At 38.9% G+C, this 62,822-nt stretch overlaps 1 protein-coding gene, 1 long non-coding RNA gene and 1 pseudogene across 9 annotated transcripts; 2 read left to right on the top strand and 1 right to left on the bottom strand.

The window, feature by feature from the left end:
- Positions 1-5,211: 5,211 nt before the first annotated feature.
- LOC119507047 (nuclear fragile X mental retardation-interacting protein 1-like) lies at positions 5,212-19,245 on the bottom strand. Of its 6 annotated transcripts, none has more exons than XM_037800109.1 (6): positions 18,812-19,245; positions 16,684-16,766; positions 15,229-15,327; positions 13,125-13,201; positions 7,238-7,343; positions 5,212-5,230 (listed from the first exon to the last, which is right to left on the bottom strand). In XM_037800109.1, the coding sequence occupies exons 1-5, from the start codon at positions 19,110-19,112 to the stop codon at positions 7,286-7,288; spliced, it is 618 nt and encodes a 205-aa protein (XP_037656037.1). In that variant the 5' UTR covers positions 19,113-19,245; the 3' UTR covers positions 5,212-5,230; positions 7,238-7,285. The 6 variants fall into 6 exon arrangements, 3 of the variants coding, with proteins under 3 accessions (XP_037656037.1, XP_037656036.1, XP_037656038.1); XR_005211110.1 differs by lacking the exon at positions 5,212-5,230 and adding an exon at positions 14,383-14,419 and having other exon boundaries at positions 7,283-7,343; positions 13,125-13,292; XM_037800108.1 differs by lacking the exon at positions 5,212-5,230 and having other exon boundaries at positions 7,013-7,343.
- Positions 19,246-19,350: 105 nt separating this feature from the next.
- Positions 19,351-33,218, top strand: LOC119507152 (annotated as a pseudogene).
- Positions 33,219-33,896: 678 nt separating this feature from the next.
- LOC119507153 lies at positions 33,897-44,958 on the top strand. Of its 3 annotated transcripts, none has more exons than XR_005211146.1 (3): positions 33,897-34,055; positions 34,289-36,700; positions 39,528-44,958. It is a non-coding gene; the product is annotated as an uncharacterized LOC119507153 (long non-coding RNA). The 3 variants fall into 3 exon arrangements; XR_005211145.1 differs by lacking the exon at positions 33,897-34,055 and having other exon boundaries at positions 34,062-36,377; positions 36,612-36,700; XR_005211147.1 differs by lacking the exon at positions 33,897-34,055 and having other exon boundaries at positions 34,062-36,700; positions 39,528-41,529; positions 42,253-44,958.
- Positions 44,959-62,822: the final 17,864 nt, after the last annotated feature.

Raw genomic sequence — 62,822 nt, 5'->3', positions numbered from 1 at the left:
AACCTAACAGAAAATGTAGGGAAGCATCTCAGTATCTCTGTTAACGCAAGGGTTTCTTAAGAACCATTTACACCAAAAGCATTATGAGCAACAAAAGAAAAAAAGAAAAAATAGGACAATCAAATTTAAAACTTCTGTCCATCAAAGGACATTATTGGGAATGTAAAAAGACAACCTACTGAATGGGAGGAAATATTGGAATCCAAAGCCAATTAGGTTGTATATCCAGAATATGAAATAACTCAATAACTAAAAGACAAACAGCCCAATTTAAAACGTCAAAGAGACTGAATAGACATTTCTCCAAAGAAGATATACAAATGGCCAATAAATACCTGAAAAAGAGTGCTAAAGCCATTATTCATGAAGGAAATACAAACCAAAACCACAAATGAGACACCATCTCATACCCATTAGAATGGCTATATCTTTAAAAAGAGAAATAACAAGTGTTAGAGGGATACAGAGAAATAGAAATAGGAACAGTTGTTTTTGTTTGTAGGAATGTAAATAGTTCAGCAATGCAGAACAGTTTGCCATTCCTCAGATGTTAATATGTATAGAATTACATATGCCCCAGCTATCCCACTTCTAGGTAATAACCAAAAGAATGAAAAAACTCAAACAGACATTTTGAACCCAAAACAGATATTTGCACACCAATGTCATAGCAACATTATTCAAATTGCCAAAGGGTAAAAGCAATCCAAGTGTCATAACAGATGAAATGGAGAGACAAAAACGGTGTGTGTGCAGTATATATGTGGAATATTATTATCGTTAAAAGGGATGAAGTTCTGATGCATGCTACAACATGGACGACTTCAAAGACCCATATCAAGTGAAAAAGCCAGAACCAAGGACAAATGGATATAATCTAACTTACATGAAATAAGCCAATAAGCGTATATGCAAGTTCACAAAGTCAAAATTAGAAATACAATCGGGCAGGGTGGGGGGAGGTGAACGGGGAGTTAAATGTTTAATTTGGAACAGAGTTTCTATTGGGAAGATGGAAAAGTTTTGGCAACAGATGATGTGATGGTACAAACTTTGTAAATGTGATTAATAACAAGGATTTGTATATTAGAAAGGGACAAAAAGGGAAATTTTAGAGTGTTATAAGTTACCACACATACACACGCAATCCACAGGAACTATACAACATGAAGAAGTGAACCCTAATATAAACTGTGGCAAAAGTTAACAGCATAATTTATATATCGTTTCATCAATTGTTAACAAAAATACCATACTAACACAAAATGCTAACAAAAGGGAAAAACTGTGGGGGTGGGGTGGTTGGTATATGGGGATTCTGCACTTGCACTTGATTCTTCTATAAACCTACAACTGCTCTAATTTTTAACAAAGGAAAAAGAAAACAAACACAAGAAAGGTAAGACTGACAGAGGCTCTATACACTAGCTGGATGCTCATCGGAGTAAATCCAGAGAACATCAACAAATTATGTTCTGCCAATGTTTCGGGGACACTCTCCTACATTTTTTTTTTTTTTTTTTTTGAATATTTGCATCACTGCCTTGAATGGCACAGATAAATGAAGCCTATTGGTGCACGGAATGGAAGCAAGCGACATGGAATAAGTGGTGAACTGATCCATACAAAGGAAAATGAATCTCAGTGAGGACAGTGCAAAGAAATATCCGCTAAGAAAAATAAATTCCACAACAAAAGATGATGAATGTACATGCTATAAATAAACATAAGAGGAAAAAGATTAAGGTCACAGAAGATAAAAACCTGACAGTCAGTCACAACATATGGACTATACCTCGGAAAACCCAAACACACTCTAACGTATATGAAATGGACTCTGGCACTTGTATGAGTGTGCAGTGTTCCTCTCACTATACTCAAAAGTGGTCAGATACTCTCAGAACAAGGCGTCCAGTTTTGTACTTCTAAACTAAAAAGGAACGTTGAGGGAAAATAAAACAGCAAGAGATTCAGGAGAGATACAAAGATGATTGGCAGGATGGAAAAGCCTCTGAAGATAGGTTAAAGAGAACTGGAATTATGTGCAGCCTCTAAAAGAGGATGAGAGATGACAATAAAAGTCTTGCAGAGAGAATCCTGCCCGCGGTTCTCAATGTGGAGACAGAACATGCAGAAGGGAAATGACGGGAGAAGAGGTGATGCCTTTCACAGGTCCCACAGTGTTCAGGCACGAAACTCACAGCTACTGAACGCCCTCTGCAACTTCCAAATTCAATCTCTTCTTACAACTTGTGCTTCATCAACATATTTTGCTCCAAATACTGCAGACCCTCAAATGTTGGGACATACAATGAATGATAAAACCGTTGGTACTACAGAGTACTACCTACGAGCAGATGCTAAGAAAGTGCTTTTCAGTGGTAAAAACGTCAACATCTGTTACAGCAGGAGGGTTTTAGGTGGAATAAGAAAGAATTCCCTAAATGAGGAGGCAGCAAGGATGTTGTGAAAACTCCTTCAGAGGAAGCCTTTTATAATAGCTAACTTTCCCTTTCTGGCAGATTCAAGTAACACTTTCCTAAAGATCAGAGATCTTCCAATATTCCTTCTAAAGCTATTAGTGCCAAAACTAATGAGACCCTCTCCAAAATTTTTTTTTATTTTGAAATAAATTCAAAGTTATAGGAACAGTTGCAAAAACAATACTAACCCCATACACAGAACTTCCATCATACCCTGACCCCCCTCCCCCGATAGCCCAATCCACCAACTTAAGCATGCTGTCACACTGCTATTTCTTTCCCTCCCTCCCTCCCTCCCCTATCATCCATCATCGATTGCTCTGTCTACTGAACATATGCGAGCAAGCTGCACACAATCCTTGAACAACACTGTAATTCACGTATAACCCTTCCCATGAATAAGAACATTCTTTTATGCAATCCATTAAGCACAGCTAAGAAGTACAAGAGAGTCAACAATGATACGAAGCTTACATTCTATATTTCCTTTTCCTTATGTCCTCAACTGTGTCTCTTGAGCCACCTGTCCTCTATCCTCCAATCCCATCCAAGTTCATCCTTAGGCATTCAATTGTCATCTAGTTAGACTGTCTTTTCTTTTTTCAGTTGTGGAAACATATAACAGCCTAAATCGTTCCCATTTCCACCCCCCTCCCTAGCATTCCATTAGTGGGATTAATTCACATTTATAATGTTGTAAATGCTTTTTTCCCACCACCCATTACTAGAAAATTTCCCTTCACCTCAACAGCAACTCTACACTCATTTCTTAACTCCCCATTGCCCCTTTCCCCATTTCTCTTAACCCAAATTTTACTTTTCATCTCTACGGTTATATTCTCTGATAATTTCTTTGTGTTTACTGTGGGGCTTAAAATTAACCTCTTAAATCCATATCAATCTTGTTTTTCTTTGATACCACCTTCACTTCAATAGGACATATAAACTATGTTACTATACTCCTCCATTCCCCCACCTTTACATAGGTGTCTAAAATTACATATTTTACATTGAGTTCAAAACCACTGAGTTGTCCTTAGAGTTTGTGTATTTTATATCATGTAGGAAGTAAATAGTGGAGTAACAATTCAAAAATTATTGACTTCTATTTGTATTCCATTGTGGTTGGAGAATGTGCTTTGAGTATATTCAATTTTTTTTTAATTTATTGAGGCTTGTTTCATGTCCCAGCTTATGGTCCCTTCTGGAGAAAGATCCATGATCACTAGAGAAAAATGAGTGTCCTGGTGATTTGGGATGTAAGGTTCTATATATGTCTGCTAATATTCTCTATATGTCTCTCTCCTTTCCTTGTTTCTCTGTGGTAGGGGCTCCCTTTAGTATCTCAAGTAGGGCAGGTCTTTTATTGGCAAAGTCTCTCAGCATTTGTCTGTATGTGAAAAATTTAAGCTCACCCTCAACTTTGAAGGAGAGTTTTACTGGATAAAGTATTCTTGGTTGGAAATTTTTCTCTTGCAGAATTTTAAATATGTCATGCCACTGCCTTCTCGCCTCCATGGTGGCTGCTGAGTAGTCAGTACTTAGTCTTGTGTTGTTTCCTTTGTATGTGGTGAATTGCTTTTCTCTTGCTGCTTTCAGAACCTGCTCCTTCTCTTCAGTATTTGACAGTCTGATCAGAATATGTCTTGGAGTGGGTTTATTTGGATTTATTTTATTTGGAGTTCGCTGGGCATTTATGCTTTGTTGTATTTATATTGTGCAGAAGGTTGGGGAAGTTTTCCGCAAGAATTTCTTTGAATACTGTTTCTAGACCTTTACCCTTCTCTTTCCCTTCTGGGACACCAATGAGTCTTAAGTTTGGACGTTTTATTTTATCTATCGTATCCCTGAGATCCATTTCGAGTTTTTCAATTTTTTTCTCCATTCTTTCTTTTGTTCTTTCATTTTCTGTTCTGTGGACTTCTAGGACACTGAGACGTTGTTCAACTTCCTCTAATCTTGTATTGTGAATATCCAGTCTTTTTAATTTGGCCAACAGTTTCTTTTATTTCATAAGATCTTCTATTTTTTTATTTACTCTTGCAATGTCTTCTTTATGCTCTTCTAAGGTCTTCTTTATGTCGCTTATATCCTGGGCCATGGTCTTCTTGATGTCCTTTAAATCCTTTGCTATGTTTTCGTTCCTCGATTGTAGTTCTTTGATTAATTGTGCCAGGAACTGTGTCTCTTCTGATATTTTGATTTGAGTGTTTGGAATTGGATTCTCCATATCGTCTGGTTTTATCTTACGCATTAAGATTTTCTGTTGTTTTTGGCCTCTTGGCATTTGCTTTGCTTGATAGAGTTCTTTCAGGTCGTAAAAAAAAGATACCAATCTAATTTTTCAGAAACACAGTTTGGTGGCGTACACTTTTTCTAACTAACCAACCAGCAGATGGCATCTGTGAGTCCCCTATACCCCTCAAGTCAGTTCTCAACCTTGTCCCTGCAGTGTGTGGGGAAATGATTCTTGTGGGGTTCAGTTGGAGAACTCAGTTTTGGTGTGCTGCTGGAGCCATCCGCCCTGAATGTGGTGCATGTGTCCGGGTGGCCAGGCAGGAAGGGCAGCTTTAATATTCAAATCCCCCAGGTTCCTGGAGATTCAAGGCCACCGCAAGAGTCTAAGCCTTCATGTCAGTTCAGCCCCAGACCCTCTCTCTCGCTGTCCCACAAATCACCGGACTTGGGGTTGCGTCCCTGGGTTCTCCGAGCGGGTCCCTCCTTCCATCTGCGATCCTCCAGGAGCTCTGCCGAAGGAATGCCATGCTATGTCACCAGTGCGCACCGTCCCTCAAAGGAAGCCCCGGGCCGCCCAGCCGTGCAGGGGCGCTCTCAGCCTGATGCGAAGATGGGCAAACGGGGCATCTCAACCCCCCCCTCCTCGTACTGTTCCTCCTTCCCAGCTCCAAGACAAGTGGCAGGCTCTGGGCTGTGGGCATAGCCCTGGGCAGGGGTTTATCTAGCCCTCCGGGGAGTCAGCTGCAAGCCGTGGGGTTTCTTTCAGCTTCTGGCTCTCCCCGAGGTATCTGCAGCGGGCTATCCTCCAGGCCAGACACCGAGAGGCTGGCCCAGCCCCCTCTTGCTGTGTTTTACTGCGTGGTCCCCACTGTCAGAACTGTAGTCGCTCCTGGGTTTTTCCCTTTTTTTGTAGACCAGTCGGTCTCCAAACACCAAACCCTGGCTTCTCCAGACCGCTGCATGGCTGTGGGTCTTCCAGCCAGCTTACTCACTCGTTTCAGAATGCAGACTCCCGGTTTCACCGAGTATATGGCCCCTGTGGTACTAGCAGACCTTGTCCAGCTGGCACATCGCTGTAACTGGTATTCTGGGTCACTTTCCGGTTTTTATCTAGTTTTTTTCACGGAGGTGTTTTTTTGCCCTGTCTCACCTAGCCGCCATCTTAGTTTCTCCCCTCTTCAAAATTTTATACTGTTCTTATTTACAAAGAACAGAGATCAAAAACTAGGGAAAATGAGAGTACTAGAGAGCAAATTATCCCAAAAAAGGGAAACCAGAGAAACAAGACCCAGTTCACATACATACAAAGAAACAGGGAGCCACTTCCACCAAAATAAAACAATTAGTGCCTTTAACCCCATTCTCCAAGAAGCCTAACGTATAAGAATAAGAAAAAGTAAACTGCATCCTTTCACAAAGGATACAGTTCAGGTTCAGATTCCTCAAGTATACTTGAAGTAAACTCAAAGAAGACTATTGAAAAAAAAATGCAGTTATGTACAGATAAAACTTTAGGCTAACATCTCCTGTTAGAGAGAATGGAATAGGTGTTAGGAAGTTATAACACCGATAAGAGACATTTTAACAGTTGGTTTCTCTCTCAGTTTTATGTTCAAAAATCACTTTTCTCCTCATACTTTCATCTTTCCACAATACTCCTACAGGAACTGGCCCTGAAACCATATGCTCTTTTTCTTTCTCTCACTCACTTCTCCCTCTTTCATTTCTTACTGCCTATGCCTTAAACAGTCAGTGAAACCTTAAGCACCAGGCCAATGAATGGGCAAACCCCAGCACACATCATTCCAGTAATATGAGTGTCTCCAACCCTTTTCTTATCCTCCAGCCACTCCCATTTACTGACTTTCCCCTGAGCCTATGTTCTATAAAAGCACAATCCCTCTTTGCTCTCACTGAACCACATCTGTTTGGAAAAAAAGCTGTAGTTCTATAATTTTATTTCAAAGCCCTTCTGGCTTTTAAAAAGATGAAGCACTCTTTAGGAAAAGACCCCCTCTGGTGGAATCTTGGATGAATGCAAGACACAATAAAAGAGGATTTCCTTAGAGTCACAGTAACTATTGGAATAAAATCACAAAACTACTCCACCTCGTGGACCGCCGATCTGGTGTGAAGTAGGTGTCCCAGCTTCTAAAATCAAGGTTTGAGGAACAAACCTCTACCACTCCTTTTCTCTAATGCCAAATCATACTGCGTTAAGCAGGAATTAAGAATCACTTTTTTAATGAAGATTAAAAAAAAAAAAAAAAAAAGAAATCAATTCAGGGAAGAAAAGTTACTGGCTAGGAATGAAAAGAGCACCTGACAATACACTTACAGGTTATTAGTGACAAGCCTTAAAGTTTTTAATCCAAGCACAGTGATCACCTCTGAGTTTGGCTCATCTGAGAAAAATAAAAATGAAGGAATAAAGACAATGATGTGCTCTCTTTAAAGGTACAGGAGCAACACCCCAAGAAAACCTTTGGAGTTTCGTCCAGCTCTAAAATACTTACTCTATGAAACTCTTTATACGTTCTTCTAACACAGCAATTACGTATCTTTTATCTTTCCTGCACGTGAAAGAATACGGTGGCTTTCTCAGAAAGAATGTAGCTCTCACTAGAAAGAAAGCAAAATAAGAAATAAGAACTATTCTTGCCATATCAATGTGGAATTCGTTCTGTTTTAGGAGTTGAAATGACATTTTTTAAAAAATTGAGAATGACAAATTTAGAAAGTAAATATATTTTCATAATAGGTTTTAAGAACATTGCTGTTAGGGAGGATATTAGTTTATTTCTGAGAAATCTATCAGATGTACTAAAAGAAGAATAATGATCCCCATATTTTTTATTAATGAAGTATAACTATAGAAATAATGTATGAACACTTAGGCATATGTAAAGTAGAACAGCTAGAGAAATAAGATATGGAAGAAATGCAGATGAATTCAGCAAGTGCCAAAAAATAATCTCAGAACACTTATTAACAAGGAAACACCACAGGTACAAATAAACCTCATCCAAAACTGTCATCCTCACTTAAGTTCCTCATTACTTTTAAGCACTTTTAAATACCACAAATCTGAACCCTCATTTATTCACTCCATAGATTCTGCTCATTCCTTTCCCAAGGTGTTTCCATCCACTATCACAGCCATACCTTTAGTCTGTACTCTAGAAACCACAACTAAAGTCTATGCCTTCAGGCCCACCTATCTACATGAAAAGAGTCAAACAAACTGAAGTCAACTTTTTATTCAAAACAATAGAGCCGCTTCCCAATAGCACTAATAGTTTTGAAATTTGACAAGCTTCCAAGATTGCCACAAAGTACTGAGACACACACTGCTATCCACCCTTTCTCTCATTCTTCCTTAAAAGCTTTGTTTGATGAGGCTCTGCAGACTCCTCTGTAGTTAAAGGTGGCCACGTGATCCCCTTCTGGCCAAGCAGAGCTACATCAAAGTCTCCCAATTGGGGTCTAAAAATAAAGCTATTGCTTTTCCAGTGCAAAGGGACAAATTCAGCTACCTGTACCTTTGGCCTTTTCCTCTCCTCCTACCTAGGATGTGGGCTAAACACTTGTTATGCAGGAGTCATCTGGAAGGTGAGAGGATTAAAAAAACCTACTACAGAGCAATGTGAGAGAGCTTATGCCCTAAGGCACTGTCCAGCAGCAACAGCAACTCTGGACTTTTTTTTACATGGGAAAACCAGACCTGTTTGTTTTCATCCATGGTAGTGAGGCGGCTGTTACATATCCTGGAGCCCAATCCTAACTGACTCAAGCACCAGTGCACCCAGCCAGAATAGAATAAAAGGCAACTTCCTCAACGTGATAAAGCGCATATATGAAAAACCCACAGCTAACATCATATTCAATGGTGAAAGACTGAAAACTTTCCCTCTAGGATCAGGAACAAGACAAGGATGTCCACTGTCACTGCTGTTATTCAACACTGTGCCAGAAGTTCTAACTACAGCAGTAAGGTAAAAAATATATTAATAAATAAATAAAAGGTATCCAAATCAGAAAGGAAGAAGTAAAAATTTCACTATTTGCAGATGATATGAGCCTGTATCTCGGAAGTCCCAAAAAATCTACATCAAAGCTACTAGAGCTAATAAATGAGTTCGGCAAAATTGCAGGATACAAGTTCAACATGCAAAAAAAAAAATTAGTAGTGTTTCTATACATTAATATTTAGCAAGGTGAGGAGGAAGTCAAGAAAAAATTCCATTTACAACAGCAAATAAAAGAATCAAATATCTAGGAATAAATTTAACCAAGGATGTAAAGGATCTGTACACAGAAAACTACAAAACATTGCTAAAAGAAATCAAACAAGACCTAAATAAATGGAAGGCAATTCCACACTCATGGATTGGAAGACTAAGTGTTGTTATGATGTCAATACTACCCAAATTGATTTCCAGATTCAACACAATACCAATCAAAATGCCAACAGCCTACTTCACAGAAATGCAAAAGCCAATTATCAAATTTACTTGGAAAGGAAAGGGGCCCCAAATAGCCAAAAACATCTTGAAAAACAACAACAAAGTTGGAGGACTCACACTTTTTAAAGCATATACAAAGCTAGAGAGGTCAAAACAGCACAGTACCGGAAAAAGGACAGATATATTGATCAATGGAATTGAATTGAGAGTCCAAAACAGACCCCCACATCTATGGTCACATGATTTTTGACAAGGCTGCCACATCCACTCAAATGGGACAAAACAGTCTCTTCAACAAATCTAGAATATAGGTTACCAGGATATAGATTGGGCAGAGAATGGGGAGCTGAGGCTTAATTTGTACAGAATTTCTATTTGCTTGTAAGTGTCTGGAAATGGATGGTGGTGATGGTAGCACATTACAGTAACTGCAATTAGCAGCACTGAATTATGTTTGTGAATGTGGATGAAAGGGAAAGTTTTAGGTCATGTATGTTACTAGAATGAAAGTTGGAAGATAAAACATGGGACTGTGTAACACAGTGAACCCTGCTGGGGACGACGGACGGGGGTTACTAGTACAAGCATAAGGTTCTTTCATGAATTATAACAAATGTATGACACTAATACAATAATAGGGTGGTACAGAGGAACAAATACACCTAATGTAAACTATGGACTATAGTTAATAGTACCATTTTAATCACCAGTTGTAACAAAGGTACCACACTAATGCAAAGTGTCAACAAGAGGGAGTATATGGGAACATGGTATTTTTTACATGACTTTTTTGTAAACCTACAACTTCTCTAATTAAAAAATAATTTAAAAAAACATTATGCTAAGTGAAAGAAACCAGACGCAACGTACTACATATTGTATGAATCCATTTATATAAAATGTAAACATAAATAAATCTATAGAGACAGAAATAGAAGAGTAGTTATGTAGGGATGGGGAAAGATAGAGGGATTGAGGAGTGATTGCTAAGGAGTATGGAGTTTTTCTTTTTGGAGTAATGAAAACATCCTAACAATTACTGTGGGGATGAATGCCCAACTCTGTGACGATACTAAAAGCCATTGATTGTACACTTTGTGGATGGATTAAATGGTATGTGAACATACCTCAATAAAACCGCTTTTAAAAAAAAAAAAAAGAAGAAGAAAACCATCATTGAGGATCAGACTTGGGACAAACCAGAAAAAGACTTAATGATGGTCAAAGTGCTGAAGAAAAACATGGACAAAAAAACTACAGGAATCAGGAAAATGATGGATGAACACAAGAAATATCATAGAGAGATGGAAATTAGGAAAAGGAACCAAAAGCACTGAAGCCCACAATAAGAAATTAAAAATTCCCTAGAAGGATTCAATAACAGATTGGAGCTGGCAGAAAAAAGAATCAGTGAACCTGAAGATAAGGCAATTGATATCATCCAGTCTAAGAAGGAGAGGAAGAAAGACTAAAGAAAGGTGAACAAAGCCTCAGCAACCTGTGGGACGCCATGAAGCACATCAACAAATGCATTGTGGGAATCTCAGAAGGAGAAGACAGAAAGGGGTTGAGAAAATAGTGGAAGAATTAATAACTGAAAACTTCCCACATTTAACAAGACATGAATATCCACATCCAAGACACCTGACAAACTCCAAACAGGATAAATCCAAATAAATCCACACCTTGCCATAAATCCATCCAACTGTCGATTGACAAAAAGAGAGAATTTGGAAAGCCAAAGAGAGGGGCAACATGTCATGAACAAGGGAGCCTCAATGAGATTCAGTTCCGATTTCTCATTGGAAACCACAAAGGCAAGAAGGCAGCAGGAGGATAAATTTAAAGTGCTGAAAACAAAAAATTTCCAACCAAGAACTCCATATCCACAAAAACCGTCTTTCAAAAATGAGGGAGAAAATAACACATTCCCAGATTAACAAAGCTGAGGGAGTCCATCAGCACTAGGCTGGCCCTAGGCAAGATGCTAAAGAGAGTTCTACAGATTGAAAGGAAAGGACAATAGACAATATATCAAAGACAAATGAAGAAATGAAGATCTTCAATAAGGGTGACCACATTTACAATATAAATTATAATGACATTTAAAATATAAATGCCAGTACTATAGTATTTTTCATTTGTAACTCTACTTTCTACTTTCTACAGGATCTAAAAGGCAAAAGCATAAAATGTAATGAGAAATCAGTGGTTTTGAAATCATAATATGTGAACATATAATTTGTGACAAGAAATTCATAAAAGTTGGGGAATGGAAAGGTATAGGAACATTATGTGTATAAACTATTATAGGAACATAGTTTGTGTATACTACTGAAGTTAAGCTGGCATCAAAGTAAATGAGATTATTATAGATTTAGGATGTTAAATTTAAGCTCTATGGTAACTACAAAGAAAATATTAGAGAACATGCAAGGTCAGAGAGAGATAGAGTCCAGGTTGCCAGTGGAAGGGGCCAAGGGGACTAGTGAGTTAATGCAAAACAGGTGTAGGATTTCTGTTTAGGGAGATGGGAAAGTTTTAGTAATGAAAAGTGGTGAGGGTACTGCAACATTGTGAATATGATTAATTCCACTGAATGGTATGCTCGGAGTGGATGAGACAGGAAAATTTAGGTTGTGTATTATGTTCCCACAATAACAATGAAAAAGAAAGTGCAACTAAAGAGACAATGACAACTAAATGCATACATGATCTGGATGAGGTCTAATATGGGAGGAGAAAAGGCTCTGTCCTGGTTTGAATGTATTTTGCCCCCCAGAAAAAGCCACATTCTTTGATGCAATCTTGTGGGGCAGACATATTAGTGGGGATTAAGTTGGAACATTTGGATTAGGTTGTTTGCGTGGAAATGCGCCCCACCCAACTGTAGGTGATAACTCTGATGAGATAATTTCCATAGAAACATGGCCCCACCCATTCAGGGTGGGCTTTGATCACTGGAGCCATATAAATGAGCTGACAAACAGAAGGAGCTGAGTGCAGCTGAGTGACATTTTGAAGAGAAGCTACAGTCAAGAGGGACATTTTGAAGAAAGCACAGGAGCTGCAGATGAGAGACAGTTTGAGATGGCCGTTGAATGTAGACTCTTGCTCTGGAGAAGCTAAGAGAGGACAAATACCCCAAGTGCAACTAAGAGTGACATTTTTGAGGAACTGCAGCCTAGAGAGGAACGTCCTGGGAGAAAGCCATTTTGAAATCAGAACTTTGGAGCAGACGCCAGCCACGTGCCTTCCCAGCTAACAGAGGTTTTCTGGATACCACTGGCCATCCTCAGCGAAGGTACCGATCGCTGATGTGTTACCTAGGACACTTCATGGCGTTAAGACTGTAACTGTAACCAAATAAACCCCTTTTATAAAAGCCAACCCATCTCTGGTGTTTTGCATTCCAGCAGCATTAGCAAACTAGAACAGGCTCAAAGGGACACTACTGGGGCATACGAAAAAATTGGAATAGAGACTGTAAACCTAACACCAATGTAAATTTCTTGAACTTGGTAACTGCACTTGAGGAAGACACATAGGTGAACACGCTCGTTCTTCACAAATGTACGTGGCAGTACTAAGTATTCACGGAGAATGATGTATACAACTTACACACAAGTGCAGGAAATGGATTGATAAACAGGCAGACAGACAGAAAGATGGATGGATAACTAGATGGATTGATGGATAGGATGATACAACAAAAATACACAAAATGTTAGAAGAGGTGGGTCTGGGTATCTGGGGGCAGAGGGGCCTGCTGGAGTTTTCTATGGGGGTGGTGGTGCTATTTTTGAAACTGTCCCATAAGTTTGAAAGTATTTCAAAATAAAAGTTTAATATTAAAAAAAAAACCTACATTATTTTGAAACACTGAGACTTACAACAGTAAAAGAAAGTTATTTCACTAGTCCTTAACTTTACTCACTTTCTTCTTTCTTCCCTCCACCCTGCAATCTCCTCTGGAGCATCAACCTTCATCTTCTTCATACCAGGAGCATACGTCTAGGGGAAAAAGCCTGCTGAACATCAGGATGCATAAACTAGGCTTGTGACTAAATCTCAAGTATTATGGGAGATAACGGAGACTTTGTACCTAATAGGACATTCAGTAACAGAGACAATTTTAAAACAAAGTTAGGAATTTTATCGATTCTTACTATGACTTTCCCTTTTTTTTTTAAATTAAATTCAGTTTTATTGAAATATATTCACATACCATACAATCATCCATGGTGTACAATCAACTGTTCACACTATTATCATATACTCATGCATTCATCACCCCAATCTATTTTTGAACATTTTCCTTACATCAGAAAGAATCAGAATAAGAATAAAAAATAAAAGTAAAAAAGAACACCCAAACCAACTCCCCATCCCATCCTATTTTTCATTAATTTTTTTTTAAAATAATTCAATTTATTGAGATATAGTCACATACCAAGCAGTCATACAAAGCGTACATTCAGTTGTTCACAGTACCACTATATAGTTGGGCGTTCATCACCAAAATTAATTTTTGACATTTTCATTATCGCACACACAAAAGTAATAAGAATAAAAATTAAAGTGAAAAAGAACAATTAAAGTAAAAAAGATCACTGGGTGCCTTTTTTTTTTTTTTGTCACCGTTTTTCTACTCATTCATCCATACACTGGACAAAGGGGAGTGTGGTCCATGTGGCTTTCCCAATCACACTGTATTAGATTAGGGCTACTTGATGGAAAAAAAAGGAGTAAAATAATTTTGGTTACAAAGTAGATATATTACTCATTTTCTCAACTGATAGTAAATACCCAAATGAATGACCTATCAACCAAAACTGAGGCAGCCAAAGAAACAGTGAGTACACATAACTATTTGCCACAGCATGGTGTTGTAAAATAAGCACATGGTTTGGTGTCAAGAAAGTCAAACTGAAGAATCAATTCTGAGACCTTAGGCAAATGTATTTTTAATCTGTTAAATGGAATCAGTGTTTATATATTCCACATAGCTGTTTGTGAAGATGAAGCTAAATAAGAGACGTGAAAGTCCCTTAAAAAGTGAAAAGGACTCCACAAATGTTACTTATTATTAGACTATGTACATGAAGAGCTGAGAAATTAATACATGAATGGAATAAAAAGAACATGTATCAAAAAGACATAGGGTAAAGAAAGACACAAAAACAAGAACTTACATTTCTCCAGTGAAATTGGACAATCTGCTTCAGGACACTAAAAGAGTTTTTTTTTTTTAAAAAAAGACTATTCAAAATTGCTCACACATTAAATTTACCCTCCTACTTCAAGCACAGATGTATTTTGGCCATATTTACAAAGTTACTCCATCTGTGTGGTATCATCACTGCATGTTTATGTAAATACCAAAGCAAACATCACTCCAAATGGAGTTGCATTTAAAAGGAATGACTTTCTCAAAGTATATAGTACAGTAATACATATCATTTATTTCTCTATTTGACTGAAAGCATGACACCACAATTTTGTAAAATGTCCTTCATTCCTAAAGTCAAAAGGCATTTCTGTAAGCTGAAAGAAAACCTCTCCACACCAAGGCTTTTAAATTTTTTTACTTATCAAACATTCTGTTTCAAATTTTTTTAAAAAAGTGCTTAATAAGATTAGGACCATACTTAGAGGGTGACAGGCCAAGGGAAAATATACACTGATATCTGGTTAAATGGTCAAGAGCAGCCTTAAAGGGAAAAGAACTCACAGAGGCGCCAGGGCAACTGGAGGGGGGGGCCCAGCCCTCTTACAAAGTGGAGGCACACACATGCAAAAGCAGCTGCCAGACCGCCCTTGCTCTTTACTGACGTTTCACTTCTTCCTGAAGCAGAGAACTCCCCATCCTCAAATTGCAAATCCCAGGGTCACTGACCAAATTTGTCAAGCCATCAAACATTTCTATGAAAACCATAAACTTTTAAAGAAATAAGCCTCAGAATTTCTACCAAACGCACAACTAGACAGCAATTCTACTAAATGAATTTCAGCACAAACAAACAAAAAAGAATACCTACTTTTGTATGTTCAGACATGTGTTTATCATACTTTTCTTGATTTTTAAAGCCACGATCACAGGTATCACAAAAATAGTGAAAAACTGGTTCCTTTCTTTTCTGCAAACAAAAATGAAGAGGCATTAGGCTTTTAGTGAAAATCTTTAATCAACAAAAATATAATTCTTTCTTTTTAAAAAATATTTTGACTTTTCATCCTCATATGTGGGAAAAATTTCTGAACATATTTCTAATGTTTCTTTTCTTCCCTTTTAGCAAATCTATTAGGGAAAAAACAGACATGAAAAATTTTAAATGTGAGTCATCTAATGAAGACTTAGAACAGTATATGTCAAAATGCTCTAAAAATAAATATTCAGGGTAAACTGCACTTTGACTCTTAGGAAAAATAACTGTATAATTTTTTTAAAAAAAAAGAAAGGGGAAAAATGGATCACTTAGGTAAAGTTAGTTATTTTATGCTTGAACATAAAACAAAAATGTTTATTACAAAGACAGCCTATATAGGAAATGGTGTATAACTGTTGACTGTCAGGATTATGCAGACAAATACACTGCACTCGCAGAACATTTTGTTAATGTTAATTATATGGTTTTTATGCCAAAATGAAGGCTATTATTTCATGTTGTAGACAGTGCTCAACATATTCTAAACAAATGGCATTATTTATTCACCTTAAAATTTAAAAACCAGATTTGCAAGCCCTATCCGAATAAAGGAAGCCTATTTTAAGATTTGGTTTCTAAAATATAACCAAGAATTGATTTTCCTTTTCCTCATTAAAAACGAGAAATATCTACCACTGAAAAACACTGAAGCTTTACAATGAATTAAGGTAAACAACAAATAAGATAACAAAAATGACACACAAAAAATCCTGCCACTCTCAATCATTTCAGACATTATACAGAGATGATGATGATATACAAACCATTTTAAATTTAAAACATTAACTTTAAATTTAATACAAGAAAAAGAAACTTAAGGAATTGTTTTTCTAGCACAGAAATATGGATTCCTAAAAGATCCTTCTTTGTTAAAAAGAAAAAAAAATTTGAAAAACAAAAACTTTGTGTCATAATTTGTTCTTAATACCATGTTTTCAATTTATAAAAGAAAAACATTTGCACTTCTAAATACTTCCTAAATTCCCCCTCTTCTGCTAGTAATATTATTTTATACTACATCAGGTTTAATAAAATTTGTACTAAAATAATTTTCAGTTATTTTTACTCTTGATTCTATATTGAAACGAATACAATTCTTTCTGTTAGTCCTTTTTGTACAATTTTTCCATTTACTTCTCCAAAAGATTTTGTTTGAAGCTTTTCCTTCTAGATAAGATTCTCAAAGATACAGAGTCAATAAGGGACACAAAACACTGAGACAGTTACGACAGAAATGCAAGATATGAAAAAGTGACATAGGGACGTTCAAGGACATCCCCCAAACACCTTTTTCTTCTGTTTTCTATTGGGAGGGTAGTTGAAATCAGTGAAGTCTGCATCATATTTTCTTGGATAATAAGAACATTTAGCTAAAAAACAAAAAGAGATCAGTATTTGCAAATAGACAATTATTTAAAGTTTTATTTGCTATAGCATGTTACTTGAGTAAAAACGCTGCTAAATTAGCCATTCTAAGAATAGTAGTTGAAAGTCAAATAAATCATAATAAAGATTAAGACTAGTCTACCAATAAGTATTTTCAATGACTAAATACTGCTAAGATTACAGGTCCATAGATGTTTTAGGTGTCTGGGCACAGGAATGGACAATAACCTAATGAAAATTCCTTGCAGTTATTTTCAATATTATAAATTTAAACAGTAAAATCTCTGATATAGCCCTGCCAGCAACACTCTAACACAAGGAAAACAAAACCTTGTTAAGTACATCTTCCTTCAAATTCTATTGCCCCTTTCCATTCTTACTGCCATTACCCAACTCAGAAACCCTGATCTTTCACGTAGATTACGGCAATATACTCCTAGACTGTCTTCCAGTTCCTAAGCCCTCTCCTCTCCAAATGATCCCACACAATAACACCAAAAATATACCCTGCTCAAAAATCAGCAAATGGCTCCTAGAGTGCTTTGATGAGATTCCAGTTCATTTTTTTCACCCTACGCTTCCTCTGTACCCTCCATTCCTAAACCCCTGTACTGACATCTCGTTGCCTCTACCTAGAAAGCACTTTTCCCCAAATCCTACACCTTCACAAGACACTTCATCCAAAAGCTGTTCCCAGTTTCTTCTGCATTCTGAATCACTTTTATACACCTTTATCACCAGCCATACTAGTATTATAATTTACATACACACACATATACATATACATATGAACCTATCTTGCCCGACTTAGGACAGTCTTAGTCACACTTGTATTTCCACTGACAACCAGCATTCACTAGGTAGTTGGATTGCACAGCATTCACTGAGTATTTGGATTCAATTTAACCGAAACTGAATTTTGTGCAGTGCTGGAGAATGGTTTTATGTGAACAAGCTCATCATCTATATGCTCATGATGCCCAAGTTAATAGCTCCAGCCATGCATTTGTCCTCAGAGTACAGTCTCATAGCTGACAGCCATTCAATATCTCTACTTGACATGTACATATCCAAACCCAACTCTTGTTCTTCCCTTCTAAATGTTTCATCCAGTCTTCCCCATCTCAGTTCCAGCAGTTTGTCAATAACCTTAAGTCATCTTCGTCTCCTCATCTAACATCCCACATCCAATTCTTCAGCAAGCATGCTGGTCTTATCTTCAAAATATATCTAGAATCCATCTACCTCCCATCATCCAGCTCCAACCTAACCCAAGTCCCCCAAATCTTTCCTTAGGATAACTGCAATGGCCTCCAAACTGACCACCCTTTCAATTCCCATCACAGCAGCCAGATTAATCTTTTAAAACTTCTGAACAACACCGGTCAATGGCTACGCATTGTAAAAGTCAAGGTCACAGTTCCATTAATGATCGACAAGTCACATCTTCTACTACTCTACTCCAGGCCCAGTCCTCTCTAGCCACGATGGACTCCATTCTGTTCCACAGCTCCTGCGTCAAGGGCTTTGCATGTGCAGTTCCCTCTACCTATATCCCTTTCCCCCGATACGTCCATAACTCTGATCCCTCAACTCCCTGAAGTGTCTGCTCAAATGTCACCTTCCTTATGAAACCTTCCCTGACCATTGTATTTAAAACTGCACTATCATTCTGCTTTCTATATATGCATTACATTCATTACCTTCAAACACACAACCTAAGTATTTTGTTTATTGTCTGTCCACACTACGATGTTAAGATCCATAAAGAAAAGGATTTCTCCATGTTTTGCGGGTTGCTATATTTCCAGTATCTAGTATATAGTTGGAACTCAATAAATAACTGCTAAAATGAATAAACAGGAGGAGAAAACATTCCAGTTGGACATATTGTGGGACATCAATGACCAGATTCCAAGACTTCAGGGCAGAATCAGAAATGCAGAAAGTACGTAAAAGGAGAAATGGAAGGGAAGGAGAGGGAACGGTGACAGGTAAAGGGGTGCTATTATGAGGAAAAACTGCCTACCGTGAGGATTGTGGGTCTTCTGAAGCTGAGGAAATGTTTCAGGAGACTGTCTCCAGTACCATGATGTCGAAGCCTGGAAATTCCAGGAAGGCTGGAAGTTGAGCTGAGGCTGAGAATCAACGGGGGACTGGGCATCGAAAGGGGACTGCGCCCCGGGAAGAAGCTGGATGTCGAAGGGGGGCGGCACCCCGGAGAGAGGCTGGGCCGCGAGGTGGGGATGCGTGTCCGACGAAGGCTCTGACCCGACCGTGGAAGGCGACGACGAAGGCGGGGGCGGCGGCGGCGGCACTGCCCAGAGCATCCAGTTCTCCCGCCGCGTTGCAGTGTCGTTCAGCGACCCCAACGCGGGGTTCAGCTCGGGGGGGTGGAAACCGCCCGGGAGGAACCACGAAACCACTGGCCGGCTCAGCCATGCGGCCTGTCAGGCCGGGAACCTCGTCTGCGAATGTGGAACAAGCCTTAGACGTCATATCCGTTAGCGAGAATTACCCGACGCAGCCAACCACAGGCCCAGACGTCATTGGTCCGCGCCGGAAAAACTTCGAGCTTTCGCGGCGTATGGCGGGCTGCCTTGAGGATAGATTTGGTCCTGCGCGAAGATTTGTGTGTGTCAGATGGCGAGGGATGTGATCGGGCCGGCGCTGCCACCTGGCTTCAGTGCTCAAGGGAGGGCGGAGGACGAGGAGCGGGACCCGAGCCCGGGTAAGCGCAGGCCCCCCCTTGGTGGTCCGGCCCAGCTCTCTGAGGGGAACCCCTGAGGCACGCGAGGGCGGAGGAGCGGGGAGTGGGCGCGGCCCGGCGCGAGCTAATACCCTCCACACCCCTCCCCAAGCTGCAGTAGCGAGAAGGTGGCGGTGGGGTGTTCCTCAGAAAATTGGGTGCGTTGCGCGAGCCTGGTAATCATTATGATGTTGATATATTCTAATTTAGCTCTTAATATGAGCCGGACGCTGTGTTAAGCGGTTGATACATGTTCAATCATTTAATCCTCTCAGGAATTATGTGTTGAAGACTTTCTATTCCCATGTCACAAACTGGAAACCGAGGCTCAGATAGGTGCCGCCATCACGTCGTTTGTATGTGGTGGAGCCCGAATTAGAACAATGGAGCCCGCGCTCCTTACCTCTGTGCGGTATCGTTTTCAGATGTAGGAGACCTTGGCTCTCAGCAGAAAACTCTTTGTTCTTTAGCCCTGGACCTGCCTCCCTAGCCTTTCTTCTGTCGTTGTGTGTGTGACACGCACAATGCTCAAATCAGACCGAATTTCTGTACGGCTATCAATATTCTAGGCTCAGACCTCGCTCTGTTTTCAGTTCTTGACACATCTGACAAACTCCTATCCATCCTTCAAGATCCAACTTAAATGTCACCCTGTTGTAGTCATTCCAAACTATCCCAAGCATTGTCACACCTTCCTCTTTCTCCATCTTCTAAATATAGATATTTAACACACTATATTTAAATTGTTTGTCCTCATCAATGCAATATGGTCTTCTAGTCTTAACACATAGTAGGCACTTTGTCTTTGCCAAATAAATGCTTCTTAGACTCCTCCATGCATATCTTATCTCCTTAATGTTTAACTAATAGACTGGAACTGACACTATAGTTAGAGAAAAATAAAGCTGAAAGAGTAAATCTCTCATTTCTGGGTCTAATTTTTGTTGGTTGACTGCCCCAAGGCCGTATTAATACCCAAAGATTTTCCTTACAAATCTCATTTCTATTATGGCCACTAAAAGTCATCCTTTTATTGTAGCAAGTAAGGTTCTTTTCAACTAAGGTTGAAGAAGAGAATGGAACCAGGTTATCTAGTTGCGTTCGTATATGCATGTTGTTTCTGATTCACTATATTCCTGGATTTTAAACTAAGGCAGGATTTGCTCCCCAAAGTGCTACTGACAGAACAACTGAAATTTTTAAAGGGTATCATAAATTTAAGATGTGAAGGACAAAACTTTTGACTTTTTCCCCCAATCCTCTCTCCTCTGGTCTTCCTCATGTTAGAGGAAGGCATTACCACCCACCTGGCTAGCCAATCGAGCCCAAACCCTGAGGCTTCTCACTTCTTTTTGCCCTCTCTCCGCATCCAAACCATTAGCAAGTGCTCTTTGCTTTTTTTTTTTTTTTCCAAAGTATGTTGCATATTTAATCATTTCTTAATTAGCTTTTTTTCCCTAATTCATCTTTCCTCCTTCTGATCCCCTTTTGGCTGTTGTTCCCAAATTCAGGTCAAGTCTTTCCGAACTTAAAACCTCCTTACTCTATGCTTTATCCTGTGCTGAGTGCTTTGCATACATTAACTAATGCATTCTTCACAATAATCCTTTGAATTTGCATCTATTGTTAACCTCATTTACAGAGGAAGAAAAATAATTCAGGAAGGTTATATGACTTATTCAGTTAACCCAACAAGTAAGTGGCCAAGCTGCAATTCCAATCTGGGTTGTCTGGCTTGAAAGTACTTGATCTGGCCCCTTTGTACCATCCACTTTCTTCTGTCATTTTGCTTACTTTGCTTTAACCACACTGTCCTTTTTGTCCTCGAGCACATCTAGCTTATTCCCTCTGTAGGACTTTTCAAAAGCTGCTCCCCTGTCTGGATGCTCTCCCTTCAGCTTGGTACATGCCCACTGTCGTCTCATTGTTGAAACCTCCACCCCAGTCCTGCCCTCAATTATCTATGTAAAATTACCCTCCCACATATGTACTCACCTTTTCCCTGTTCTCCTATTTGCATAACAGCAATTTAACCAGGCGCATTGATATTTCTTTTTGTTTCTCTAGAAGTATTTACCCAGGAAGTGTTTGTTGGAGGATGGATAATGAATACTGAATGTTGGATAGGATAGTGGTGAAGTGGGCCCCCTCTCCTTAATCTGTAACAAGAGTCCCCTTCCCCCTCAACCGGTAGTGACTGCAAAGTAAACATTAAGCCCTGAGAAGAAGGGAGTGAAACTGTGCCGTTTTAGGGAGTGAGACTTGCGGATGTACGCATTAGCCAAGCGTAACCGTTTCAATAATTAATCATTGCACCGGCCTTGAGAAAATTTCTCAACCTTGCTAAAGATCTTAAGCACCCATTAATTAACCGCCAACTCTGCTTTTGTCGAAGTAGCTTGCTTGCATTTTCAGGATGTAGTTTCTGCCTATATAAGTCTCAGGCACTCTCAGGTCGGGACTGCTGCTTACTGAACTCCCTGCAGACGGCAGTCGCCGGCCGGCTGATAAAGGCTCTTTAAATTCTGTTTGGCTGTCTCGTACTTTAACTCGCGGGCACCGTAACAGTGGTTAAGGGTGTAGTCTCTGAAACCAGACTCCTGGGTTCATATCTTGGCTCCTCTCTTTAGTTGGGTGAAGTCAGGCAAGTTACTTAACCTTTCTGTGCCTCAGTTTCCTAATCTGTAAAATAGAAATAATAGTGACACTTCCCACAAGAACTTCTGATACCAACTGCAGTGCAATTCTGACTAATGACCTGGAGTTAGGCCAGACTCCACAGGTTGAGAGCAGAGTCCTCACAAAACCACCCTCACTTCAGATACCAGCTGCAAGTTCGGGGGTTTCCAAGGCCACCCTCACTTCTGAACAGCTGGCTACAAATTTGGGAGTTCCCACCACCCCCTCAGGTGCAAAATTAATAACATCTCCTAAAATTCAGAAAAGTACTATTCTTAAGGTTACAGTTTTATTATCACAAAAAGGATACAAATCAGGACCAGCCAAAAGAAGATATGCATAGAGCAAGGTCTGGGAGGGCCTGAAAATGTAAAGCTCCCATGCCCCTCTCCCCATGGAGGCCAGACGCATCACTTTCCCAGCACGCTGATGTGTAGTACTGCTTGGGGAAGCTCATCCAAGCTTCAGTGTCCAGAGTTTTTATTGGGGTTCGTGACACAGGCATGATTGATTGAACCCATGTCCACATGATTGAATGTAATCTCCAGCTTTCACTTCTCCCCTGAGATCAGGCTGATATGGCATGGTCTGTCTGGGAAATTCCAGAAATTTAGAGGGTATCTTCCAAGAACCAGGGACAAAGGCCAGCCAAGTTCTTTATTATACAACACCTCCCTAATAGGGTTGTCAGTTAAATAGGTTAACGCATGTTAATCTCTTAAAACAGTGCATAGCACGTAAGAACTCAAAACATGTTAATTTTCTTTTATTATTTTAAATTGTTATCATTAATATTGAACACATGGCATGTCTAGGAAGCTCTTTGAAAATCATATTTCCAGGCCTGACTCAGGCCAACTCAATCAGAATCTCTGGGGGAAAGACCCAGGAATCTTTTAAAAATAGATATTTTAGTGATTCTGATAAACATCCCGACTTGGAAATTATGACAATAGAATTTGTTTGTAAGTACCCATAAGTTTACCTTTATGGAGGTCTTTATTTCTTTATGCCACTTTGATCCACTTTGACAATAGACTTTTAGCGTCATTACTCTGGATCAACACAGAAGTTGTGTCTTTGTGACATGACAACATTATACGGCGACATCATATAATAATTTGTAATTTTGCTGAGCGGTAACCTGAGAGCTTTGGTGCATGGGCCCAAGGGACCTTTACCATACTCCCCGGCATCCCACCCCAGTGTAACCTCTTGCTCTTTTGTGTATCTCTACTAGACAGCAGTAAATTTTAGAGGGATTCTGACTTTGTTTCTGCTTAAAAACTTATCTTGGAAAGAAAACCAACTGATAAATATGGTGATTTATTTTCAAGTTAGAAACCAGAATGGATATTTTGATTTTTAATATATTAAAGTACGGAATGGCCAATTTGTTGTTTGGTTGGCTTTGTGACATAAATATGTATACCATATGCTGTCTGTAGGGGAAAAAGTCATTTAATTGTTTTGGCAGGTGCACCAAGCAATGCAAAAATTGCATGTTACTGGGGAAATTATATGCTATTGTTAAATTTATAATTTTAGGTATTAGCATTCTTGTGAATATCATAGTTATGCTATCCAATTCTTGATTTCTGCCTTTCTTAAGCTTACAATATAATTGGAAAGGCTAAACCAGTATACACAAAACATTAGGAATTGATGTTAAAATCCATAACAAATGACAGACGGCTGGTCCAGTGGATTTCAGAAAGTGAAGAATGTCATTCAGCAGGTTCATTGAACCAGTTTTTGTTGGTTGTGACATACACAATATGTATATTTTCTTTAGTTGCAGGACCTGCTTTGCCCCCTAATTATAAAAGCAGTAGTTTGGATTCATCAGATAGTGATGAGGATAGTAGCTCTTGTATGAAGAAGGAAGTCGGGAATCTGAAGAAGGTCATGCTGGTCCAACTGCAAGGTCAGTCACTTACTTAAATTAAATGATAAAACAAGCTTCAAATCCAGTATAAGTTGGCTGGAACAGATAGCTGGTCAGGGGATATCATATCTGTATTTATACAGCAGAAGAAGAAACCATTTCATATAGCATTTTATCATGAAGTATGTCTTTTACAAAGAACTTTACATGTAATGTACAACTGTGGAGAGATCTAGAATTTCAGTAAATTTCTTATTTAAAACTTGTTCTGGAAGATATTATTGAAATGACTAAATATTCTAAATCATAGAATTATTTTAAAGATTATATATGCAGTGAATGTTTATCTGGCCTTACTATGAGTCCATGTAATTGAGAAGTTGAGTCTCTGTTTATTATTGGATAGCAAGGGTTTTTGATGCAATTTGAAGGCCATGAGATAGACTAGCAACTTAAAACCCTTCCTTAAACGAGATTAAAAGTCAAAGTTGCAAACTTTTTGCTCAAAAAACATCTAGTAAGTAGACTCTTCAGTACTTCATTAAATACAGGAAATTGATATATAAGTGCTATAAAGAAGTTGTTTCAATGTTTATCCAACTAGTTGAAGTTAATGCTTCCTTTAAAAATGAAAATTTCTCTTTGTGAAAAATTTTTTGACGTGTACGCACAGATAAAGTTACATTATTCTGTTTTCAGAAAACAGTGGAGAAATCAGGATGACGACGATGATGATGGGTTTTTTGGACCAGCCCTTCCTCCTGGGTTTAAAAAGCAGGATGAGTCTCCTCCAAGGTGATAATATGTAATATTTCAGGCCAGTCCTCTCTAAATATTTCAACCAGCGTCTATTAATTCATTAGAGAGTGGTCTGAAATTGTTTTCAATTTATATATCTATATAATATTTGAAATAAGTCGATCATAGTGAATGGTAATGTTTCACGGAATAAAAAGTTATGTACATTTTTCTAACACTTCATAGTTTACAAAAAAACTTCCGTCTCTCTTCTGTGATACTAACAGTAGTAGACTAGGTAGAAGGCCAGCCCTCTCCCGCTGTCTTTTAAACAGCAAGGAAACAAGTCCAGTGACTTGCCTAAAGTTGTATCCATAGTACAGGGTAAAGCTGGGCTAGAATCCTGACAGTATACCGACTTCTAATTCAGGTACTTTCTTAATTGTTTATTGATAGAAGAAACAGATCCCTGTGGGCCAAATTAGACAACTTGACTAACTTCTTAGAACCTCAAATTTGGCATCTGTAAAATAGGATGATAACACTACCTGCCTTACAGAATTGTGATGATTGAGATTTTATATTTATTTTCATATGTGTGTTTCTTAATATGGTACCTGGAACAAAGGAAGCATATAATAATGATTTTTCTCTTCTCTGAAGTGTAAAAGGTTTTAATGCTGAATGTGAAATTTCACACCGATTTGTTTACCATTCATAGGCACTACACACCAATGTATACGAACAAGTAGAAAATGCTGTTGTTCGTTTTCTATTCCAAGTTTATAACCACATTTGACAGCTTGTAGTTTCCATATATCTTTGGCCCTTGGGTTGCCTGTTCGTGTATGGCCCCCAAACTGAGAATGATTTTTACATTTAAAAAAGCAAAGACATGTATGCCACAGAGACCCATATGTGGCCCTCAGAGCCTAAGATTTACTATCTGGCCTTTTGCAGGAAGTTTGCTGATTCCTGGGATTTAACATGTCTTTTAAGAAAGTACTTTGCTTACTTGTTTAGCAATTTCTTCCTTGATGATTATATTTTGGACGATAATAAAATGTGTGAAATAAATAGTTGGTAACATATACTGGGTTCAGAAGCCTTTATACAACCATAGTATGCCATGGTTGTTTTCCATTACTGTGTTTTAAGATGTAGCAGTAACTATCCCCACAAATTCCCTGAGGCTGGAGAAATGAGCTGTAATTTTATCTGTAGATTTGCTAAAAATTACACTCAGAAAAAAATCATGCTAGACTTCCCTATAGCACTTTATACCTTAAGAATGTTACCCAATTTGATCTTTAACAATGCCAAACTTCCCCATTTTACATAAGCAGAGCTTTTCTGGCTCAAAGTGGTTTGATGAACCAAGACAAGAAATTATTAAATGACCAGTATCAGAACTGTTTTCCCATGCCAGGAAGCTTGTCTGTGACGTTGTAATTGAATACAGTGAAACCTGGAAAATTCAGCTTTGGCATCAGTGTCATCTTGGTTTGTAGCTCTGGCACAGTGACAGGTTTGGGAAAAAAACAGGTATGAGAGAAAAGATGAAGAAACTTTAAAAGTATGAAAAAGAGTAGCCAATACCATTTTTATTTTTTCCCTACATAAAGTAAGGTTTTTTTTTTTTAAGACCTAGAATTCAGGCTATTTTCCCTTTTGAACTGAGGGCAATTTCCTCGGAATGTGGCAACATGGCAGCTTGAAGGAAAATGAACTTTAGTGTCAAGTGTAAACCAAGGTTCAAACCCCTGCTCTGCCACTTACTATTTGTGTTGGCCATGGGCATTGTTTTCCCCATCTGGAAAACGGAGCCATTTATACCAGTCAGGGTTGTTTTCAGGAAACGAAAAGGAGCCCTGGTTGAAATGTGGTTGGCACAGCACCTTTTCCTTCTTCTGCAGGTCTCAGATGAGCTAGCTGCATTATTCTACTCTTCCACATCATTATTGGATTATTAGTAAGGTCAGTGTATAGTTTTTCATACCACCTTGGCACATGTATCACAGATTGCTGGCATCTGTTGTATTGCACATACTGCATATGCCCTTATCAGAGCTCAATTTATACTTTAATAGTTCTGACTATAATTGTCATGCTCCTAAGGTATTTTTCAGTAGATAATGAGTACCAAAACTGAAAACCAAGGCACAAAATAGAAAAAGACCTTTGCAGGCATCAGTCCATAATAAGAACTTTTTAAAAAACAGTATCATTTTAATTTAACATAGTTCTTTTAGGAAGTAGGGGGCATATCCCAGTGCCACAAAGATTGAGAACTATTAGTTTAGTCTCTAATTATCAGCTAACAAGTAGAAAGTTAAAATGTAAAAATCAGATTAAAAAAAAAAATACCTGGGGGAGAAAAACTAGGTAATACTAGTAAAAAAATAGGTAATAATAGTAAAATTTGTTAAATTCTCATTCTCAACATTTGTTGTTACCTGATTTTTATATTTGTGAACTTTTATTTTGAAAACTGCTTTTGAAGTCAGGGAGAATGATAAAAGTGAATTTTATTTTTCAGGCCTATAATAAGTCCTGCATTACCACCTGGTTTTATTAAATCTACGCAGAAAAGCGACAAAGGCAGAGGTGATCCAGGACAACAAGTATCATCATATTTCAATTCCAAGGTTTGAAAAATTTTAGTTTAAAGAATAAGATAAAAAAAAAAAAAACCTCAAAACTTTATGTAGTAATAACTACAGTTACTGAACTCAAATGTAATGATGATATGGTTGTATTCAGATTAATTTAAGATTATAACATGAAATCAAAAGTCTTCACAAACCTGAGATTCTGTTAGAAGAATAACAAAAATAGAATATTGAAAGGTGTTACCTATTCTTCTCATCTTTGAAGGGAGGCTTTAAATTGTTAGAAAATAAAACGTGATGAAAAATTCAAGGAATGTTTGTGATTTGACCTGGAGGAGAGAAAGCTGAAGAGCTTTTCAATAATGGTCTTTATCCTGAAATTAACTACCTACCCAATTGTGGTACCTTTATATAATACATACACTGATGGGTGAGTGATTTTATAAAAAGGTACATCAAATAATTTTGGAGTACGGTATGAGGGCTATTTTTCTAATTAGAAGCCCAGTGCTTAACAATAGTTGAGATTTGTAGAATGCTTTATAATTTGTAATGCTTTTTCCCATGCATGGATATTATTTTTATCTTCTCCACAGCCTCATAAAATAGACATTATCCACATCTTACAGATGCTAAAGACCAGAGAGATTGGGTAACTTACCCAAGATCACACAACTTGTATTTATCACAACCAAGGCTCACACCCAGTTCTTGACTTGGAATCACCTGTTCACTCTGTTATACTGCAGTGCCTTTTGTATATGAATTCATATCATATCGAGACTCCTGATCCTCTCCACCAAGAATTCAGTAGCAACACTCAGGTTGTTAATGAAGAGAAATATAGTGCAGCGGTCAAGATGATGAACTTCAGAGTCCTTTATCCATTCTTCCAACAGATTTTTATAGAACACCTACTATGTGTCAGATACATAGTTGCAGAAATGAATCTATCAGCAAATTCTGTTGTCCCTACCTTCCAAAGACATCCAGAATCCAACCACTTCTGCTATCACCCTGATGCATGTCACCCTCACATTTCACCTGTTTTATTGGTCTTATGCTTCTGCTCTTGTCCCTCTGCTACATGTTCTCAACATAGCAGTTAGTGTGGTCCTGATAAAACTAAGTCAGATCGTGTCACTCTATACTCAGGACTACCAATTTGCTCCTCTCTCTGAGTAAAAGCCAAAGTCCTTAGAGTGGCCAGGAGTGCCTACTCAGCCTGATTTTTCTCTTTTACTATGATCTTTCCTCACTGGACACCTTGCTGTTCCTCCTTAAATATAATAGGCAAACTCCCACTACCGGGCGTTTGTGTCTGCTGTCCATTCTGTCCAAGATACTCTTCTCGCAGATAGCTGTGTGATTTGCGTGTCAGACCTTTGTCACTCTATCTCAGGAATGTCACCTTCTCAATGAAATCATCTCTGATCTCGTTTGAAATTGGTAACCCCTCTTCCTCTACTCCTGTCTCCTTCCCTTTTTAAATTTTCTTCATAGCATTTATCACCACCTAACCTGGTATTTATTTTACTACTTCTTTTTGTTTGTTGTGGACCTCTGCCCAGTATAATGTGAGTCCTTGAAGACAGAGATTTTGTTAGTCCCAGTGCCTGGTACATAGTGGACAGTCAAAAATATTTATCAGATGAAGGGATAAGTCAGACACACAGTTCCTGCCCTCATCAAGCTTACAATGTAGTAGAGAATACAGGCATAAGCAAATAATTCTAATGTGATAAGTGATACTAAAGGGAGATAAACCGTGACAGAGAAATCTAAACTAATCTGAAGAAATGAGAAAGACTTAGGTCTACTCTGAAGACTGATGAATTGGAGATAGTGCATCAAAGAGGATGGGGAAGATTGTTAAAGAGAGTGCAAATAGCTTATCTGAAGGCAGAGGAGAAGGTGGAGAGGAAGGAAGTTAGGGTTAAAGAAGGACAGAGAGGTAGGCTAGAGCCACACCAAACTTTGAGTCCTAGCACACATCGCCTCACCCTGACAGCTAAGTTTCATCAACAGTAACAGGCAGATTGTTGTACTTACCTCACAGGGTCGTTGGAAGGATTATATCAGAATAGTTAAGTGTTCAACTTATAACAGCTTCCACTATTATCATTGTTCTGATTACTGCCTCCACTGATTCAATGAAGGAAATAACAGTGAAGAATTGAGGTTCAGTATTAGAGATCCTTTCTGACAAGTTTGTTAAAAACAAGAATACATGACTAAAGGAAGGCCTCCCAGCCATAAGGAAGACATGATCAGGCCAGGCTCTCCCTGCTGTCCCCCCCACACACAGAAGATGCAGGGGAAATAAAATAGCAACAAAGTTAGTGCACAGCTGAGCTCAAAAGGAAGGAAAACCTCAGATGCTACTGACATTGAGAGAATTCAAAGCCAGAGCAGTAGATACAAGATTACCCATCAGGGGACCACAGTGCTTTTAGAGAACCCAGCTGTAAGTCCTGAGCATTGGGATGAGGGACAGGAGCTATAACTTAAGGCCCGATCATGCAGGGGAGAGCCAATGAACCCCTTGGCTAGAACTCACAGCCTCAAAGTACCACTCTGTAAGAGAGTGCTAGAACAATGAACCTACTGTCCTAGCAGAGTGGCAAGGAAGCTTGCTGCAGTCCAGGGCCTTGTCATGCTATCTGCAACCTCCTTTCAAATGGTTCAGGAGAAAAATGTACATGTGTGCGCATATGTGTACACACACAGAGAAGAAAGGAGAAAGATAAATGTGGTAAAATATTAACAGTCGATGGGTTTGGGTAAGGGTAAATGGGTGTTCTTTGTACCAATTTGGCCACATTTCTGTAGGTTTTAATTTTCTAAAATAAAAAGTTGAGAAAAATATTTTAAAGATGTAGCACGATTCAACTTCATTCATAGTTGGAACTTTGTCTTAAGTTACTTAATTAGCAAATGGATTATTTATATAATTCCCAGGGAATTATATGTTCTTTGTTCTCTAGCTTAGCAAAAAGTGGAGGTAAAGCTGGGGCAGGGATTACACTATGGTATACCTGTTTAAGATACTCCTGGTTCTGAACTATTGGCTTCATGATTTCCCTTAATCCTTTTTCAAAAAACACTTCTATTTCTGTTTTCATGTTTTCTCGAACTGGGGCATCTGTTAGTCTTTCATTCACAACATATACCCCCAAGTTAAGGCATTTGCAATAGTACTAATGGTTAACATGTGTTGAACACTCACCATAAGTCAGGCATCGCAAAGCACGTTACTTGCTTAAACTAATTTCATCCAAATGGTGATCAAATAACAGAAGATCCAGCTCAAAATGGAACTTTGTCTTGATCTACTTAGTTAACCAATGGATTGTTTATATAATTCCCTGGGTAGTATATATTCTATAGTCTCAAAATAAGGAAAATATTTTCATACATAAAAAGAGGCCTGGAGGAAAGTTATTCCTGAGTCGGTTAATTCAGCACCCTAATGATATCCAGGGCTCGGGTTCTTTCCACCTTTCTGCTGTATCTATAGTAGGTTCATTTGTCCTTTTAAGCTGACTCCCATCATTATGCCAAAGATGTAGCCAGAATCCTAGGATTCACATGCAGATGCAGTGTCCAGACTCAGAAAGGGGATTGATCCCTATCCTGGGCTTCTTTTTTAGACCGAGGAAAATCTTTCCACAATGTTTCCCATAGACTACCCCTCACGTCTCTGACCAAAATTGAATCATATACCCACACCTGAACTTTAGTTGGACAGGAGTAGTGAGACCAAAGTGATTGGCTTAGAATTATCAACATTATTTCCCAGGAGTGAGAGAAGGGCCTCGTTTCTTGAGGCCATCATGGCTCCAAAAAGAATGAGCAAAATGTAGGGTTCTCTTAGGAATAGAGGAGCTACCACTTGGCACAGTTATAATCCTCATCTAAAAGACGAAGAAATAGACTCAAAGGTTAAATAACAAACCTCAGGTGCCACGGCTAATACAGGGACAAATAGGGGGATTGAAATTAGGTCTAATTCAGCAGCTTAAATTGTAATTCCATTGTATTTTGGGATACATGGTTCCGAATAAATAATTTTGGTTGCAGGATTTCCATTGCATTTTAGTATAAAATAGCTCAAGTTTAAAAATAAAATAAAAAATAATAACTTGTCTAGGACTCTATAATAATTTAATACCTAGATTGGGTGTGGGTTTATAATCTGGCTTCTTGTATTCAGTTTAGTGTGTTGGGCCTACTTTCCTGTTTGCTTCTCCATTTCATAGTTGTGTCTCCCAGTATCCTAAGTGATCTTTATTTCTAAAAACCTCGGACAGCCTCCCAAGGCATGCTGAAGGTCTACACTCATAAAAACATCTCATGTTAGATGAAAGTAAAAATGCCATTAGCTCACCCCATCATCTTAAACCTAGTACCATGTTGATACCATGTTTCTTCCTGTTTTGAAAGTTCATTTTATCTTCTTTATCTGCTCAGTTTATTTTACAAAGTATTCATGTGTATAAGAGGCTGTAAGTATGGTTTAAGATAATGTCTTTGACATCAAAGAGCTTACTGTATTGTTGTAGCAATAAGCTATAAATTAAAGTTCAATCCTTAACAATTAAAATAAAATAATATAGGGGCTGCTGTGTTATAAGTAGCAAGAATACTGTTTTTGATCTTAGAATATCTGAATCTCAGGTACTAGTTTTATAACCTCGAACAACTTTTTTAACCTTTCTAAATAAACTTCTAAGCTAGGTTTCCTCAAAAGGAAAACAGGAATAATACTGCCCATTTCACAGTTTTGTTGTGAGGCTCAGATGACACATTGTTTGCCAAAGTCCATAGTTATAAACATTTTTACATGTGTATGTGGTTTATAAGACACCACAAGACAATTTAAAATTGTCAAGTTATTTGGATTAATGAAAGCAATGCAGATGAACTTCTGATCCTGGTAACTTGAAAGATAAGCAGCAGCCACCTGTCAGAGCTGGAAGACAAACATGTCATTGTTACTCATCTATATCTTTTCCTTGAGGACAAGGACTGCCTTTAAATCTTAGTGTATATATAGCATCTAACAGAATCATACACGAATAGCGTAGTAAGAACACATTGAATTCAATTATTACAATACTATTACTTACATCTTTGGGGTGAGTGAGCTACTTTTGAAACCAAATTAACTCATTCGGGTCACCATTTCACTAACTCTTGCACACCATTTCTTTTTCGGTGGACTATACCGAGTAGTTAGGGCTAGTACAGCTCCCAAGAATGCCTTACTTGTGTGCATCGTATTCCAAAGAGCTTTATTTGTAACAGGAATGAAAAATAGTTTCCAACTTTGTCAACTCGGACTAATTGGTAGTAGTTACTTGGAATGCTCTGTTGAGAAGAATTGTGAGACCACTTGCGTGTATATCAAGAAGAGAACCAAAATAATGTATTGTCTCCATGAACACATGGTGAGTAGGTGTTGACAGCCCACATGCCACATATCTATTCAAGTAGTTTTTAAAATTGATTGTGCCTTTGTTGGCATACCTGAGGAAGCCAGGAAAAGGTTCTCATTGTTCACTGGTTAGCCAGCAATACAGTGTTTGCTTTTTTGCTTGATTGTGGATAAGCAGTTTAAGTTAAATTTTAAGTAATTTAGGATCCTTTTCTGTAACCTATAATTCTGCTTAAAGGTAATGTCTTGTTTTAAAAGGAGACAGCAGTGAAGATGATGAGGACATAGTTGGTCCGATGCCTGCGACCAGACCGGTTAACTGTAATGTAATGGCAGAGTTTGAAAAAAGGGCCCAGAGAATGAAAGAGAAACTGACTAAGGGAGATGATGTAAGTTTTAAATACGCTTTACCCTCGGAAATGACACTAGATGGATTAAAAATCCAAATTTTCAAAATAAAAATTTAAAATATACATATGTTAAAAGAAATTTAAGATCGAGAAAACCCAGAAGCTTCGAAGGAAATGACTGGTAAAATTCCCCACTTAAAAATTTCTGTATGACTAAAGATTATCTGAGGTCAAAAGAATCACTGGATGAAAGTATTAGTAATGTATATGTGAGAGGGCTGATAACCTTTAAAACAAAGAGCCCCTGCAAGGTGGTAAGGAAAAAAATCAATCCACTAGAAAAATGTGCAGGGGACATGAACAGGCTCTACTGAAAAGGAAATACAGATGGCTAATAAACATTTGAAAAGATGTTCAACCTCATTAGAATGGAAAATTCAACTTAAAACAGAAATTCGATTTTTTTTTTAATCATCAATTTGGCAAAAAACTTAAAAGGTAAGGTTCATTAGCAAGAATGTAAAAACATCAGTCCTTTCCATAATTTTCTGTTAAATAACTTTAAAACCTCAACTGAGAAAGTTACTTGTACAATAGTACGTACATAATTTCCATGCTTATTTTTTCTTTCAACTTTTTACTTCTCTTAAAGGATTCATCCAAAGCAATTACAAGGGAGTCTTGGATGACTGAGCTTCCTCCCGAAATGAAAGACTTTGGTCTTGGGCCAAGAGCTTTTAAGAGAAGATCCGATGACAAGTCTGGAGATCGATCGATTTGGACAGATACTCCAGCTGACAGAGAAAGGGGGGCTAAGGTGAGAGGTCTTGCTTGTTTGTTCATTTGCTTCTCTCCATGGTGGCTCTGTTTTGAAAAAAATAAAGAATATTATTTTTTAAATTATGATTTCAAAGGGAAAATCCAGATTTTTCCCCAAAGGGAAATTATGAGGAAAGAAGTGACATTAATTGCTTATTATTTGCCAATAAATTGTCTCATTTAAATCTCTAGAAAACCCTGAGATATAGGTTTATTGGGCCCATTTTATAGATGGAGAAACTAATCTCTATAAGGTCAACTTTTCTGGGATCACAGAGCTGGTAAGTGATGCACAAAAATTCCATTCTAGACTTTTTCTCTATCTCCAGATTCCCTTGTTTTTATGCAGTATCATACTATCTCCATGAAAATGTGTCTTTTAAAATACCTCGATAGAACCAAAGCTGCAGAATAACCCAGCAAGTTAAATGATACATAGAGACTGTCTCTAATTGCTGTATCTCAGGTGTACCAAGTTTCATGTTACTGTTAATGCATCAAACTCAGGAACCTGCAAATCAACCAGATGTCAGTAAGCAAGGGGAATATCCTCTTTTATTATTTTTAGATTTTCTCCTCTTGAATCTTTCAGTTTATTATGAAATATTTCACTGTAATCTAGGAATTGAACCAGTGCCCCAGCACTGCTCCTTAAGTTTACTCTATCCAGAGGTCTTTATCCCCTTAGTCCCTTTTCTTTTGAGTTTTTCAGCTAATTTCATGTCATAGTAGGAAATAAATCCTCCGTCTTCATCTTTTGCTCTCCCAGGAAGTCAGTGAACTGATTGTCTTTTTTGGGCTTCCCCTCCAGTGGATTCCCTGCTGCACTGGAAGCCTCTGCACCTATCTCTTTTGCTTTGCTGCTGCTGTGTTTAGATGATTGGACGGATAATTTGTGCTATGCAGGATTTTTTTAAACCTGTAGATTAAAAAATCACTAATGAAACTATGTGCATGCAATATAAAAATCCAGTAGCACCTAAGGAGCTTAAATCTTGGTTCCTATAAAACTGCCAATTGATGTGGTATTAATAAAAATAAAAATTAAAAATGTCATATGGCTTAAAATCACTAAGTTCAAACTGCACTGCCTAGTTTGCACTTGTTGTATTTTTCTGTGATATTTTCCTCTTAGGATGGGACATCTCCTTAAGATGTCCCAGTCAAGTCTTAAATGCTTGACTGATTTTCACCCTGTGATAGCAGCTTCATTGGTACTGATCTAAACAGTCCATACCGTAATTCATTGCCGTAACCCTGTTTATCCTGTCCACAAGTCTAGGATTATCAGGATTTCTATTTTCATTCTGTACCCCTAAATTAAATACCTACTCTGCCAAGCATTGTGCTTGGTTGTGAGTGGAGAACTGTTTGTAAATTGATGGCATTATTCTTAAAATGTACATAGTATGTTGAAGTCTCCACATTGTAGTACCCTACCCACCCTACGTATGTGGCAATTCATAAATTCTCTTTTGTTCTGAAGATTGAAAGAAATCTGAGATTTGTACTAGAGGTAAACCAGTGCATTGGAGCAGGAGATTCAGAAAAGATGTGGGGTAGAACTGAGCCTCATGCCTTGAAAGGCTAGAGTTGGAATGCTTTTTGTCTACACTTCCTTAGCTGGTGTTTTATAAGATAATATATTGGAGATTTTATAATTTAGCCTATAAAATTGTCTCCATAAAAATAATGGTGATAATTCCCTTGCTTACATGGACTTTTTATTTGGCCTACATTTATTTGTGCCTTTTTCTTTCCTGTCCCTGATTATATATGAATAGCTGTCTAGCCTAAGAGTGTTCTTCAGAGGAAAATACCACAGAAAAATGTAACAAGCACAAACTAGGCAGTATAGTTTGAACTTAGGTGGTTTTAAAGCCTTATGACTGATTCTTTAGACCTGGTCGTTCTTCTTTTCAGTGCTGAAAAGGCTTTGTTCAGTATTTACAATAGACTAGTAAAGGAATTATTAATAGCCTTTACATTTTAAATGATACTGTATCATAGCCTATAGTATCACAGAAGTATATTTTTGTCATAATCCGTATGGTATCGCAGAGCTATTTGATTTCTGATGTCTTTGATCCCACGTAAAGTTCATGACTAATTTCTATAACAGATCTTAGCCAAATATCCTTCTTGATAAGTTCTTCATTCACTTTGTCTTTCTTTTTTATATGTGACTACCCAGCAAGAAGTAAGATTGCTCTTTAGAAAGAAATGGAAGTGCTCTACATAAATTAATTGAATGAGATCTGTTATTTCCTCACCTCCCAGTCTTGACTAGATCTACTGCATCTTAATATTAAATATTCTGGTATTTATTTCCATTTTACTATAATATCATTTTCCCCTTCATATTTTCAAGAAAAAGCATCTGTTCTCTGGGGACATTTCTAGGGAAAAATAAGAAGTGAGCTATTCCTACAATTTTAAGGAAGTTTATTAAATACAATGTTTTAGGCCATTATTCGGATAAAAATTATATGAGGGGCTCTGGTTTTCTAAGCAAATAGCAGTATAAAAATATGCTTTGTCTACTTGGAACCAGAACCCGGGAGCAAAGGACCAGCCGACACCAGCTATATGCCTTCCGAGATGACCGGTGTTCCAAATGCCATCGGCCTTTCTTCAGTGAAGGTATTCTTTTGTTGGTGCCTTAGTTTGAACAATTTTATGGCCTTAGAACTGTAAATTTGTAACCTAATAAATCCCTTTTATATAAAAAAAAAAGAATTACCATATAACCTAGCAATTAGACTTCTAGGTATAGACCCAAAAGAATTGATAGCCGGGACTCAATAGATATTTATACACCAATGTCCATAGCAGCGTTAACTACACTTGCTAAAAAAGGCAACCCAAGTGTCCACCAACCAATGAATGGATAAACAAAGTGTGGTATATACACACGATGGAATATTATTCAGCTGTGAAAAGGAATGAAGTCCTGATACATGTGACAACATGGATGAATCTTGAAGACATTGTGTTGAAGGAAATAAGCCAGAGACAAAAGGACAAATATATGCTCTCACAGTTATGATATAATTAGAATGAGCAAATTCATACGGTCAGAAAATAGAATATAGGTTACCAGGGGCCTGGGTGGGGTTAGGGAAGGGAGAGTTAGTGTTTAATTGATACAGAGTTCCTGTTTGGGGTGATGGGAAAGCTTTGGTAATGGATGGTGGTAACGATAGAACAGCATTGTGAATGTAATTAACACCACTGAATTTTATGATTGAATGTGATTAAAAGGAGAAATTTTAGGTCATATGTATGTTACTAAAATAAAAATTAAAAGTTAAAAAAAATATATATGCTTTGAGAACAGTGGTTTGCAGCTGTTTTTATGTGGGCCATCCCAATTTCTGATGGGGACTATATTCTCTAAAATATTGTTGCAATGTTTTTTTTTAATTAAAATTCCTTGATTTATACCTAATACTTCATTTTTGTGTGCATGCGATTGTAAATGGTATTGGATTTTAAACTTCAAATTCCAGTTATTCAGGTGGGCACACAGGAAACCAATTTCATATGTTGACCTTGAATCCTGCATCCTTGCTGTACTCATAGCTGATCAGTTCCAGGAACATTTTTGTAGTTCCTTTGGGGTTTTTGATACAGTCAATCATGTCATCTATGAACAAATATTATTTTTTTTCCAGTCTGCATACTTTTTATTTCTCTTGTCTCTAACTAAAATTTGTTTTTCCCCCTCAAGAGTGATATTGCTGTGCCTTGTATTTTACTATTTTTGAAAATAGCATAGAATTTTTTCAAGCCTTATTTTTTTTCTGCATTTCTTCAGTGTTCATCAAACTAAATAGATGTCTTTCAGTTAGTTGATTAGATAGGTTTTTGTTTTTGTTATTTTTTTCTTGCTTTCAGAAAAATCATTTAGTAGAATATTAATTTATCCCTTATCAAGTAAATTAATATTTTTAATGGGAAGGAATTCAATGAGCCTGGTCTAGTTTAATCTCTTGTTACTCAATCAAAATAAAAGTGTTATGTATTTCTTTCTTTCTTACTCTTAATTATATTGTTCAGTGATGTGTTATCTATGTTCATTCCTCAGGATATTTGTCCTCTCTCAGCTTCTCCGGAGCAAGAGTCTGCTTTCAACAGCTGTCTTCAAACTGTCTCTCATCTGCAGCTCTTGTGCTTTCTTCAAAGTGTCCCTCTTGGCTATAGCTCCTCTTCAAAATGTCACTCACAACTGCAGCTGCACTGAGTTCCCTCTGTTTGTCAGCTCATTTATATGGCTCCACTGATCAAGGCCCACCCTGAATGGGCAGGGCCACACCTCCATGGAAATGCCTCATCAGAGTTATCACCTACAGTTGGGTGGGGCACATTTCCATGCAGACAACCTAATCCAAACGTTCCAACTTAATCCCCATTAATATATCTGCTCCACAAGATTGCATCAAAGAAAATGGCTTTTTCAGGGGGACATAATACATTCAAACCAGCACAGATGTATAGTGATGTCTACAATTTACTTTTAAATGCATCACAAACTTTGGGCTCTAATCTTAAGCTAATTTGGTTACTTTTTATGAGATTAGGTTTTCAGAATACTAACATAAAGTTAAGACCCAAACACTCTATGACCTTTGGCTTTTGATAACTCAGACATTCTTTAAAATACTGCCATGAAGACAAAATAAAATCCAGTTAGCCAGAAACTTAGCATGAATCTTTAAAAGTTGCTCAAACCCATCCCATTCGAAATGAATTGCTCTAAATTGTATAAATTGTTTTAAAAATGGACCCATTTTTGGTAAGGAATTAAATTTGGTGTGTCAGCTAACTTGACGTTTAGCCAATTGATCTGTACATGAATTAGCTTTCAGTTTAATGATCTTTATCATTATAAATTTGAGCACTTGAATTGTTTGAGTGGAGTATAAATATTCCACTGGTTTAAAGCATTCCTCTCTTTATTATATTTAATTTATTAATACAGGGGATCAAAAAATTGAACCCTGTCGCCTTTTTCCTCTATTTTTGTTTGCTTTTCTTTTTCATTTTGTATTTTGTAGTTTTGCCTATTAATGTAAATTGTTTTCCTCCCTCATGGCTTCAGGTTATGTCGGGCCTGTAGACTCCGTTCTTCTCCCATCTCCATTCGTCTCTTTCAGACTGTGTCCTCTGTTTTCTCCGGCTTACTCCTGTATCTTTAGGCCTTCCCTTTCAACTCTAGTTAGCCTGTCAACCTTTATTATTACTGTCTCATTAATGAGTTATTATCCTCTCTGTAGGAAACGATGAGAAAGCGAGGGAAAGTACTGCTAAAAGATCGAGTTTTATTCCTTTCTTAGTATGGCTTTTTTATCTTTATATATTCATATACAGCTATATTTATACTGTATTTTAGTTTTCTGTCCTAAGTTAAAATTCATCCTATTCCACTTCATCTTCTTTGTTTTCTCTTTTATTACCCAACTACTAGAAAGGATGATCACAGTAGACTCCACATTCGATGGATCACCTGCAGGAGGACCTGGGAGGGTTTTGAAAGCTCAGGTTTCTGAGACCAATGTTGGAAATTTGGATTCACAAAATCTGTGACGGAGCTCAGATGTCTGGATTTCTCTTCATCCAGTCAGGGTCGGAGACCAGTGGTCTTCAAATATTTTTGCTTAGTGGCCCTGACGAGAAATTTGAAAAACTATGTTTCTGCTTACGCAGTTTTAATTTGAGATCATAAGATGAAAAACCATCATAAGATGAAATTGCCAAAGATGAAATTTATAGCATGTTACGTCACTCTATTAAATGTTTCAAATGGCACCTAAATAGCCATAGAAATTCTGTGTCTACTATTATTCATTAAAAATATATACATGAGCAAGTTCTTCTTTAACTGTTGGAAATTTTATTTCATCCTTTTCTTCTTGAATTCATCTATTCATTTCTGTTCTGCAGAATTTTATCCTAATGGGATTCACTTGTATGCTTGAAAGTCTTTTATGATTATATTGATAAAGTATACTTCACTGCAGTAAAAATATACATATGAATTTAAATTTCCTGATTAAATGTTAACACCTTTTTTTCCTTCTGGATTGAGTTGCAATTTCAGTTGATCAAAGCAATATAACTATACTGCACATTTTGACAAATAACTATTAAATGTAAAAAGTAAAATGTAAATTTAATCTCTTAATGAGAGCTTTTTTTTTCCCCAATTAGGTCCTGATCTTTGGATAAATGTTACTTATTCCTAGAATGAGATGGATAGATTTCATCATTGATTGTGTTCTTTGTTTTTATAGTTCTAAGAGTTAAGAAACATTGTTTTCATAAACAAGTGGATGGGAATGGAGCATGTTTTGTTATAGCACTGTCATTCAGTTCTTTGAACAACTTCTGAGTTATTTTCTGAAACCTCATAGTGATCTATTAACACAAATTATTGCTAGTGATCTCTCAGCTGTCCATTCATTAGGACCTCTCTGAAGTTTTTTTTCCCCCCCACATTGGTCACATTAGTTTATCCTCTCAATCTTTCCTTCCAGACCTATATAAGGGAAATAATTACATTTAACTTAACAGAGATTGTGAAGCTACAATATAATAAAAGTTCAATAAATCTGACACTTAGCTTTTATTAAGTGATTCTTACATACTCAACACTGTGTAAATATTTGAATTCATTAGATCATTTAACTCCTCTCTTTATCCAAATATTTTGAAATTACTCCTATTATTGCCATCATTTTCCAGCTTTGAAAATGAGGCTTAAATTACTTTCTCAAGGTTGCCAAGACCAGCTCCTAACAATTCACACTATATGTATTGAAGCCTTTTTTCCTTAGCAATCAATATTTGATTTTTTTTAATCTCCTTCAATTTTTTTGAAAATAAAGAACTGTAAAGTGCTTGACTTGCAAATCAATTTGTTTCTAAAAGAGTTCACCAAGATTTATAAAATGACCAAGAGGTACTTTGCTTAACCCAGTATGTTGAGTAGGGATTGAAAGAATGGAAAGAGTGCTAGCTTAAATACTTATTTACTGATATCATATCTTTTGTACATTCTGTTAAAACTTGGAATTCCACATTGAATTCACTTTATGGAGAATATCTGCCACATAACCTGGCTGACAAAATCAGTTCTTGAATCAGCCAGGTCAGACTTACTTATGGCAGAAAGTCTAACTTGATTTTTCCATTCAAATAAATGTGTTAATGATCATTCCTATGAATGAATTCTAAAGTAGGTAAGTAGGGACCATGAGTTGTCTTCTGAGTAAAATAAGTTGCTGCTACCTTCAACATTTATCTTACCAGTTCCTTACTATTTTGCTTTCACTGAACTCTTTGACTTCTTTGCTTTTTAGATATTCTTTAACAGTGGTCAGGGAGTGGAAGAGACCTGGTTGTGAAGCAGAAGTTGTCCTTTCTTCCCTTGCCTCACTCTTCAGTACATCTGAATTCAGAACATTCCAGTAAGAGCCAAAATACCCATTTCTAAAGGGGCACTACACTCTGAAGAGAAATATGTTTAAGAGACAGAAGTACACACAGCCCTCCTGGTTTAGCGTTCCTTGATTAAAGGAAGTTTCACTCATTTCAGTATTTCAAATTATCCCTCTGTTTGACACCTTGGAGGCTTTTATTCCCCTAGATGATATTCTGTATTAAGATTCTGAATGGGGGAGTAGTGTGCCTCTCCTTTGTTAAGCGGGAAAAGGGCTGTCATGAAAGAGCAGGCAGCATCGTGAGATGCATTGCTAGGCAAAATCAACTTTTAGAAAACCTACCCGTGCCTTCATGGACTCCACAGTCTGTGACACTGGGGGATAGATACATAGACCCAGTTTGGAGAGTGCTAGTCTGAACCACCTGCATCTACTCCAACCCCTCACGGCCTCTGCAGTCCAGTGCCATTGTGATTTTTCCCTTCAGCAGTACTGAAAGGTCTATAATGAATCCCTAATTTATCAAACCTATTGCCTTTGCTGAGGCCTCATTCTATTAGATACATCTGATAAGTTGAACATTTATACCCCAACTAAGAATGAAGAAAAGGAGAGAGGTAAGGGAAAAAGAGAAAGAAAAGAAAACTGAAAGGAACAAAAAGTCCCTTAGCTTATGAAATCTAAGCAGCATACACTGCACAGGCTTTGAATTTTGCCCCTTCCGTGCCCTTGTTTTTCGGTTTTGCCCAGATTATGCTTCAGCCTCACAGTCCCCTTTCCTTCCCATCCCATCCACCTGTGAGAATCCAGTTCGGGCTCCCAGGACCAGCCCATCCATGAAGCTCTCACCAGGCTCCCAAGTGAGAATGTAATTGCCCTTCTTTCCACGTTCATGTCTTGGTTCATGCTCTGATTCTGACATGTCACATGATGTTTTTCATGCTGGTGATTTAAATGTTTGTTTCCTCTCTGTCTTGCTCTTGTTTCATTTCCTGGCATCTAGTTAGTTGGCGTCTAGTTAGTAGACATCTTCATCCTGGTTGAACTGAATTTGCCTCCGATACATATTTTCTTCATAGCTTCTGTCTTGGATTTGGAAAAATCTATTGGGGTTTATAAATAAGCCTCCTTAATGTGCACAGCTATTACGTAATTATTTTGTTTCATGGTCATATTCTGTTAATGATCAGTAGAAACTAAGATTTGTATTTCTGCTCACCTACTCTCCCCAGGACTCAAAAAGATCAGAACCTCTTATGGAAATACATCATAAAAAATTAAAGAATAAGACTGCTGAAGATAAAAATAAGCCCCAAGAGAGAATACCATTTGACGGTGTTAAGGACCTCAAGGTTAATCGGTTTGATGATGCTCAGAAAAAAGCTCTAATAAAGAAATCTAGACAATTAAACACCAGATTTTCACGTGGCAAAGGCAGTATGTGTTTTTATAAGTAAGTATATTTCAGTGAAGTATATTTTCATACTGGTGAATTTGAATTTTTCTAAATACTCTATCATCTTATATATAGATAATTGTATGCTCAAATTAGTTTCCTTTTATAATAAAGTAGGTTATAAACTGACATATCTTTATAAATAAACTGATTTTTGGAAATTCAGCCTTGTGGAGTAAAAAATGTGGTTTTTGGAAAAGTAAACTTGTCCTCATAATCACATATCAGGGCACTGATATTAAAATGCTAAAATAAAAGCTTTGCTTTTAAGAAATGCTAAAAGAGAGTGCAGTTTGAAGCTAGGATAAATATGCATGCTTTGTTAAAAAATGAAGAAAGATGGTTTAGTGGTAGTCTTGTTAGGTTAAACAAGATCACGAATAGAAAATGCTCATTGCTTTGAAAAGTTCTATATAAGTTTCAAAACATTCCGTCACTTATCCATAGCCCAATCTGACAAGTGTTAGCAAGGGTGATTTAGGAACTATACTAAGAGCTGAGGCTGCTTCTTAAAATCTTTATGATTTTTAGTTTTATGAAACCTACATTGATATTCAAATTGGTTATAAGGTAAAATACAGTTAAAGTTAGAAATATTTTCCAACTTAATGAATTTTCTTATTCTTACTTCGGGGGATTTCCCTGTGCAATGAAGAAAAATTGAAGAATACTCTTATCTCTCTGTCTGACTACCTTTATTCCTTTGCTTGGGGTGTCTTAAGATTAGAGATTACTTTTTATAAACTATACAAATTTATCTTGTTCTGTGTGTCCTTTAAGGTCATATGGGAATATAAAAATTAATATTTCTGGTATAAAATGGAATATTTTATATGTCTTTGTCTTCTGAGGAAGCCTGGGCTTTTCTTCAAATAATTATTTTGAGTTTTGTTGGTTTGTCTGTCTGTCTGTTTTTCCCCTGATCTTTGTGGGGTTAAGTCAAATCATGGTACAAATTCTCCTAGCAATAGTGGAGCAATGGTATTTTCCATAACATCAGTGTAAACAATGAAAAGGAGCATTGCTATTTAAGAGATGAATTATTCTCCTAAGCACATGTAAAAGCTTCTTGTCTAAGCAAGATTGAACAGAGCTACTTTCTGACTAAAGATGCCGTATCTAGTCAGTAGTATTTTCTGAAAATAAAACGGTACAGGAACAGCCATTGCTTTTGTTTAATTCTGTTTTAATTTTTTTCCCAACGAAAGGAAGAAATATCCACAAATTCCTCATCTTTATATAAATTAACATTTTTCTGAAATTTGTTATTTTTTAAAGTAAAAATGCCATCTTTGAGTACTCTAGCTTTGTATTCCTCATCATAAGGGGGAAAGGTAATATTTCTATATTACGTAGTTACTGTTTCTTCCCTCAGACTTGGATTGGAGTGTCCGTGACCTTGGCAAAAGGGAGAGAAGCCTCTTCTTTCTGCTTGTTATTTTCCATTAGTTACTGCCTTTTTGGTACTTTGGGTCCACTGTTCTTTCATGCTACCCTGAGCACACTTTTAACAAAAGGTAAAGCCAGTCCCAGGGTTGGTTGTTTTTGTTTTTGTTTTTTGCCCCTATAGAGACATTAATCCTAACAACGATGACCAAGTAAAAGTAAAGGACTGGAAAGATGACTCAACTGAGTCAAGTCTCCATTCCATCTGTCAGAAAACTGGGACTGTTGACCTTTTCTAATAAGAGCTTTTTAAATTTCCTACATTTCATGGCCAATCTTTATAGGACTGAACTCTTTTGAAATTTAAAAATGAAGAACAAAATAGCAACACTAAGTTCGTGAAATAGAGCAGATCCTTTAATGTTCTTTACTGTTGAAGGTGCCACTGAAGCTCATTGCACTTGAAAATGTGTGACTTTGTCCAGTTCTCTAAATTGTCATCTCAGATTGCAATGTTTTGAGTTGTAGCCACTTTCTAGGTAAGTAAACAGTGGCTTTAGCAGGTGGGATTTTCTTTCTTTCTTTCTTTCTTTCTTTTTTTTTTTTTTTTTTTTTTTTTTGACAAATGGTGAGAAGTGGTGGCTGTATCCATAATAAGGCTCTTATTAGAGAATTAAATCCTTTTTGTGTTGAGCAGAGCATGCTAAATTATACCCTGCCATGAAACAGTGCCATGGTCTTTTTAAGAGATTGTAATCTTGTTTTTATGTAGCAATCATTTGACCATAAAGTAACATTTGATGGTTCTTTGAATTAGTGGTTTTTGTTTTTTTTTTTTAGAATTGAGGCTGAGATTTACATGGTACTGAGGCTTATGGTACAAGAGGGGCTGGTATGTCAAATCCATTTTGCTTCAGAATGGATTAGCAGTTCTTATATAAATCATTTGCTCCCATAATATTATGGCACTTTTTTGGAGTTTCTTATTCGGAGTGGATAATGTTTATATTATTATTCAGAAATGTAGGATTGTGGGAAAGAGTTTTTAAAATAATTTCAAGCGGTCCTTATCACTTCCCTTTTCACTGTTTCCATGGGATTGATAGCTGTTGTTAGGGAAAAAAACATATTCTCTGCTGAGTTATGCCTAAGCAGAGGAATTAACATGGAGGGAAGTGGTAAGAGATACTACCCATGTAAAATCAACAGCTGCGTCTTCTATTTCAGAATATTTGTTTTGCTTTGATTTTGGAAAGATCGTGTGTTATCTGCTGTAGGAGAGGTATATTTTTTTGCAGCTTAAGAAATTGTTTTACTGTGACTGTGGTATGTACAAAATTAAAAAGCTGTATAACATTGTCCCTTCCGATCTTTTCATGTTGAACTTCCCAATTAAAAGACTTTTTAGAAAACAATTCCTGAGATGTGATTTTTTTTTTTTATTTATAAAGTTTCACCTATATCTGAGAAGCTGTGATCTTTTATTTTTGTTGTTTTAATATTATTAGCATTTGGAAGCAGGCAATATTAGCAGAGGGTATTCTGTAAAAATTTATTCTGGCCAGCCATAATCATTGTGGGCTATGGGGTGGGGGGTAACCTTTTCCTTCAACTCCCCAGCTCACGTGTCAGGTTTTCAGTGTTCCAAAACAACTACAGATGTTATCTATTTAATTAAAATAGAAGCAGAAGATGGACAAATTTGAGGTGCTCTTAAGAGCATCACAGCACAAGAGGGGCTGGCATGTCGATTTCATTGTTCCACAGTTCACAGGGTTCAGTAGCAGTGGGTTTTTTCTGGATTGTGTGATTATCAGCTTTTTTTTCCCTTTCTGTCCAAATTCTTTCCGAAAGGATGTATTCTTTCATCATCAGTGGAAAAAGCATAACTTTTTTTTAAGGTCCTAATTTTCTGTTAGATTGTGTCAGGTGTACAAACTGAACTATCAGGGGGACAGGACAGAGGGATTTCCTTCCTCCTTAACTAGGGAAGTGACCAAAGCTAAGCACTGAATGACAGGAATCTGGAAATACCAGCTCAGGAAAGAGAACCACGAAATCCAGGCCTCCAGCTTGTGTCCCAGACCAAGATCAAATGCCTTCATTTCTTTCCTGTGCTGTATGTAGGACAAATCAGGATTCTTGGTTGCAGACACTAGAAACTGATGCTGGATGACTGAGGCAGAAAAATTTATTAGAAGGGTATTGAGTAGCACAAAATCAGAAAGAAAAAAAAAATTCAGACAACAGGCAGGACAACGGAAGCAGCTGGAAGCACAGCCGGGGTCCCAATTCGTGAATATCCCTGCTGCTAACTCTAAGGCCGTTGGATGCTGGACCCCACCCTGGCACCATTGCCGCTGCCACTGGACTCTGGATGCCGCTATAAAAATTTTATACTGTTTCTGTTGCTTTGCATTGCCTGCTCTGGATTCAAAGCCCTGGGCAACAGCACACATCTCGCCAAGATTAAGTCATACTTTTTGCACTCTAGCTGCCAGGGCATGGAGAGAGGGTAACTATGTCACCTTTTTGGCTTTTAACAGGATGCTTCCTCCGAGACACACACAATCATTGTTTCCCAGACATAGAAAAAGAATTGAGATCCTGGGTAGGAAAAGCAAACCAAAAAAACCCTCTCTACTAAAATAGGCATTTACCCTCCTTATAGCTGAAAACCCACTCACCCACTCCTCAAAGGCAGACAACCTAAAGTCTCGTTGGGTCCTGCACCCGATTCCAAGTCAGGGATCCCTGGATGAAGGACATTCTGCTTCCAGTTCTGCCACCATCCTGTTTGTTTGAGCACCCATAGATACATTTCAGTCCAATTCACCACCACCACCAGGCCCTCTAGACCACATCAGTGGAAAGGGGGAGGAAAGAAAAGGGAAGTTATTTACTAAATATGTACATGACACAATAAAGATGAAAAATAGTTACACATTACACGTATATTTGCGTCTGGTCAGCAGACAACTGGTGTTCTGTGTTCCCTCCTACTTCAGTCAGGACCTGAGCTGGTCAGGGATCTTGACCATGGGAAGTGATCCAAACACTGATTCCTGGAAAGCTGAGCTTTTGGTGGTCTTGCCTGTGAACAGTATGGTACGGGGATGCTGTCGTCTTTGATGAACTGTTATCAATGGACATATCAATTCTAAGTGACCAATCCCCCCTGAAGAAATCCACTGGATTCCATCTGTTACCCGCCCTTTCACACATACTTCTGGTGTGAGCAGCAACTCTCTTCCTTTGACAGAATCAGTCACCCTGCCGACACTAACCCCCATTCTAAAAATTCATTTATTGAGTAGCATAAGTCCAAAATGGTAAAGTCTCAGCCATCGATTTTCTGAAACTGTTGGGTTCCCTGTGGGAGCATTTCTCCCCTGAATCGAAATCTCCAACAGACTCCAAAGTTAAAAGGTGGAAAATTAAAAAAAAAAAAAAACTGAATGGGTCGTTCGATGAAATAGAAGCATCTCACCACTCCCTGAGTCTATGGCTTAAAAGAATATTGTATATTGGCTGCTGGTTCAGAGTAGGTAGTGCCTCTCAGCCTCTCAGATGGTGCCCAAACAGCCTTCCATCTTATCGTCAGCACTCCTGGGTGAAGGGTGTTAGTACCTTACTTCCTTCACCGTAAAGTGAATTCATGGATCTGAAGCAATGTTACAAGGGATACCATGGCATAAAGAAACCCACTCAGCTAGACCAGGGAGGATAGTGCTGAGAGAAACATGATGGGCAAGTCCAGCAAATCCTAAACCCAGCTAAATGCATACGTGGCCGGGCCCTCTCCGAGGGGGTGGTCCTAGCAGCTAGCAGGGCTGGGCCTCCCTGGGGTGTGATAAATCAGGGGTGCTCAGGGTTGGTTCCTGCCACTGATGCTACAGAAGCCCAATTAAGGGGTAGCCAACTCAGTTCTGGAAAGAGAAAGGAAGCCTCCCAGCAGAGGATACTTCTGAGCGAAGTCAAAGATCACGTAGGAGTTGGCCGGATGGGTCCATCCACTAACAGCCTACACTGTTGGCCTTCCAGAATTTCCCAAACGGGTCTGAATTCACATTCTGGACCCTCACAGAACTGCACTAATGACCGTCATCAGTTATTGGAATATGAGTAAATTGAACTTCTGCCTATAAAAATATAAAGATATCTTTTAAGTATAGCTGTTTTTCTCAGAAGTTGTTATTGATTAATCTTTTAGAGTTCCAGGACAGATGTGTTAGCATAGCAGAATCCATTAATTTCAGGACTCAAGAATGCAGTAGGTCCAATCTGTTTCTTAACATGTAATCCTTGAACCACCTGCATCAGAATTGCCTAGAAGAGCTGGTTTAAATACAGATTCCCAGGCCGTGTCCCTACTGAATGAGAACCTTTGGGGTTAGAGTCAGGGAATGTCCATATTTAAATTATCCAAGGTCATATTTTGTAAACTCAAGTTTGAGAACCACTGTGCTTGTGTGTGCTCCTATAAACATAATCCCCTCTCCCTTGTATAAACATAATCCCCTCTCCCATAAACCCCCTCCACTTTCTTACATTATAAATTCCTAAACACGCAATTGCTTTTTGTTGCATAACTGCAGTTACCAGTGCCAACACTCCTTGCCTTATGAAGCGGGGACTGTTACCTCAAGTGAGCGGATGCCTAAAGGCTTCATTCTGCGAACATCTTCCCCACCCAGCTGCTGCTGTGCCCAAGATGGTACTGTCAGTGATCGTTCGGTTTCCTTAGCCTTTGCCTTTCTTGGGTGCACTTTAAAATACAAAAGCCCCTAGTAGAAAATATTAGGTTGAAAGACCTTTCTGCCCCTTGCTGTTGGGGCCTCATAAGATCACTGCACACCCCGGAAAGCAGAACATTGGAAGGAGAGAGGGTGCAAAAGGGGGGAGCATGGCGCACTGAAGAAAAACTCCAAAGTGGGGTCTCTGACTTTTCTATGGGGAAATTAATCACCTAATGTCATTAAAGTACTTTGAGGTCTTAGATAACTGTGCTCTGGCAGCTATGGTATTTTAGCTAAAGAACTTCAAAAGGAGGCAAGTTTACTTTAGAAATCAGTTTCTGGATTTGCTAACAGAGGTAGCAGTAGATAAAAAGAATGGCAAAAAGTAAGGAAGGTGTATGATTGTTTGAGACCTGGGGAATTTTCCACAACGTATTCTAGAATATTGGAAACAAGCATTTTCAAAGCTCATTTGAAAATTTCTCTGATTACCCCTTCTCCACTGTCTGGCTCTTTTACAGAACACCCATTTGGTTTCCTTAGGATGGGGTACTGTTGGCTGAACAGGTCATAGCGTAAGATGTTTAGTCCTTCTCTTTCTTAAATAATACTGTACAATCAGTACTCTCAGAAGAAAATGAACTTGCTGCTTTTTTCACTGGCACAAAAGAAGAAATGGAGTGGACTATAACTTAGGATAATTTTCTTTTTACAGAATGACTGAGAGCATCCAAGGATAAATAATGCTATAATTACTTAATTCAATAAAAGAAAGCCATTTATTAACCTCAGGTTGCTGCTTTTCTTGACAGGTACAGCCATAGTTATTTTGACATTAGCCAAAAAATAGATCTAGAAATTGTGGCCATTCTTCAGTCTTCATTTTAATGGAATATTTTATGACCCCTTAAATTAGTTCTTTTTCCCCAGCCACCTTGTCTGTTGATTAATAAAATTGTCATATTTGAAAACTTAAGTTCTCAGGGTTAAAAACGATGGCCAAACGGCAGTTTATCAATAAGGATGATTAAAACTCACAACATATCAATTTATAAGATGTTAGTCAACCCATTATACTGTGTTGCCTCTAAGAAAATGATATGTAAAGATGGATTCAGAATAGTTTCTTCTATCTGTTCATCCTAAAGAGCTTCTTAATAATCACTTACATTTATATTCTTTCCAGTGAGCACATAGCAATACCGAGTAGAGCTGCATCTTTGGCCCAACGTTTACCAGAATCAAGTAAAACCTAAACTTAGGGGAGCTGGGAGATGATAGTTGAACAAAAATGATGTATACCAATTTAGTCAAGGAAAACCTCCAAGTCATTATTTTTCAAATTTTGCTATTCATGAGAATCCCCCATGATCTTATTAAAAATACAGGTGCCCTAACCTTACCAGAGATTTTGATTCTATAGCCTTAAGGGTTGGGCCCAGGCAAGCTCCCCAGGTAATTCTAACACACTCCCAAGTATAAGAACCAAATTTGGTTTGGTCCAAATAGGACATCTTAAGATTTCTAGAACGGAAGGTGTCAGCTTGTTGTCAGGCTATAACCAAGGAGCAACTTGATTCAAAGGACAGAAGATGAATCTCCTTTTCCAGCCTCCCTTGCTGTTTGCTTGGCTCCCCCAGTCAGATGCACCCACATGGGATGTGGATTCCCGAGGGGAAAAAAATTAAGAACTGGCATTCCCCAAATCATCTTTTGATGGGTGTGGCGGCAGAGGGGCCTTCTGTGACCCAGTCCAGAGCGTCGTGGTGGAAAGGGCCATGTCTAACATGCTGTGGTTTGAGAGGCGGTGGCCCTGGAGTTCCCCAGGGCAGCACTGCGGTGTGGTTGGGTACAGTCCGGCTTCCGTAGTTCTGACCCTGCTTAAATGTAATGCAGCCCGAGTCCATTACGGATCCCTGACTAACAGAGTCACACTCTGCTAGGATCCTGGGATCGGTGCCTGCCCTGCCACCAGCTTGCAAACTCGAAAAACTTTTCTAAACATGCTGCAATCCTCATTTCATCTTTAAAATGGGGCAATCATACTCACCTTGGAAGATATTATGAGGATTACATGAGAGTGATGTATTTGAGCAATTAGCACAATATCCAGCAACAAATGGAGGTTATTATTGTAGACCCTGGAGAGTAGACCCCTCCCCTAGCCAGCAAGCTTTCTAAAACACACCGACTCATTTCTTTAACCTCAAAAAGCTATATTTATGTGTGTTCACTTGGTTGCAAGTGATACAAACCCAGCTCAAACTGGCCTCAGAAAAGAATAATAATCTATTGATGCATGTAATAAAAAGTCCAGAGGAGAATTCTGGCTTCAGGTACAACTGGATCTAGATGCCCAAATTCTGTCATCTGGATTCAGTCTCCATCCCTCAGCCCTGCTTGCCTTTGTGTGGACTTCAACTGTAGCTGGGATCCCCACGTGGTGGAAAGGTGGCACCTCTAAAGCAACATCTTACCAGCTTCGCAACGCAATGAAAAGAAAGCTTCTCTTTCCCAACAGTTCCAGCCAAAGTTCAAAGAATAATTGCCTCTGAGGAACAGCTTGGGTCACCTGTTCACTCCACTAGCCCAGACTGGGTCGTACACCCACCCATGGAGCCAAAGAGTGGGTTAAATCCTGCCTAAACCACAGAGACCAAGAACACAGAAGGGTAATTCCCTAGAAGAAAAATGAAAACCTATCACGGGAAACAAGGATAATGCATACTACAAAGGCAAAAACATCTGTGTGTCCTACAGCCCCCTTCTCACCTTTGTGTCCCACCAACTTTCTAATGAGAATACCATGTTTTGTTTACCAAAATGGTATATCACCTGCTTGCCAGTCAGTTTTAACGTTGTGAAGCCCTTTTACATTAGGTATCTTTTAGTCCAGTTACGGTCACAAATCTTTGTGTGCAGAGAGGATGGGGGAGTGATTGGTGAAGGGTCCGGGGAGGGTCTTGCTGGTGAGACTGGACTATCACGACAAAGCCTGTTTATCCCTCCCTGATAACTCCCATCAAGTCCTCTGACATTAGGAAGTAAATTTAGCACAAACAAGGTAGATGAGAAATGAGGCTGTCACCGTTTACTCACCACATTCTACTGCAACTTATAAACCACAGTGCAATACAAAAGGATTTTTTAGCCTTTCCATCTACAAATGAGGCAAGAAGAAAGAAAAAAAGGGAAACAAAAACATGAAGAAAGTTCTAACCCAATCGATAGCAACCAAGCTCCCCTGATTTTGCCAATGAGTCGTGTGTCTCAGATGGGAGGCGTCCCGATGACTGAGGACAGAGGTTAGCCAAAGTTGGGGCCACAAACCCCCCAAATCACAAAAGTGGGTGGAGGCAGGAAGGGGAAAGGGAGTCACATATTCCTCTCCTGAGCTCTGGGGTCTGGGAGAATGCTTCAGGTAAAAGAAGGAACAAGATTCACCTTCATTTCCTCGAGCCCAAGATGGGGCCTTGTGTTAGCAACTCCTGTAAACCATCCAGATGGATGGAAGGCGACGGTGAGCCAGGAGTCCCCTCCAGGTGCTCTGCAGATCTCTAGTCCCTACGTGCCAGGGTCCCTAAGGGAGACCAGGGGTATCGTTACCAAAAGAAGGGGGAATATATTCTGGGCAGGCAAAAACCAAAAAAACAAAACAACCTATAATCAGTTGGAGCAATTAGAGAGGGATTTTTCAAAGTGTTGTCAGGTACAGGGAGCTCTTCAGTAAACAGGGGTTTATAATTGGCAATCAAGTATGCTGGCGTAGAACCGTTGGGCTCCTAGGCATGGCAGTTAGATAATTGTAAATGTAGCATTCTAAGGAGAATAAAATGTGCTTTTACTTTTCTTTCACAGGTAACTATTCCTAAATGAGCTTTGCTTATACTGCCTAGCAAGTGATTGAGCTTCAGCGTGGGTAGTAATGAAATTAACTGAAGCATTAATAAAACAAATTAGGCTTATTGTAGTATGAGCTTTGAGTTCTCAGTTTAATGCAGAAAAGGGTTCAGGAGTCATTTAGACCAACTTGGTGTGTAGCTATCACCAAAAAACCCAGTAGAATGTTGGATAATATGATGAGAAAAGAAATGCATTTGGGCAAAACTATGGTGTGTCTACCTAGAAAACAGTTTCCTGTTCTAGTTTTGACACCTCAAAGAATAAACATAATGGAGGAGAAGGTGGTCTAGAGAAGAACGAGTAAATTGATCAGCAAATATTTCTATCAACCAATAATTCTCAAGCTCCCGCAATGTGCAAGACACTGCTCTGGAGATCCAAAAATAGCTAAGATACGATCCTTAACTTCACAGTCCAGTAGGGGAGACGAATACACAGAAATAAATCCAATAATGCAATATGGTAAGCACACATATGACAGATGTACGCAGGCATTAGAAGAGTGCAGAGAAGCACCAGGTGCTACTTCGAGGTAAACTGAAAACAGACACAGAAAAAGAGTGAGGACAGCAAAGGATCCACAGGTGGTGGTGTTATATGTGTGTTCGGGAATGAGAGAGGCCGGTTTGAAAGGAAGAAGCAGTGAAGGGGGAGAGCTGGGGAAACTAAGAGAAAATAGATGCAGCCAAAAGACTGGAGTCAAGAGATGATGTGTAGTGGTCGCCTTGAACGAACAGCAAGAGGGACCCCACATCCTCTAAAACTAGAGAAAAGATGAGGATGGTTATGGGTATAAATAAATTTTTAGGTAGAGAGTCAAAGAATCAAGGGCAATTATACCTGGCACAATTTGCAGGAGCAGAGGGTTGTTTTTGTTGTTTTGTTGCATTTTGTTTTTGTCTTAATGTTTTAGGGTGTTGAGAATCTGATGATAGCTATGAATATTTACTTCTCAAAAATGCATGCTGCCCAAAATTTTACATGTACTTTCAGTTTTGCAACCTCCTGATACTCAACCATAGACTCATCCACCTGCATGAGACATGCCATTTGCTGAGAGGAGGGATCCTGAGCTGTGAGATTTGGAATCAACACTGAAGAGCAAGTAAGAGGATCCTGAACAAAGACAAGCAGAAGGGAAGGCTGAGGGTCCCAGCTTAGGTTGGAAAAATGTAGAATGCTAGCAACAATTGTGCTAAGGTGAATTGTAGCATTGATCCAGGTTAGGGTGTTACACCAAGAGAGGTAGAATTCCAGATTGGGTAGGGAAGAAGAGACTAACTGGAAGGGAGGGCTTTATGAGCTAGAAGGGAAGCTACCTCATTAAGCAATAAACCTGCTTGAAACATTCAAAACACTCCCTTGGTAAGATGGACTCACAGAATAGCTCCCCCAAGCTGTTGTAAATTCTCATAACCTATTTTTCTCTTCATGGTCCTGTTCATTCCTGCTCTGCACCTCTCCTTCTCCACTTGATCTTCTCCCTCCACATGCAAATGCACTCATGTCTTCCATATTTAAAAACAAAACAGCAATGAACCTTCTTTCAAGGACAAGGTCAAGAATAGAATTAAAACTCTTCTATCATGGAAAGTCCTAAAACATACCCAAATACAAAGATGGCATTTCACATCAGTGGGGGGAAATAGATTACTCAATAAATGGTGTGGAAACTATCGGGTAGATGTGGGGAAGAAAAAAGGCTGGATCCTATCTTACATTTTGGCATGATACATTCCGCATAGATTGAATATTTTTAAATGTAAAAAATGAAACCATAAAAGTACTGGAAGAAAATATGGGAAATGTATTTTTGTAATTTTAGAATGGGTCAGGACTTTCTAAGGAAAACATAACATCCAGAAGTCCGAATATAAAACACTAAGTTGGGCTATATTTAAAAAAAAAATGTGCATAGAAAGTGTAACCAAAATACAAATGAATATTTGCTACTCACATCACAGACAAAAATCTAATTTCCTTAGTATTTGAAGAGCTGCTCAAAATCAATGTGAAAAAAAACAACACCCCAATAGATAAATGGGCATGGGAGATGAACACAATTCACAGAAAACACACAAGTGGTTCTTAAATATATGAAAAGATACTAAACCTTACTTATAAATAACATGCAAATTAAAACCATGGGAAATCATTTTTCACTCAATAGTTTAGCAGAAGTAAAAAAAAAAAAAAAAACTAAAACTAAAACACCCTGTGTTGACAAGGTTGTTGAGAAATGCATTCTCTCATACATTGCTGGTCAGAGTATAAATTGGTGTGGCCTCTTTGGAGGGCAATTTGGTGGTATATATACAAATTAAATACAACAGAACAATAATTCCACTATTAGGAATGTATCCTACAGATATACTCACACGCATAAAATGACATGTCCACCAGGGTTATTAATTGAGTATTGCTTGTAATAGAAAAAGTTTAGGAGTACCTTAATTCCATAAACAGCGGGATGATAAATTATCTGTGTTCTGTGAATACTGTTAAAAAGAATGAATCTGTTCTATATGTCTTGATATGGAACCATCTCAACACTGTAGTATTCTGAAGTGCATAATAATGTGTCTGAAAGAAAGAAAATAGGAAGAAAAAGAGAGAGGAAGGGAGGGGAATGAAAGTTGAACTAAGTCCCTAGAAAAACATGTTCTTAATCTTATTCCGTTCCTGTGGATGTGAACCCATTGTAAAGAGGACCTTTTGAAGATTAATTAGTTTTAGCTAAAGGGTGGGCAACTGAATGAAGAGGGGTCTTCATCTCATCACTGGAGGCCTATGGAGAAGGCCACAGTGAGAAGGACACCAGGGAAGAGGAGAAGCTGGAAGCCAATGGAACCAGAAGAGAAAGGAGACGACATCGCTGTATGTGTTGTCATGTGACAGAAAAGCCAAGGACCAAGGATAGCTGGCAGCCAGCCCCAGAGTGCCACAGTCTTTGGGGAGAAAGCATCGCCTTGCTGATACCTCAGTTTTGGATTCCTCCTAGCCTCAGAAACATGAGCCCATAAATTCCTGTTGTTAAGCCAACCCATTGCATGGTATTTGTTTTAGCAGATAGGAAACTAACATAGAAAGAGAGGAAGGGAAAGAGGGAGGGGTGGAGAGAGAGAGAGAGAGAGACAGAAAAAGAAAGAGAGGGAGGGAGGGAGGCAGAGAAAGAAGGAAAGCAGGGAAAGAAAGAAGAAAAGAATGTGTGTGTCTGTATGTGTGACTTAGACTATCTCTGAAAGAATGCCCTAAAAAACCTGTAAGAGTGATTGTCTCTGCATCTCTAGGGAGGAAAAGTGAATAGCTGAGGTACTGAAATGAGAGGAAGATTTATTTTTCACTACCTACTTTTTTGTAACTTTTCAATTTTGTGACCTTTAAATTAAAATTTAAAGAAAATTAAATCCATATATCCTTAGTGGATGGATGGAGTACCCTCATAAAACTTTAACAATATTAAAATGAAAACAAACCTGCTGCAATTTGGCATCTTTAATCAGTCCATTGAAAGTATTCTCATAAACGTTTTGGGTGACCTTTTTTGAGGCAAAATCCAACAGTCTGATTTAATGTCTCTGCAACTTTTTGGATTGATTATTTCCTCCTTGAAATTCTCTTATCCTCTGGCTTCCCCAATCCCACTCTCTAGCTTTGTCTCCTACAGGACTGCCTTGTCTAGGTCTCTTTATATTATTATTATTATTATTATTGATTATTAATAATGTATATTAATTGATAATATTAATACTATTCATTAGTTATTAATAATAAGTGTTGTTGCTATAAAAAGCAGTACTCTCAATAATATAAGAGCAGTACTCTTGCTGGCAAGTGACGACATTGTGTTGGAGAAACACTGGGTCGTTTCGGAGGCTAGAGGAAGAGCCAGGATGCAGCCAGGCTTCGGGGATCACTGGAATCTGGTCTCAAGCACCTGGGACTCCCCCTTTCTGAACCTGCTCCCCTCTGAGCTTTGGGCATCAGCAATCTCATCCTCTGCAGTCTGGCCTTCTCCATGGCCATTAGCAACTTTGAGCTGTATGACTTGTAACTTCAGGCACCTCAAGAAAGTCTGGCTCTTTTCTCAGTTCCGGTACTAAAATTCCCAGGGCAGACTCTGGCTCGGCTTGGGTCAGGTGCTCACCGCTGGATGGATGGACCGAGGCCGTGATGGAAGAGGCAGTGCTGCCCTGGTCAGCGTTAGGTGCCCACCAGGCTGGGTTGGGGCAGGGTGTCAGCTCAAAACGTCGTGGCAACTAATTATACTGTGTAAACCCATGGACGTGGAATCTAGGGTATAGGTTACTCGGAGATTCAGTGAGGCTAGAGAACGGGGAGCGCTTAAGATGTGCAGAATTTTTAACTAGGTTGAGTGGAAATGGGTAGAGGTGATGGAAGCACCTTATTGTTTAACAGTGCCGAGTTGTGTGTGAGTGTGGTTGAAAGGGGAAGTTTAGACTCATATGTCAACAGAAGGAAAGTCAGAGGTTAAGGCATGGGACTGTATAACTCACTAAATCTTGTTGTGGATGATGAGTGTGATTAACAGTACAAATATTTAAAAATTCCTCCATGAACTAGAATAAATGTATGAAAGTATTACAAGGAGTTAATAACAGAATGGTGTATGGAAAAAAGAATGCACCTATTGCAAACTATGGACTATAGTTAGCCAGTAATAATCTTAATATTCTTTCATTAATATTAATAAATGTACCACACCAAAGCTAGGAATAATTGATGGAGTAAGAATAAGGGGTATGGGATGTTTTGGATTCTCTCTCTCTCTGTTTTTTTTTTGTGTGTGTGTGCTTCCTGGAGTAATGAAAATGTTCTAAAATTGATCGTGGTGATGAATGCACAGCTATTTGATAATAGTGTAAGCATGCATTGTATACTTGGATGGATTGTATAGGGTGTGACTATATCTCAATAAAGTTGCATTAAAAGACAAAAAAAAACCATCATCGCAGTTCCTTCAATGAACATGTAGATGGTGGATGGACGGGGGAGTTCTAGATGAACGAACGGCATCAAGCAGTCAGTCTCCCAGGCCCACTGCAGGCCTTCCTGTGTCCACAGAGGGTCTTCATTGTGTACCCCTCCTTACATATGGATGTTCCTCAAAGTCATCCTATTCTTCTCACCCTCCTGTGACTCTTTTCCTCTGGATACTGATAACCCTCTGTTCCAGTTTGCTAATGCTGCTGTTCTACAAAACACCAGAAATAGATTGGCTTTTATAAAGGGGTTTATTTGGTTACACAGTTACAGTCTTAAGGCCATAAAGTGTCCAAGGCAATGCATCAACAAAGGATACCTTCACTGGAGGATGGCCATTGGCATCTAGGAAACCCCTGTTAGCTGGGAAGTCACATGGCTGGCGTCTGCTTGCTCCCAGGTTGCATTTCAAAATGGTGTTCTCCAAAATGTCAGCATCAGCTTCCAACAGCTGTCTCCAAAATGGGTCTCTAAGCTGCAGCTCACATCAGGGGTCCCCAATTCCAAGCATGTCTAAGCATCAGCGTCAGCCAGCATATGTCTGGGCCTGTGTGGCTCTTTTTATATGGCTCCAGTGATTTAATTCAGACCCACCCTGAATGGGTGGGGCAAAACCTCCATGGAAATTATCCAATCAAAGTTCTTGCCCACAGTTGATTGAGTTACATCTCCATGGAAACATTCAATCAACAGGTTCCAACCTAATTAACACTAATACATCTGCCCCAACAAGATTTCATCAAAGAGCATGGTATTTTGGGGGGCATAATAAATACATCCAAACTGGCACACCCTCAAAACTAAATCTCCAAACCAGACTGCTCTCTTAAATTCCAAATCCCCAGCCTGCTGACCATCTCCACTTGGATGTTCCACAGACATTTCAAACACATAACCAAAAGAGAAGGCTTTATTTGCTTTTAACCAAAATACGCTTAAATAATGCAAAGCGTATCTCTGGAACAATACACGGGAAACCAGTAAATTCTGTAAATGGGCACCAACAGCAATGAAGACATCCAATCCAGAGCCTGGGAGTCATTTCTGAACTGAGTTATGAACAGAGTGCTATTTTAAAAGACCTTTTTTAAATGCAAATTTGAACATGTCATTCCCATACTTAAAATCTTCCAGTGGCTCCATGGCCTTCAGGATAAAACAACATCTCTTCTGCCTCGCCCTCCCTGTGAGGGCTTGGGGAGGAGGGAGGATGGTTCTGCTCCCTCCCAGCCTCTTCTGGGGTCCCCTCCCCACTACACACATCCCCTCCCCCTGCCCAGTGACCTTCCTATTCCTTCCAGAAGGTTCCTGTCAGTTCTGTAACCCTGCCCATAAAAGTCAGCCAGTGGTGCTATGCTGTATTTATCTAATATTGGCAGCTTCTCAGATTTTCCATCAGTGCTGTGTGTACCTGCTTCTGATTCTGTAGTTCTTCCGAAGGCAGCAAGCATATGAACCGAGGCAAAGAGGCATGTGATTACATTGGATAGTCTGGTTTATTTCAACGACAGAAATAGTGTCATGATTTCATCTTATAACCTTGAGGGACAGAATCCTTGAACACCCAGCTCAGAGATGTCTTCATCTGATCACCCCACCAGTGGGATACCCACTCTCATTCTCCAGTTAGCTCTTTTTACTTTTCTGAGCTCATAACTTGTTTGGGCCCCATCCCCACACCTGGATTGTGAGTTCTATGGAGACAATATCCTATCCTTTCTTAGAAATATTCTCTTCAGGGTCCAGCTGCAATATAATAGATATTCAGTAAAAGTTATGGGAGGGATGATTAGATGGATACAAACATTGAGGACTGGCAGTTTCATGTGCCAAACCCTCTATCACAGGACTTGCCCTTCAGAAGCCTGTTGCTGCAGAGTGGCTAGGTGGGCTTATAATTGTGCCTAAGAATCTCCCCCTGAGAGCCTCTTTGTTGCTCAGATGCAGCCCTCTCTCTCTAGCTAAGCCAACTTGGCAGGTGATCTCACTGCCCTCCCCCCGACATGGGATCTGACACCTGGGGGGTGAATCTCCCTGGCAACGTGGAATATGACTCCTGGGGAGGAATCCAGACCCAGCATCGTGGGATGGAGAACATCTTCTTGACCAAAAGGGGGATGCAAAATGAAAAGAAATAAAGCTTCAGTGGCTGAGAGATTTCAAATGGACATTCTTACACACTATATAGATAACACTTTTTAGGTTTTAATGTATTGGAATAGCTAGTAGTAAATACCTGAAACTATCAAACTACAACCCAGTAGCCTTGAATCTTGAAGACGATTGTATAACAATGGAACGTACAAGGGGTGACAGTGTGATTGCGGATCACACTCCCCTTTATCCAGTGTATGGATGGGTGAGTGGAAAAACGGGCAAAAAAAAAAAAAGGAGCAAGACTATTTTCTCTTCCTAATTACTAACAGCAAAAAAAACTAGCTTTTTCCTAGAAGGCGGAGGTAGAGCTGGAAATGGGAGAGCTTCCACAAGGAGGCACTAGAACTCCGCCTGGGTTCCCTCGGCAGAGAAACGCCAGAGCCAACCAATTGTCTCCCCTCGGGCTGGCGCTTTGTGACGGGAGTGCCTGGTGGAGCCCAAGCGGGCCAAGACGGATGATTTGAAATGAGGACCGTGCGGGAAATTAATGCAAAGAGGCGACAGCGCGACTATGGTTAAGAGATGGATTATCACTTTTGAGGGGCACAGCTACAGAATTCCCCCTCCACCTCCGGACATCGTCCCACACCCGCTCTGGGGAGCCAGATGTCCAATTTTATTCCTCTACTTCCCCAGGCTCATCAGAGAACTGGGATCTCCCTCCACCACAACAGCAGTTCCCCTTTGAGTCCTCGCTTCCTCACCCATTGATAAGTGACAACTGTCACAAATATTAGTCCGTTTTTCTCCCTTCTCCTCCCCAGAGGTCACTGAAACTTTCATCCCAGGCTATGAACCGTAGATTTCTGTGTAGGCAGAAGAGAAAGAAAAAAATAAAACCAATTTGAAATTTCGAGTATGTATCTAACTCCTGTGAGGGACTGGAAGTGTAACCATGGAAACCAGAACATGACTGTAACCATGGAGACCCATTTAAACCAGCTGGGCCATTAGCACCTAGAAGTGGGGAGTTGTGGGCTGTTAGAAGGAGGGTTAACCCTCACTCATGTGGCCCATTGATTACATTGTTGACGTGAATGTTTTATAGATGTTTACAGTCATTTCTGGGTCCACCAACACTTTAAATTGTAGAGAAGAAAGCTTTTAGATAGGACTTCTTCTTTCAGACTAATTTGTAAGGGATCCCCCAAAGCTTTGTCCCTTGTCCTCCGATGACATCTTCAGAGTCATCGTTTAGTTATTCATTCAGCAAACACGTGGAAAGCACCGGTGCTCCGTGAGGCACTATAATGCACGGGAGAGCTGCAAAGACGAAAGAGAGACCTCACCTGTCCCACCCTTTCTTAGGCTAAGGCAAGTTCTTGGAAAGAGGGTCCGTTAATCCACAAGTCTTCTCTACCAGAATTCATGGGAATTGGATTTGTGCTTCCAGTAGCTGAGATCAGAACTAGTATATATGTATTTTTTTTTCATTTTGAAGGCAACTTTCACTATTCTTACATCATAGGCAGTGCCTGGCAAAGTCATGCTTCTCTGTTTATCCCACAGCTTTTCCTCTTTCCTTGTGTGCCTTATAGCCCTGCATCGTGTCATCCCTGTAGCTGCAGCTCCTAAGTCCTGGATGACAGTCTGGTTTGGGAGCTGCTTTGTGATGTGGTTTTTACACCAGTGTGGTTAAAAGGCAGGGCATTGGAGTCAAAACACACCGCTTACCAGTTGTGAGACTGTGGGCAGCTTATTGGACCTCAAGTTTCCTCATTTATAAAAAGGGACATAAAACCCATCCGTTTGTTATGCGGTGATAACTTCAAACAACTGTAAAGCCTTACGTCAGCAAAGAAGTTTTATCTTGGGATATTATCTATAACCCCATATTGCTCAGCAATCTTCTTTCATATTCTTAGCTCCTCCCGTTTTACTCAAGAGCTGGTCCAAACCTCCACAACCTCCAACCATCACCCAAAACCCTCTGTCTCCATGGATGATGAGGATGGAGACTGTGTTAATAAGGATAATAACCACTATGGTGCTTATTTTACACCAGGCACTGTTCTCAGCACTTCACATATTTTAACTCGCTTAATTCTTACCACAGTCTGTTGAGGCTCATATCGTCTCCATGATAAGCACGAGGAAAGTGAAGGCGCACAGTGGTTGGGTAAATTTCCCAAGCTCACGCCAGCGATTGGCAGCACGAGACTTTGCCTCTGGAGTGTGCCCCACAACCACTGCTCAGTCGTCACCCTCTCAAACGCTGGTCTCCAAGCCCACTGTGCATAAGCGTCCCACGGGCAGGAACTCCCGGAAACGTCTCCTCTTCACCCCCCACCACTCCTGACACACATCCTCGTCAGCCCCGCTCCCCTCCGCCCTCCTCAGTGTTTCAGAGGAAAGCCTCAGCCTTGCTCCAAGCCCTCCCTCCCCACCTGGAGGTCCTCTTTCTTCCTGATCCTCAGTCACTCCCTCTCCCTGGTACGTAAGCATGTCCAGGTCGGTCGCACCTTAATTTTCAAAAACCTTTAGACTCTGAGCCTCTCTGGTGGTCGCCCTCTCTCTGCTTTGCACAGCCGAGCTCCTGGAGAGTTTTCGCGCCCGTCTGGACCTCCTCCGATCCCATCGGCTCTTCCACGCTCTGAGTCTGGCTTCCTGGCTCACTCAGCACCCCACTGCAGCTGCTCTTCCTGTGGCCCCCCAAAGTTGCTAAAATAACTGAC

Source organism: Choloepus didactylus, chromosome 12, assembly GCF_015220235.1.
Source record: "Choloepus didactylus isolate mChoDid1 chromosome 12, mChoDid1.pri, whole genome shotgun sequence".
NCBI lineage: Eukaryota > Metazoa > Chordata > Mammalia > Pilosa > Megalonychidae > Choloepus > Choloepus didactylus.
This window is presented reverse-complemented; position numbering and strand designations above follow the sequence as displayed.

Bases quoted from the DNA above. Each gene is read 5' to 3' on its own strand.
- LOC119507047 (XM_037800109.1), bottom strand. From the start codon at position 19,112: ATGCTCTGGGCAGTGCCGCCGCCGCCGCCCCCGCCTTCGTCGTCGCCT. The intron at 15,328-16,683 runs GTGTTTGGGGGA...TTTTGTTTGCAG, and splicing joins ATAGAAAACAGAAGAAAAAG to AAAAGAAAGGAACCAGTTTT. The intron at 7,344-13,124 runs GTGAGTAAAGTT...CTTTCTTTCTAG, and splicing joins TGGAGGGAAGAAAGAAGAAA to TGAGAGCTACATTCTTTCTG.